The sequence below is a fragment of the Anarhichas minor genome, unplaced genomic scaffold (genome assembly GCF_050575085.1).
Source record: "Anarhichas minor isolate MPS153535 unplaced genomic scaffold, ASM5057508v1 ptg000062l, whole genome shotgun sequence".
NCBI classification, from domain to species: domain Eukaryota; kingdom Metazoa; phylum Chordata; class Actinopteri; order Perciformes; family Anarhichadidae; genus Anarhichas; species Anarhichas minor.
Genome location: NW_027466508.1, coordinates 459,153 through 531,241, shown reverse-complemented (window position 1 = coordinate 531,241; position 72,089 = coordinate 459,153). Strand labels below are relative to the sequence as shown.

The window sequence follows — 72,089 nt, the reverse complement described above, 5'->3', positions numbered from 1 at the left end:
GCCCTTGGAAAGGACCGCTGCGGGTAACAAAGACCGCCAACCAATCAGAGATCGAGCTGAGTGGCCTTGGGTATGTGATCCACATTCTTAATGACAATTTTTTTTGGGTAGCTTGTGATCAGAGGAGGCTGGTCCGTGGAGGCGGAGGAGGCTGCCCCTCTATTTTTGAGAGGCAAGAGGGGGATCAAAATGTAAAAAGAATAATTGATTGAAATAAAGCAATACCAAATTAATATTAATCCTAACATTTTCAAAATGTCCTCTCTTCTTTGGAAAAAAATTACATTACTGAATTTTTTTGATTAAAATGCTTCAACGGCGACACCTGCAGGACAGGCAACAAACAATGGTGGTGGGGGGCAAATGAGGACGGAGTCCTGCTGCACAAGACAAGTACAATGATGCTCCAAAGGAGGACGTCCTCCATAACCAACCAGAGTACAATATGATAACGCATTGTTCCACTGATGAATTCCAAATTTCACCAACAATTCTTTACCATTGTACGTGCGAGAACGTGACGAGCAGTTTGACACAAAGTGGCGGCAAAGCGAATGATAGATTCATACAGTAGAATATTACAAATAAATTATATCGTGCAAATCTTTTCAACAAAAAACAATTTTCTTTTTTTCGGATTTACGTTAGCCTTTTTTCTTTTTTAAATAATGAAGCAGCTAGGCATATGCGTTAGCCAAAGCAACAGTTAGCTTATCGTAGCAGCCCTGAAGGGCTGTAAGCTAACAGCGAGTATGGATTTGTATTTGAGGCCGCGGCAGGACGCCGCCAGGGAGCAGATGGAGGGCTCCGCTCTGCTGCTGCAGCCTCCTCACATGTAAATATCCCTCATAACCGACTTTGAAATCCATTTTATTTTGTAAACCACAACATCTTCACCTTCTGGTAGATGTTACAAATGGCTACTTATGTTTGGACTTACTGTCTTTTTAATTTGGGTAGCAGCTTGCTAAATGCCTTTGCACATGGTTTCCACCATTTTCTTTAAGTCAACAGCAAGCTTGAGTTGGCTAGCTGCTTCCTCCCTGTTTACAGTCTTTGTGCTAAGCTAAGCTAAGTGGCTCCTGGATATTATTGTGGTGTCAATCGTCAAATTTTACTCTCAGCAAAAAAGCAAATAACCTGGGTGGTTGCAAGGCAGCAGGGGAATGACGCACATACAGAAAGTCCAGGCGGACTGGAACAGTTCATGGATTTATAGAATAAATGAAGGTACAGGTAAGGGTTCAGGAAAAGACAGGTGCAGGTGCAGGTTGGTAGAAAGCCACACAACATTATCAATCTGGCAGGGAATGAGTGGAAATAGGCTGGTTTTATACTGCAGGGCTGATGAGGGAAAGTGGAAACAGGTGAGCTGGTGAATGAATGAGTCAGGTGATTTGGACAGGTGGGAAAGTGACAGACTGAGTAAAATGAAAACACCTGAGACAGACATTGTGACACACTTGCAATGATTGAAATAAGGCTCAGAGGCTGATTTTCTGTAGTTATTATTTTTTTATCCAATCTCTTCTATATATTTAGTAATGTAATATCCCTGTTTTACATTTAGCGGGTGGCAAAAGTTTTTACCTAGCTGGGCCTATGAGTGGTTAGCTGGCCTTCAGTTGTTCATATGCAACTTTCTCAAAGTAACCAAGCTGCGTCTCTCTGCACTCGTTCTTTAAGTATAAATACTTAGAATTTGAAAATGGGAATGAGGAAGAAAAGGTTTTTGATGATCATAACTGCTCTTCTAAAAGGATTTTAATGTCCAGATCCGCTCTCTGGGTTTATGGGTTTTTCGTATAAAGCCGAGGAATTCTGACAAGGGACAGAAATTTCATGTTTGCATACATATTCAGGAGACTCTGTGTCTGTCTCTGTGAGCGTCTTTGTGATTATACTGATCCAGTGGAACAGAGAGACACTACTGCCGACTAGAGTGAGAGAATTTGAATGTTTCATATGTTGAAATAGGCCAGGAAGCGTATCCGTGTGTCAGGGAGATCTTCGTGGACGCGTCCTTCCTCCCCGTCTGCCTCTGGAGACAAAACTGCAACCAATGGAATCCCATTGAAGGTAAAGTGCAGAGCTGCTTGTCTCTGGTTTTCATCCTGCTGCTCCTCCTTCTGATCTCCCACTACGCGCTCATTCATCAGAGGTTTGCTGTCGCCCTTAGAGGTTTAAACTGCAGATTAAGTAAGATGAAGATAAATAGAGCCCATGTTTTACAGGTGAACAGTATTTGTCATTATGAAGTCGACGTAATAAATCAATACCATCCGTCATCTATGTGATGTTATCAAGTTAGCTTTTGGAGTTTATCCTTTCCTCGCCAGTAGAGGGAACTTTATCTCTCTAAAGTCAGATTATTGCCACCAAAACCAGCTTTTTGATGGACCAATTATTGGTTGTACACATAAATGTGAGGGGTGTAATTGTTTTGAAAGTATTGATTTGAATGTGAAAGGTAGGCCAAGTAGAAAGAGAGCAATTATCTCAGGGATGTGGAAAATCCTGTGTCAGAACAGCAAACTGTAATTTGTTACATTCAATAGGTTTTGTTTGACATCAAAATAATCGGTCATCTGACCAATCAGAGGTGGAGCTGAGCTCAGAAAAAAACTTCCTTCAGATTGTTATCTGGGAATGTGCTGGGAAAAAAGGAGGAAACAAAAACCCCAACAATCACCTTTGATTTGTCTTTTGGGGACAGAAGGAGCTCCTCAACCTCTAAATCAGGAGCAACAAGAGCAAATACTTTACCTCCTCTTAACCATTCTTTATTTTTAACAACCTGATCCCCTTTGTTTCATCAGGTTAGCTGGCTAAGGCTAATTAGTGAGTTGCATAGCAACAAGAACAATGATGAATGCTCCTTTCAGCTCTTGGTCTCTCTGTTGCCAGTAAACCTGACGTTGAGCTTTGTGAATGAGGCTCTGTCTCCTCATAACCCGTGGCTTCATGAAATGATAAATGTTGTCTAAATTCATATAGATCAACTCTGCTCCTCAATCTCTCCTCATCTATTTTATTCCTGACATCCTCTGCAGCGCCATAATTACTGGAGATTTAATTAGTCAGAGAACAAAGGCAGCTTGACCTTCTCTGCCGGTTCAGGAGAGTTGTGTACATCATACAGACAGTAAGCAGATGCTTAATATTTCCCTCCAGCTTGTGTTTTCCCTCAAATAAACTAACAAGCTTAAAGATCCAGTGTGTAGGATTTAGTGGCATCGAGTGGTGAGGTTGCAGATTGCAACCAACTGAATACCCCTTCGCTCACCATGCGAGTCGGAGAACTACGGTGGCCTTCAAGTAACGTAAACATGTGAAATGCCCTCTCTGGAGACAGTGTTTGGTTTGTCCGTTCTGGGCTACTGTAGAAACTTTCTTTAGCGGTGTCTTTCTTCTGTTTTTTTAAATGTGAACATTCATATTTTTGGTCGAAGTACGTGTGTTTTAGCGTCAAAATGGTATTTCCATGAACCATTCTAAAAACGTATCTCACATGGATGTAGGTTTCTGCATTATGACGCAGCCACGTAAACAGTATATAAACATCCTTATAGTCAGTGTTAAATACAGTCATTTAGATTGTTGTCGGCTCCCAGTTTGGAGAAGCACATATGAGTATCAGCACGGAACCAATATGCTTCTGTGTGGGTACCACGTTAGTTCGCATCCAAAAGTCACACAATAACACAAACTGATCAAGGCAGCGAGGTAAAGTTACAGTTTTTGTTAACGGAGTCTGGTGGTTTAAAAGAGAGCATAGCTAACGGCATCAGATCTCCATTGAAAAGGGTTGTCTGACGGCAAGGGGAAGCGGTGAAAATAGCTAACGTTGACTCAGCTAGTGCTAGCGATCACGTTATTCATAACCTTGTATTGGTCAGCTTACTTTGATAACTTATGTCACTGCTTTTTGCTTACGGCTGAGTGGGCGTTTCCCTTTGGAAAAACCCGGCAAAGAAAGCAAAGGGCCCCGGTGTTTAATAGTTCTACACTAAACACACAGATCAGAAACCTGAATGCAAACTTACATCTGAGTTACTTACCATGTTTACGCCAGGAAAAGCAAGTTTGTTGGTCGGCTATGTTTCAGAGGAGACACGGATATCCTCGCTATCTCCCTCGTGCTCACAAAGACAGTAATTACACAAAAGGTCATTCAATTAAAGGAGGCCGTGCACCTACATGCCTCGTCACAAAAAAAAATAATCGTGGATAATTAAATGATTCAAACCCGGACTCGAGGCCACAGCACCGGGGAGGGGAGACGCTCCGGGTGAGAGCCAACCTTCAGCTGAATACTCTGATCAGCACCTGAGAGACACAACACACACGAAAAAAGCAATTAATAGACTTTTCAGACTTGTGCTCAGAAAACTGTGCCGTTAATTTGATACCACCGACATCATGTGGCATATTCAGAAAGCTGCTGGGACTGCTGGTGGATGAGTATGATCATGACTATAGTGTATTATACACAACCGTTCAAAAGAGTGGAATCTTCTGTCACAAAAGCTTGATTGTGTCCAGTCAAATGTCTGAGAGGACTACTCTATATATTTGAATGGTCTTTCATGCATTTAGGTTGCAGAACGTTTTCTTTAGACTAGTAGATGTGATTTCATATGAATCTAGTATCATCTATTTTATTCTAAATGGGCCATCGTTTACTAAATGAACATCATGCTGTATTGAAGAAGACTTATAACTAGCGATTGAGACCATAAACTCGTGTTTACAGTGTTTAATGAGGTAATACATTGAGTGAGAAGTAGGGTCATTTTCTCATAGACTTCTATACAATCAGTCTTCTTTTGGCCACCAGAGGAGTCGCCCCCTGCTGGCTAGTTAAGAGAAGGAAAGTTTAAGACACTTCAGCATTGGCTTCACTTTTCAGCGGCTGCATATGTTCAACGCCTGCATGAGAGGAAATACATTTCCATACTAGCAGGTGGCAGTAGTCTGTGTTCGTCATTGGAAATTAAAAAAAACAGAAGCTCCTCGGACTGCAAATATACAAGCTGTTGTTATAATACACAAAGCAGCCGTCCATTTTCACACCACTCTCACTCACCACTTAGATGGCCATGTTGTTATGAAAATACTTGAAAAATGAAAAATGTGACTTTACTCATTTGCTTGCTCTCCTCACTTCTGTTTCTCTTCTTGTGCACTGATTGGCTGAAGCTGAACAGCGGGATTTCTCTCACCCACGGGCTTTAAGTGAATCCAAATTGTGTGCAGAGGACACGGTTAAGTCTGTTAATATTGTTGCATGCATCTCTCAAATCCTGGTTTGCAGCATTTACACAGCGAAGTAAAGAGCTACTCGAGAAAACCTGCCTCATTCACCTCATGGAGACTTCAAATACTTTCACTGGTCAGAGGTATTGAAATTCACTGTGCGTGGTGGAAAAAGGAGAGCGGCTAGATAAACAACTGTGACACAGAGGTTATCATACTCAATTAAGCCTCCATCGCCGAGATAGAAGCAGATCTTTTGTCACGTGAAGGCAGAGGGGCCGAGGGCGAGGCGGCATCTCATGTCGAGTGGCTGCTGTTAACTCCCAGGGCAAACACAATTGACACCGTGTGCCAACTATAACAGCTGTAGTGCGTCTGAGTGAGCCTGAGAGCACATATATGTGTGTGTGTGTGTGTGTGTGTGTGTGTGTGTGTGCGCCAGGGGTTTGCGTCATCAGAGTAAAAGAAGAAACACTGGCGCCAACTGACTGTTTCACAGGATTAAAGGAAAAATCCTCCTCAGATACTCTTACGCTGCTGGGTCTCATCAATTTTTGATTTTATTTGCAGCTAAGAAATGCCGTGTGGTGCTAGAAATTAAGTTGTGTTTACCTTGCTTGTATGCGATTGCTGTGTTGCTCCAGATTTAATAATTGGTTGTTGGTTTTTTGGGTTTAACCAGTTACGATTACTACATCGGGTTTGTTAAAATACCTTGGAAGGCCTTGGAAGTTTTACCTTTGTTGTGTTTTGTTTTTCTTGTTTCCCAACATGGCTCTGAAATTCAGAAATAACTCAATAACTCAACAAGGAGAAGTCTGAAAATGTCCATTTTTCACAACTTTCATTTCAATTCCTACTTCTTTGGTGCAGTCAATTAGCCTCTTTGTTGTTGTTTTTACTTTTAGTGGTTCTCTACATTTCCCATGATGCTGGTGTTGATTTAAACTACAGACATAGACTAGAAGAACATAAAATTAAGTACAAACAAAGAAGCATTAAATGTGAATTGTGATCGTAGCTAAAATAAAATTCAAGCAACAAGAAAATTGTTGAATTGGTTCCCCTAAGTCACTCGTACAAGCCTCTTAATAGCAAATACTGTTTGCCAGGCCTCTCCCTCCCGGTGCTGTGGTTGGCATCCTCGGGCTCTGGCTGCACCCTCCCAGACGTAATGCTCCCCCATATGGCAGACAGCGTCTCCTGCTGAGAGACTCCTTCACTCCTATTACAACACAGAGTGTAATAAAGGGCTCAATTGAATTAATCAGCTTGAAGACATTAATCAGACATTAATGAAGTATTGACCTCTGCACCGCGCTGCTGTTCACGGTGTCTGCCTGCCTGTTTACGTTTAGAGTTGTATCGACCTGCTGCTCAGTTTTCTTGGGAGGTTTTTTTCGTTGACTGTTGAGAATCTCCTGCTTTTCATTAAACTGACGTGAAAGCTGAAGCTGATTTCTGTACGATGAGCCAACAGCAACGGCTTTCAAAAAGCAAACGACGGCACTCAAACTTCCTATATGAATAAAAACAGACACTTTCAATGCAAATGTGTTGAATCATTGTGAAACGTGGAGCATCTGTTGAGCATGGAAGTTCATTGTTGACCGTAGGTAAAGTGCTTTGACAAAACGTTCTTCACTCAAGGTCCACTTGTACATTTTTCCTGAGCTTTTTTCGAACATGAGATGCAGTTGAAAGCTCTTGTAAAAGCTAGTAAGTGGACCTTGATTTTGTAGAACCAGGACTCCTTATGTGTGCTGTCCGGTAGCCAAAAAATTAGCCCCGGTAAATCATTTAAAAAATGTTTTCCTGCCCAAGTGGCCTGAGAATTTCCTTAATTATTAGTGGAGCATTAACTCTTTGATTTTTTTTCAGGGACACTCATTTTGCATCACTGTCCCTACTTTTCTTTAAAGCACTACATTTAAAAGAACAACTCCATTTTTGTAACGTACCCCATATAGAAGATAAGTGGAGAGGACCTTCCCTACACGAAGCAGAACATCTTGTCAATATGGTGGAGGATAGAGAGAAGGGAGTGCAACAAGTCTGAGGGGGTATGAGGGGCGAATAATGAGAACCCTACCTCAAATTAAGACCATTTTCCTTTCGTTTGCTGTTTCTAACTCACAAATTCAGACAGAAAATTGAGGTGTCCGGTATTTGAAAATATGAATCAAGTTGTTTGACAGGCAATTGGTTATTTGACTGATCAAAGTCATGTCAAAAACATGAACATCAGTCAGACATCTGTCCTATCAGCTTACGTCAGTTGTATGACCCAAGAAAGAGCAGTTGAGATGGGCGACTACAAATCCCAGACACTTGAATTTTCTGAATTCTCACATAGTAGACGGGGAATTTATAGATAGTGTTGATGCTTTTCAAAGTCAAATCTTTTAATGCTGTAACAGAAGTGAGTGCAAGGCTGCAGGGAAATGCAGGTAGTCCAGGCAGTTCTCTTATTCACTAATGAAAATGAAAACATAATAAAAGACCTAATACTCATAATAAAACAATTAGCTTATGTAGATTGTATCACAGTCCCAAAGGTAAGAAGTGGATTATCCTTCACCTGAATTGCATGTCATTCTGAAATGCTCGGCAGAAGTTGGATCACTATAATGAGGAACCACAGTTTCCACATAACCTGTCACTTGATTGGGATGCTCTCGGCTATATTCTGGTTGGCAAGGGCAGTGAATGTAACATTGAGCGTATTTTGTAGCATTAAAAAAACGTATTAAAACTGATTTCATCAGAACATAAACAGTGGCATTCTCAGCAGCCATAAGTTGCAATGCTTTTGTAACACAACAGGGTGTTCGTCACACCGCCGCTTCTATTTAAATAAACATTTTGCTATATTTTGTCGGGGCTGAATGTTCCCAAAGGTGATGGGAATAACAGGAAAGTTGATGTGGCAGTCAGGTGACTTGGACAGGTGGAACAGTCTGAGGGCGTCTGGTGGACAGGTAGACAAACGGCACTGAACGGGGCAGAATGCGACATATGCTATAAAGTCAGTGGTATTTCTCTTTCAACGTTAATGATTCAGTAGTGATTAGTTTTAACAAAAACACTAAAATATCTTTTCTTATATTTATGACACCACCTATTGTTTAAGTACTATATTCAGATGTAAAATAATAACATGTTGGACGATTTTGGTAGAATTTGGTATAATAAAATGTTAAAAAAAACCTTAAGCTTTCCATCTAATTATCTGTTCAAAACAAATACACACATTAATGGTGCCCACTATTTTAAAATGTGTTAATGTGGAGGAAAAGCTACACTGATATATTCGATTGTGAGGGATTTTGATTGTCCGTTTGAGTTCTTGATTAGTGAATAATGGAACAAACGGTGCCCAACACCTGTAATTACGGTAATTTTCTAAACTCCACACAAACTAATCAATGAGCAGTGGCAAGAAGAGAGGGAGACAGGAGGGAGAAAATCAGGAAGGAGGTAAATCATATACCATTAGACAAATGCAGCTTTTGTCTCCGCGGTGATGTAAAGAGACAGCCAAGGTACTAATCATCTCCCGTCATTCAGCCGATCCACTTGTGATAATCACGTATTGTTAGCGGGGGTTGGAGGGTCAATTCTCCTCCAGTGCAATCAGCACTCAAAGATTCCTTTAAAGCGCAGAATGTAAAGAGCAGCGACAGCATCAATCCACTCTGCAGGGGAAGTAATTAACTTGAAAAAAAATAATTAGGAAAGTTCTTCAATCAGCCGATGAACTTTTAATTCAACTTGATCAAGTTTTTTACATTTGGGTCTGACTAAAGGAAAAGTGAACCAGTGCCTTTCTCATTTGCATACGGCTGTATATATTCTGAGTGTATTCACATTTCTGTGAGGAAATACTAAATACCAATGTGTCCATTTTGATTCCATGAAAGCTCTCAGGAGCTCGGGCCTCAAATTAACTCCCAAATAATGTAAACTGTCACAATAAAATATTTACTCTAAAAAGATGTTAAATAAGGCCACATGGGAGAGATGAGCGCATGGAAAGCATGAGCCTGCATGACTCCGATTTAGAGTATTATTTCATACCAACTGCACTCGGGCCAAATGAGCTCCAGATTACAATAATACCACTGGCGGGCAATTAGGTCCATATAAACACTGCATGCAGAGTGCTGGCATCGGAGTGAGCCACACACACACACACACACACACACACACAGGTTGATATGGTGCTGAGACTCCGTCAGCCTTCACCGTGTCTTTCCCCGTATCCATCAGCAGCAGATGAAGGCTAACCTGACAAACACCCAACACCACCAGCAGCTGCCTGGGCAAGGATAATTAATACAGCCAGCAATTTGGCAGAGCTATAGACGTCCTGACGCTGAGACATGAAAGGGTGACTGGTGGAGAGACTATCACTAACAGAGAGGGCAGAGGAGAGAGAGAGAGAGAGAGAGAGAGAGAGAGAGAGAGAGAGAGAGAGAGAGAGAGAGAGAGAGAGAGAGAGAGAATGACTGATAATCCAGGAAACATAGCAGATTTCAGACACATGCAGAGCCGGATTCAGGTTTAGGCAAATGCAAGGGGTGCCATCCATCCATAGGGGGCCCCCAAAATACGGTAAGAAAACCAATGACACATTTATAACTTTTACTATCTTTTACTAATGCTATTATTTTGACATATTACAAAAAAAAGCCCACAACAACATAAATACTTGGCCCCATTTTCTGGGTTGCCCGCAGCAATACTCAGGGACAAAGACTGAGGTAATGTGATGAATGAAGAGAGAGAGTAATCCCACCTAAATAAAAGTAAAAAAGTACAATGTTTCCCTCTAAAATGTAGTGGAACAGAAGTATAAAGTAGCATAAAATAGAAATACTCAAGTTATGTACAAATAGGTCAAAATTCTACTTTAGTACAGTACTTGAGTAAATGCACTAAGCTCCTTTCCACAGCTGTAACAAACTAACACGCTAATGTTAACATGTGTACAATTAGTGTGCTGACATGCGGCGTGCTTGTTAGCATGTTAGCACTCCAGTGATTAGCATGTAATGTTGCCATTGCAGCATGTTAACATGTGGGCTGTTAGTATGTCAACAGGGAGGTGTTTAGCATGATATATGATTGGGAGTAGGTCTATATTAAAGGACTCAGGCGTACAGTATATTAGGTCTTATATTAATATGAGTGCAGAGGTATAGAGATATAACATGTGGAGCATTAAAGAGCGCGTATGCATTCACACCCACACTAAGAGGTTGAACGAACGCAGCAGATCCAGAGCAGCCGTGTCTCCTCCTGCTCATCTGTGGCCTATGTTAATATGATTAGACTGGATTATGGTAATGTGTGTGTGTGTGTGTGTGTGGGGGGGGGGGGGGGGGTGGGGGGGGGCGATGCTTTGCTGCTCTCGTTTCGGGGAATAGTTAATTGGTTGGGCTGCTTTGATGTCGCGGTGATGAGAGAAGGGGGTTGGTGGGAGAGACTGGCAAAGGCGCCCCGCGACTCAAGCCCATTTTATTTTTGGCCTACGAAGGATCCGAGCTGGCCAGTGACGAGAACGAATGAAACCCGATGAGATAGGATGCCGATCTGGAGCCGAAATATTGTGAATATTCAGATAACAAGCATGAGGAGAAACACAAGGCACATTTTGTATTCTCTCCTGCTGAGTGAAGCATGTCGAGTCATCTCTCGATCTGAGTTTGTGATCGGTTGAAGGTCTTTTGAATTACAATGTTCATAATAATAATGATCGATAGTTCATAATTGATCGGCACATTTACTGTGTTTGAAAGAGTCCTTCGTCTCTGCTCTTAGCAAATGTTGATCACCTTGTCAGGTGTGTCCTTGTTGACAGCACCGCTGCAGTAAAAAGGTGAGTTTCATATTATCTTCTGCACAGAAATTAACAGCACGAAGCCGTTAACGTTGGTTGATACAAATAAACAGCAGCCACCATTTGAGCTGCAGTTCTTACATTGTCATTTCAAATAATGTCGGATAAACCTCACAGCTGGAGAGGTCAACAGTGTGTAAAAAGTTTTAAATTTCAGCGTGTGGGGGGGGGGGGGGGGGGGGGCTGCTGCTGTACTGCCTTTATACTCATCTGTGGGTCAGGACTTTTAAGCTTGTTGCTCTTCTGGCCTCGGCACAATCAGGACCAGCAGGTGTTCTGCCTGTAGAGGCAAAACTCCTGCTGTGGTATTTGGGCTGTGCAGATGAGTATACATCTATTTACTTTAGACATGTGGCTCTCATAAATAGGCCAAGCCCGCGTGCAGCTGCGTCCACTGCTTCGTCCAAGCTTATGACCATTATCATCAATATTTACATAATATACAAAACATTGCGAATGTCAAAGGAGCAGCATGGTTACTGGAAGTCAAAGTAATAATTTAGTATTGTACTATTAGTTTGCAGATAACATAGGGAACCTGTAATGCACGTTTGGCTGTTCAGTTGGCTTCCTTTCCATTATATCTAAATGCATACATCAGCCAGGTTTACAATACGTCTGTTCACATCACAATCGTACAGCAACAGCATTTCCCACTCAAATGGATGTGATGACTCTTAAAATACTTGTAACTTGATATTGACTTTGATGAATCGTGACATCGCTTGGACTTTGGCCTTTTGACCTGAGCCCAAACACCAATAAGCGGCGACGCAAACAGGGTCAGACTCTGTGGAGGACACATCAAGACTCATGCTGGAATTGGACTCGACTCTGGACTTCACAGCAAAGTCTTGGAAAGCAATGACTTTGTCCCGGCAAACTGCTCACCTTTCTTGTTCCAAGTAGCTTTGCAGAAAACAGTTTCGTTTTTTCGAATAATGTTGTGTTTTGGGGGCCCCGTTCATGCAATGTACACTTTTCAAAACGCTCCGTTTTCCGTGATCAAAACAGAGTTAGTGTGAACTTGATTGTCGGAGATTGTTAAGAGATTAAAAACCGACAGACTGAGCATGATAAGTAAAAATCTTGCAATTTTATTTGCATATAAAGGCAGCTAAATATATCACAATGAACTGAAAGAGAGAACTAACATTTCCATGAAGAGGGATACAATCAGAGAAAGAGCGAGAGAGGAACAGAGCACGGAAAGAGCATTTACAGCGGCAAAGTTGAGACAACTATTGGCAACATTTTTTTTTTTTTTTGTGCTAGCAAGATTGCATTTACACACAGTGCAAAATTAGAAAAAGAAAGCAATAAAACACAAATACTATCAGAGTTACACTTTTAAGGACAACTTTACCAGGTTTAGGCAGGCGTGTTGTTGGCTACAACCAGCACCTATTGGATTGTGACTCTGACAAATTTTCCTCTCTCATCCGAAATGAATGTCTACCCGACTGGGAGAGTCGATACAAAAAACATTAAAGAAACGAATGAAGAGCGCCTGAAGGGAGCATTAAAGAAACAGGTCAATTATACAGGCGCATACAGAAAGAAAAATGCACCAGATTATTTTTTTTCCGTCAAACACAACTTTTAGTACAGATGTTTTACAACATGAATATATAATATATATATATTTTTTATACATACATTTTCCAAATTAGATCAGAAATCCATAGCGGGATGTTACAAAGTTAATTTTTCGGGCTGTAATTTGATAGCTTTCCGTCCCTGCGTTAGTCAGGTGTTGTTTTGCGGGGTAATAAATAAGGACTTCTCTCTGAGCTCGCAGAGAGCGGGGCTCTAGCTGAGAACATTAAAGCTAGTTTAAGGCAGCGTCCCTGTCAGCCAATAAGAAAAGAGGAACTGACGAGAAAAACAAATAAAAAGACCTAAACACAAAATATCAGATGATACACCATAAAACAATGGCATCCATTGTCCGGCCAATGCAAACCAAACATAAAGAAATTGTACAAATTCACAAAGCATCATTTATCTTACAGATCTGACCAATATTTATCAAGAGCAAGATTGTTTAACCACAAAATCCCCCAGAAAAGGAGAATACCGGTGTCACTCACGACTTCGCAATCCCCCCAAATTCATTTTGCATTGCATACGTGTGTGGACTTCAACACTTGTTTCTTTAGCAAATGAGACGTACTGAGGTACGGAAGGTCGGACAGGACGAGTGTTAATATTCCTCATGTTTTCTTGTGATCATGACATTAACAGATTATGTCAGGAATGCAAAAAATATTAAGTGTTTTCCTGTAACCGAACAAAAATATTGATTTGTGACGTCAAGAAAATCAGCTTATGTTGAAAATAACTTCATGACGTCACGATTCAAAAACAAAAACAAAATCATAATCATATCGCCGCTCTCGCTTTCTTCGGTTCTGCACTAAGGCAACTTATTTTGGAGGGATTACTTCCTGGTTTCCATTTCTTCCCGTGGCTGTTCCACAGGAAGCGGAGCGTTACATTGAGTTGACTTGATGTGAAAATGTTTAAGTGCCTGATGAAATTGGGAGAAAGTTTCTTTATGGAAGTTGTTTTTCAGACTCTGTGTAGAAAAACTAAAATCTGAGCGGGAACACATCATTGTTAACACAACTAGAAAAAACACCGGTATTCTCCTTTAACCCTCCCTGACGAACCCCCCCGCCCCACGCCTCCAAATCTTCCCAATCTCAACCACAGCTTGGAGAAGATCAAAAGTTTGCAAAGAAACACGTAGAACTTTTTTTAAATTTTTTTTTTTTTTTTTACTTGACATATTTATAGAAAAAAATGTAGTTTATGGTTCCACCCCCCCCCCTCGCCGTCTTCTGGTCTCAGGAGCTGGTAGGGTTGGGCAGGTCGAACACGATGGGGGGGTTGGTGGGCTGGAAGCTGACGGTGCAGGTCGACGCGTTGATGAACGACGTGTAGCCGTCAGTCATGATCCCGTAGCCTGAGGGGGGGGGGGGGGGGGGGAACACACACACACACACACACACACACAAACAGGTCACATTCAATCACCTCAAAAACGTTACAGCCAGAAACAAAGTTTTTGATAAATTGTTCCCCCGAATCTCTAATTTGTGCGCTCAAAAGACCTCTTTCTTTATCTTTGTACTGTTGACCTTTTAAGTGTTTTCATGTTCAGGTATCACCTTTCTTTTCTTTTAGACTAGAAAAAATATATTTCCCAAAATACAGTCAATCTGAACAAAGTCAGACAACACCGTGTCCACCATGTCTGACCGCACTAATCACTGAACTAGTGGGAAAAGTTAATTTCATTTATTCTCAGTACCTTCGTGTATTCCTCCGAAGGCGTGAAGTTTGGGTCGGACCCTCTTCTGGACCGTGTTGAGCAGCTCCACACAGCCGACCCGCTGCAGCTCCTTAGGAACCCAGTCTCTGAAACCTACACACACACACAGACACATTAGTGGTTTTACAATGCCCGGCTCCCCAGAGAGTCTTGGTTGTGGTTTATACATTTCCTCAAGTTCCTTCATTACGCCATCTGCAATGGATGTACAGAACAGGCAGCAGAGAAACCGCACTGAGCATCAATGAAGACAAACGGTGAACATTTGAGCTCCAATAAGTCCTGTCGGCACAATTAAGTTCAGTAACTGCGAGAAGGTGTCCGAGATACATTTTTACAAGCACACAGACGGTAACCTTTGTCAGCTTTCCTTTAACTCTCGCAATTCCGATTACATTTTTACTTATTGAAAGTTTTTGTTGTAAGATCCTGGTTGTGATTCCTGTCATTTGAGTTAGAACCATTTTATTGAGAGCAAAAATCATCTCTTTTATTTATTTAGCATATTCAGGCTGCCACATGCCGTCATTTGTCCGAAATGCTGAAGTAGCATGTCATTCTTTTTGTTAAATATTTACAGTTAAGAAACGGATATTCTCTCTTCTATCTGGCTGCTCACAACTTGAACGTCTGTAGCCTCTTAAGCAGAAAATCCATATTCGAGTATACAGCCGTTAAGAAACAATAATTATACATTTTTGTTGTCAACGCACTGGTCAAGGATCAGTATTCCCGCTCCGATACACAAGTTCAGGTATCAAAATCAGTATCTAAGGAAAGAATGGATCCAAACATCTGTAGTTGTTACATATTGGAACCCTTTTCTAGGTCAGAACCACCTCCTGATACTCAGCTCTGTAAATAAGTGAAGACCTCACATGTTCATTTACTGCCCTTGTCACAGAAAGAGATTGCAAATTTAAATTCTGGCGGATGAAAATGTCTTCCACAGTCGTACAACCCTGATATTCAGTTTTGGAGAGCCACCCTACATCTTCAACCGGCCCCCCCGCCCCCAAAGCTCTCCTCTCCTCTCCCATGGTCTCTCTCTCCAATCGTTTGCAGCGTCTGTCACACTGGTGCAAAATCGAGTTTCCATGCAATCAACTGGCCACAGCGGCTCAGCAACTCTCTGTAGGCGAGAGGGAAGGAAATCACTCAATAAAGCCAGATGGAGAGCGCAAAAAAAAAACAAAAAAAAAAAAACAAACAACTAGGAGGAAAACTGAATCAGTCTGGAGTGAAAACCAAACAATATGTATTTTCTTTTTCATATAGTCAAACACAAATATTGAATCAGACCGTGTTCGAGGTGTTCCCTCCGGATACTGGTGGATTTATATGAAAACGCACACATCTACACACACACACACACCGCCCGCTGCGACGCCTCCAGTGACTCCATACGGATTTCGCATAATGAGGAACAACCTCATTAGATATGGTGATGATGAGGGGGCTGTGATTGGTTAATTGGACTCACCGAGCGGAGGTCCGTGGGTCATCAGGATGTCGATGCCTTCAGGGACGAGGTTCCATTTATCCAGCAGAGACTGACCCCGAGGCAGGTTGAACCCCCAGCCGTTAAACCACGGAGTCCTGCAGAGACGGAGGGAGAGAGATCACATTAACATCGCTCCGGAGACCAACTCTACCGTGATTACGGCATTAAAGCTAAATTGATATCTGGAAGCAAAATATATATTGCTGAATTTATGCAGCTTTTCTTTTTAGAAATTGAGCAAAACTGAATTCAAATGCACAAAACTCTTAATCAAAACGGATTATGACACAACAGGATGCATGTAAAAAAGGACAAGCATTTGCAGTTTATCGCTGTACACTTGCAGGTTGCCCACAGCATGTGGTGAAGATGAACGAGAGCGTTAAACGTGAAGCAAACACCTGTGATTGGTCAGACGCTTCGTTTGACGCACCAGAGTTGGGGCTTTAAATTCAAAGAGTCACAACCAAGTTTAATTCATTTTAGAAGCCAAAAACTATTAGACTGACTGCGCAGACCTTCTAGAAAATAAATAAATAAGTGAATTTCTAAGCAGCAGGGAGCCACATCATGTTGTCGACCCCCATCCCCTCTGCTACACAGGCTGCGGATTGATTGACAGCAGCCGGGCCACCTCCGGCAGCCTGGATGGGAGTCTGCAGCTTCAGGGTGACAGGCAGCATCTCAGGCTTCCCCGGCAGACACAAAGAAAGCCTCGATCTGACTGACTGGGAAAGAGGGGTGGATGGATGGATGGATGGATGAAGGGGGACGGGGACGGATGAAGAAATAAAGCGAACCGTGCAGAGACGTTGGATATGGGAGCGGGGGCGGGGAAACCGAGGGGAGAAAAAGAAATGGAGTAGAGGGCCCGGTTGATAAATTGAGCCTTCATTTATCACAATAGTTGTAATGGCAGAAGAAGGCTGACAACAGAGGAAAGGAAGACAGATTATCACCACATAATGCCTCAGTATATAAGCTGACCTACTGCAACGAGGCTCCAAAAGAAATCTTTTAACTTTAAAATGTGAGTTCTTGCAGCACAGAGCAGCAGAAGAGCCGCTGATGAAAAGATGATTTGTGCTCGCTTGTTCCCAGGTTCCTTTGAGTTCGGAGCAGCCTCCAGTCACTTAGCGATGGGGCTGCGTACGGTATTTGACCGAGGGGAAATCAGGGCTCCACAAACATCAATAGGCTTTGTTACAGTGAGGGATGGACGCTCCGGTGCTAATCAATACAGGAGGGCCGAGTGGGGCTAACCAGAGATGTTTTAAAACACAACCAAGCTCCTAAAGTATCTGTTCTCTAAGTAAGACCCCCCCCCCAAAAATCTCATTAATTCAGCACGGCGAGAGAAATGAGCACTATAATGCAGTCTGGTTGGGGTCTGGTGCTCGAGCAGTATCGAGTGTTTGTGCGCTCTGTCAAAAAAAGGAGGCGGCGGCAGAATCCGAAGCCCGCTCTTTGATTTGCTCGCTCAGTCGTTGCCTCGTTCTCTCGCTCGGTGGAGAGCTGAGAAATGAGGTTAAAAATGAAATGTGAGGAGCGCACGGGGGAGTGAAGGCCACAGACTCAACTGATTAATTAGAACTAATCACACAAATCGGAGCTAATGGAAGTCTAATGGATTACTGGGAAGACTCGCCACTTCATGGATGGAAATAGCGCTGCTGCAGCGGCGGCGGCGGAGTGGAGAAACCTAGAGAGCGGTGAATCAGAGCCGAGTTGGCCTGGTCGGTCGGCTGCACACAGAAAGCACGGACAGGGGATTTGTCTGGCTCTAGTTTTGACTAATAGCAACAAGACAAAACTTTGAAAAATGGCCAAATGCATTTATTCCCCCCCCCCGACTCAGAAAAATAAATCGTGGTTTCAGGCAGCAAAAACAAATAAATAGCTGGAGCGTTGATTTCGCGACCGTGTTTCACATGTTTTCTCCCGCATAAACACATTCATCTGGGAGATGAAACATAACCCCCGACATGAGCCGTGGATCCGCAGCCAACCAAAAAGGTCCTGACTGAATGCAGAGAGCGGCGCTGCAGCTCGACGCCACAATGGCCCCATTGTCGGCTGTCTGCCTATGAAATATACCTTCCATGCAAGTGCATTTGTTAACCTCCGCCAAGATTAATGACATCCCGGTCACATAAAGGAGAGATTGTTTCCTATGTGGCTGTGACACAGGTTTTATTATACTGTACTGCTGTGTGTGTGTGTGTGTGTGTGTGTGTGTGTGTGTGTGGGCAGAGTGCACGTCCACCAGCATCTGAGTAGGATGTGAGTGTTGAACAGAATGTACGCTGCCAGTGTCTCAGTCTGTTCTCAGAGTGTGTGTATCTGTAGACCAGCGTGTGTGTTCAGACTACATTCGGAGCCCAGTCTCGCCTTGACACTCGCCATCTGGAGAGCGTCGCTGTGGCAACAAAAGGAAAAGCGTCTTGAGGCGGGCACAGTGGGAAGTAAAACACGCTCAAGGAAACAGAAGTAAGAGAAACGGAGAATAAAAAGGATGAAGGAGGCGACGATCAGAGAGGAAATAAAGATCAAGAGGAGGAGTAAACAACGAGGGAAGACAACGCGGTCGTGTGTTTGTGGTACGATTGTGCGTCAACATTGGATGATGAGGTGTTTAAAACATCATCAAACCTTAACGAACACCGACTGTGAGAAACTATAATTACTCAAAATCCTGAAAACTAGACCAAACACTGCATCAAAAGGACAAAAAGCTGGTAACCATCGTAACGGGGACATTTAACGACCCACCCCCTCAAAAAAAAAGAGAGAAGGAATTAAACTGTGGTAACAGGTTAAAAAAAATCTGCAGCCCGGGCCGCCCCCCCGAGGTGAAGCAGACAGAAGCCATTTAGTCCTCGTGTGCAGAACGTCGATATTCAATTAGGCCGCTGGACATCATTAGCACGGCGCCGCACCGTCTCTCTGGGCGTGACACCGCTCTTAACCCTCTGCTCCCCCGAAATACCCTCTCTGGGTCCCTAGACACGAGGCTATGATACCCCCTAATATCTCTCTCTCTCACACACACACACACACACACACACACACACACACACACACACACACACACACACACACACACACACACACACACACACACACACACACACACACACACACACACACACACACACACACACACACACACACACACACACACACACACCTCATTACGCCTTTTAATCCGACTCCTCCCTCACTTACTGGATCATTTTAACAATTTTCTTACAGCTGACTGAATCTGCGGTTTCTCTGACGGTTTTGTGTCACAGACCCTGAAATCATCTTGAACCCTCCTTAAAGGGGCAGCGCAATAAATGAATATATTTTATTGTCCTGTGTATTGTAATTGTACTGATATGATCATAAACATGTTATTGCTTTACCAAATTATGTTTGTTTCCAAATGAATTGTTAAGAACAGTACAACGGAAACTTTTGCTACAATAGTTGATCAGAAAAATGTTTTCCTTCGTTCCAGCTTCTCCAGTGAGACGATTTTATACTTTTTGTCAGTTTTAAATAATTATAAACTGAAGACCCTGGAGACTGTCATTTTATAGACCAAACAGTTGAATCAATGAAACCATAGAATAATCTTGTTTACTGACTTACTGTTGAATCTTAACATATTGATCATACTTGCAACCAATGTAACCAGAGCTGCTTGATACTTTGTGATAAATCAAACACAGTAGTGACCATTTTGTTTGGGCTACAGATTCTCAATCCTGTCCTTTACTCTCCTTCTGACCTGCTGTTTATTCACCGACTGACTCTACAAATGCTTTTTATTCCTCTCTTTCTGCTCAGCAAGCTCAGGTCAACCGCTCTCTTCCTCTGTTTGTGCACCTGAACACACACCGGTACCTTCATTTACCCTGTGCAGAGCAGACTGTTTACCAAACACGGTGCAGACGCTCAGCCACCTCTGGTTGCGTCTCATTCAACGTACACCTGAAGCCCAGCCGAGCAGAGGCTCCAACAAACAGCTGGAGAGATGAGGCAGATACTGTCCGTCTGTGGAACTTCACCTGTAAAGGACTGTGTTCATTCCTTGGGCCAAAAACTGAAAGATTTCCCCGTCAAACATCGTTACAAGCTTTAAAGTCTTATGTCTTTCAAAAGGTCCCCAAATGTCTGACTGCACCCGCTATAGGCTGCATGTTAAAGACTCAACAATATATTGAACATTAAGTTACTTAATGATCACTAAGGTCAAGATCAACAGTCTTAAAGTCTTGCCAGTTCGTACTGCGATGGCGCTAGAGGATATAAATTCAGACTATGAGGAGAATAATGTGGTCAGTAAACTTCCTGATAATCTGCCCATCAAGGCTAACCATTTCCTGTGTAAAAAACTAAAATATGAGGATTCATCCTCTAGGAAGTTAATAAACAGTAAATTTCAAGGAAATCCTGCAGCTTCTTCTAAACTTTCCAAAAATGTAAACTACTACACCACGTTTCTATGGTCTGCAGGAGAATAGCACAATAAACACAGACAGACGTGTCTCTGCAGGGCGAGCACTGTGTACGTGTTCTTGGTCGTGTTAAGAGCAGAGATTAGATCGAAACATGTCTCAGGTAAAGTGTGACCCTCCACCCAAATCCTGGAGAACAGCTGCACTATGGGATCGGCCCCGACGCTGGACGAACAAGCTGCACGGTGACCCGCCCAGAGATAACAGGAGAGAGAGGGAGAGTTGAGAGAGAGAGAGTGTGTGTGTGTGTGTGTGTGTGTGTGTGTAGGTCTAGCGATCCATCGTGTCTGACCTCTGAGTCAGAGCAGCCCCAGGGTCAGCGGGGGGAGGGGTCTAATTGATCAACCTGTCAGAACCAATGAGGAGGGCCATGTTAATGGGACTTTTATAAGCCCCGCGGGACGCACCACCTGACACTCAGAGCTGTATGAGTATGTGCAAAGCAGAAAGTACGCCCTGTGTGTGTGTGTGTGTGTGTAATCCCAGGGCCCAGGTAGCCTTATTAAAAGGAGCCAAGTGGAGACTCTGGCTGGGTTTTGACAAATGGCCTCTCAACGCCAAGGCCACCTTTGCAAACTTTGGGGACGAGGTAGAAGGCGAAGTCGCAAGGGTGAAGGGGCCGTGTATGTATGAGTGTGTGTGTTTGTGTGCTCCGCTCTGCCCCAGCACTAATAACCTGTGCCTAGTGACTGATGGAGTGTGGAATGGATTAATCTTGCTGCAGTCATGCTGCCAAACGCAGAGGCGCTGAGGGTTAGCCACCAGACTTAGCCCGCTTAGGAAAGGCTACAACCATGGGGACGGGTTGGTTCACTCACACTCTCTCTCACACACAGACACACACACTCTCTCCCCAGGGTTGGTCTCCACGCTGAGATGCAGCCAGCTGCAGTTTGACCTGCAGGCCGCTAATGTAAAACAAACGCTGCATCAGCCAGCAGACGCTTCGCAGCAAACACAGCTGCTCTCAGCGACCCGGCAGCTTCCAGCGGTCCACTACATGGCAGGTCTGAGTGAAGACGGAGAGAGACGGGAGTGGAAGAAAGGGAAGAAGAGTATAATTAATATATATATATATATATATATGCAGATATGCAGATATAGGGAAGAGGAAAGGGGCAAGTGCCCAACATTGTAGCAGGCAATCAAATGAGAGCAGGGATGTTCAGAGTGTATCCCCCTGCCATCATTACATCTAACAGACTTCCTTTTTAACAACCTTCCTTATCCCTTCAACTCTCTCTCTCTCTGAAGCGGGAGACACAGCGGATTAGCACAGACATCAAAGTCATCTACGGCTACAGTAACTGAAACTGCCTGTCTGGAACTGTTAGTGTGCAGGCATCTGCCCCGAGTCCTGCCATGCGGTGACGCCACTCAATATTGACGAAGTGTAATAACAATTTAAAACACAATATGTTTATCATATTAGTGTCTGCAGCAGAGTGAGGGAGTTCACTGTGGCACTGAGGGAAGAAAACTATTGATTTACCAAAATAATTATACAAAATATGCAAAACAAAATTGAAAAGCCACAGTCAGAAAGAACCACAGGTGGTGGAGAAGAGCTCTCAGCACCTGAAGCTGTGGCAGGTTTTTCTTTATATCAGATTTTCTGATTAGTCAGAAGCTGCTTTGAAATGAACTCCAGTGCAACCGCAACAAATAATACCACTGCTTCACACAGACATTCAAGACATGCGGGTGCAAAGCTGCCTGTGGATGTGGCAGGTGGGGGTTCGGGCGGAGCAGTGAGGTGTTATGGGAACACGGATGTGTCTACATGCCAACATGGAATCCAAACACTTTGAAATATGGATATGGATCGTCGGGAGGCCAGGCAGGCCTGAGGAAACTGGAGACCAGACTAAGAGCGAGAGGGGACCTATTCACAGAGCCTGTATGGGGGCAGGGGGCCGAGACCCAGTCAACCTGCCCCGAGACGTAGGGACAAGGGTCCCATTACCCTCCTCTAGCCCCGACCTCCGTGAACTTGATCCCGGGGAACAATGTGAGAGGGGGCAGGGGTGGGGGAGTGAAGGGAGGCAGGTGGGAGGATAATATCTCTGGGAAATGAGCGAGCTTTCCTCAGTGACAATAACTGACAGGCATGGTTTCATTTCCCAGCTCTGCTTCCAAGGATTCCAGGGCTGAAACCAAAATGAACACACTCTGTTACACAGGTGTGTCTTTCAGGTTGTTTCACAAAGCTGCACGCTCGCACTGCTTTTCTTCCTCAGCACAAAGACTTAAAGCTCCAGGTCTGCAAGTTAATTGAAATTTTTTTTTTAAAAGCGAAGAAAAAGCAGTTTGAACATTTCAAACTTTCATTTATGACATACAAAACGGAGAGCAGAGAAGAGATGAAAGAACATCATAAAAAAGGACTATTGTGTGTTCTGGCCTCTGCGAGTTATTGTGCCGATACAGACTGAAGGTCTGCTGCGCTTCAGACAGGAAGGACAAACAAAAAAAAAGGACTTATTGAGAATCTTTGACATGAATTAGCCTGGAGAGGTGACATTAGAAGCTGCTGCATTCAGACTTTAAATCTTTGTTTCTTTAATAAAAAGACAGACTGTGTCCAAAAACTATTCAACACATGGTCCACTATTTCTCACAATACTCAGCAGTACATTGTTGCCTTTGTCTCGTTAGCCTTCATTTAAAAAGATTTAACGATTTAGCAGCGCACTGCGATTACATTGTCGGACAGTTAAAAAAAAAAAAGATCCAAATCCAGAAATATAGTGTTTTCTCATTCCACACTTCTTCCTCGTCAACACCCAGTGCCTACATTACCCACAATTCATCTCCATCCCCAACAGTTCAGTCAGATTGCATCCAGTTTACATTACCTCCCTCTACACTTTACTCTTTTCTCAGGTGTTTGTGGTTGTTGCAGCCTGTGGTTCTGGTATAAAGATGTTTTTGTTTCCTATTTGAGAGTTGGACGTCTGGTGATGAAGGACTACGACTGAAAGGTTGAATTTTCAATCAACTTTGTGCTGCCAGTGTGAAGGATGCTCACATCAGGATTTTTGGGGCCGATAACCGATCATGGGAGCTATTTGAAGCCATTTCTCCGCACCTGTCAATAACCAATTCTGCTCCTCTCCTGTGTGTGTGTGTGTGTGTGTGTGTGTGTGTCATCCACGATTCCAGAAAGATTTCAATGTCCCTGACAAATGGGAGAAATTCCGGTCAAATGTTATCCGTTTAGTGAGCTTGAAAGAAATTGACAGGCAAGCTGCAAAAAGAATGACATCATTCTTTTCGGTTGAGTCTCCGTGACTTCGGGCTCCATCTCATGCTCGCCTGCTTTGGTTTCCGGAGGGCTGTAGCCTACCGAGTAGTTGGAAGCTTCATTAGCCCCTTTCACACAGACACTCTCTGCAACACCGCTGTACAAAAGATCCTTCAAGCCGGCTTTTGCCTTTTCACACCGAACCAAATAATGGCGCTATAATGCGGCCCCAGTGTGTGATTTCAGATAGCACGCCGGAGCAAAATTAAAGAGCTGGCGAGAAAGCTTAAAGACTATTGAAAAGGTTTCACCTCAGAATGGATGCGTCGTCTGATCAGCTTTTCCAATCTCCCTTTATAGAGATCACCAATCACACTATTTAGAACGTATAACGATCGATCTGAGCACACTTAGAAAGAGGGAAGAAATCACGAATGCACAGTCAAGAGGAGAGAAGGCCAAGCATAGCAGCATTTTGTAGAAACAATTATCACACCACATACAGTATAGTAGACTCCATGTATCCAACAATGCAATGTAAAAAGTAGTGAACAAATATTGGTCAATAACGAGCCCATTACTACGATCATCCTCCAAGAAACAACATCTAACAAACTTTGTGCTCCAAACAACATGTGAACTGTGAACACAGGGCTGGTTGCTAAGTTAAGATTTCATTCTCAATAAAATGCATTCACTTTAGACGTTTTTATGCTGTTAAAGATTAAAAGTTGGAAAGACATTTCATGCCCCGACAATGGCGTGAGCCAGCACTCAGCACTCAATTGCGTTCCATTAGTTTCTAGAATAGTCTTATTATATAAATATTTGATCACATAAAAGGTGCCCTGGTTTGTTTCTCCTCACAGTCTTCACACTAGTTGGCTTTTTCTTGTCACAGTCAGGTGATTAGGAAACTAACTTCATTAACAAAGCCCGCTGCAGGCTGTTAAATGACAGCGCTGCTTTGATTATATTGGTATTTGTCAGTGTGGAATAACTCTCCTCCTGAGGATTAAGAGAGAGGGCAGCAGGTTACCGCAGATTCCTGTCAAAAGCCCGGCAGCACACCGCGCCTTGTCCCGACATGACAGGCCAACCAGTTATTGCCGGAGAGGTGAAAGGTCAAGGGGGCAGGACGAGGAGGGGGTGTTAAAAGGCAACAGGAAGGGCCAAAGGGTCAAGCCAGTGCAGATACACGGCACTCTGTTCGCGGTCATTGTCTCGACCTTACAACCAGTGGATGCTAGCCGGGGCACGGAGACACAGTGGCAACAATAGGCACAGGAAAGCACACAAACTGGCATTGTTAGTATCGTGGGTTTGTATACAAAGAGCCGGAACGCAGACAAAACAAAACACACAAGGCTGGCACACAGGGCAGCCTGTACAAAGTGGATCAGGAGTTTTAGTTTCAATGTTTTTCGGGAGATTCCAGATGCGTCGATTGTCATTTGCAATGGTTTATGGGATCAGTAGTTCATTCGCTCCTAAAATATTTACGCACACAGTCTTGTACCTTCGGCTTTTTTCCATTTTCCAATATATTTCGGCTCAGAATCAAATGTTTTATCGTCACAGTTCATCAAGGATTTTATGAAACGTCAGTGGATCGAATTATCGGGAATTTCACTTGGGGAACTGTTCAAAGATAAAAAGTTAATTAGAAATGCAATTATTTTAGGGGAACATGGTTGACCGTTTATCGCTAAAATCAACGGCTGCTGGTTGCAGCCCGTCAGCTATCAAACCGCCCAATAAGTCATTTCACCACCACCATAAATTTGGTACATTCCTTTAAATACGTCCCCTAAATATAGCTTCCTATTGTTGGTTGTTTGCCCGACACCGATCACTGAATGGAGGTCACAGTTTGCCCACCTTCTCAATTCATGACCCCACATCCCTGCAGACACCTGGGTGTTCCTGCCACCCACATCGGGTGTCTAAATTCAGCCAGTGGAGATAAGCAGAGTCTCGTCCTTGCCACTGAAGCTTTGCAGAGGTCAGCAGGAAGGAAGGGAAGTGCTGCAGGACAGCGTGAATGCTATCACCACCGAGCAGATACGAGTAGGTAGGCTGCCCTTCTGTTTATGGAGCTGTCGTTACCGCCGTGATTGATGGCTCGCTACAGACAATTCACATCTCCCTCACGGGCCACATAGTGTGGTGGGAGACGACGTGGGAGAACCACGAGATTGTGCTGGAAAAACAGTTCCAGCTGTGCGAATGTTGAGTCCATTTTAAGTAGACAGATGTTCCACAAAATCTCATGTCATCAGTCCAATTAAATCAACTTTCAGTATTTATATATAGTATGTCACTAGATCATTTTGCAAGTTTCAAATGAGGTGAACTTTAATCGTCTTATCGAAACATTTCATATACTCCATGACTGTTTTTTTTGGCAAATTTATCATTAATTCCTGATTATTCCCCTCATGTTTCTTGCCAAAAACAAAATTTTTGAAAACATAAAGTTATAATTTACCATCACCATGAATTTGTTTACTGAATGGAGCTTAAACACATCATGATGAAACTCAACGCATCCTCCGTTAACGTTAGCTGTTAGCTCAACCATTTATCCAAGCAGGACTGTACTGCCCACTGGCTGCTAGAAGCCAACGTTACTAGCTCTCTGCCCATTTCAACGCAGATTTGTTGCTCACAACTTCGCACCATCAGGGACATTTTTTTCAATCTTGCCAGAATGAAGGGACCCCGTTTAGTCACTCGAGCTCTGGTCCCCGATAGGACACCTGCACTACTGTAGAAGAATGAATAACTTACCGCAACATTTTCATAATTTTGGCATCGACTTGTTACCAAAGTATTGGTTCTTGTGACATCCATAATATAACTTTCGAGGTTCAACACTGACGTTGATCTTATTCTTTCCAGGTCATCCTAGAGGGGTTGGATGGGGTCAGGGGTCTGAGCAGACCAGTCAAGTTTGCCCGGACAAAACTCTGAAAGCCATTTCTTTACAGCAGTGTCCCCACACAGATGGTTTAATTATCTTCAGTGAGTATACACGAGTATAATCATAACGTGATGTGCTATACTGTATAAAGAGGACCCAGCTTGAAGTGTGGACTGCTAAAATAACACGGAGTGAGCCTTTGCCTCATCTTTTATTCCATTCCACTCAATCTTAAATCAATGTTGTCTTCCTTCTATGCAAGAAAACTCAGTGGAGCTTGCACTACTTTTCTCTCCATCAAAAAAACCTTCAAGCACTTAGCATCTCTACTGTTATATCCAAGCTTGTTGTCATTGATGGTATTACTTATTCATCTGAGCTTCAGCTGTGCAGCACTTAGGTTGGTGACCTTTCACACCAAACTCTGCAGAGAATAATCGGCGGGACAGTAAGGTACTCTTTGAGCTGAAATCTATGTTTAGGTAGAAGGTAAAAGGTGCAGCTAATGCAGGGATGCCACACCTCCGGCAACAGCAGCCGGGGACACTTCTTCTGCTTTTCAAATATTTATCCCCTCATACCGTGAGACACAGCGTGGGACAGAAAACAAGATGAGACCTGCCGGGTCCAGGATCTGCCAGTGTACACACACACACAGACACCAGGACCAACAGAGCAAACAAAAAAAACCAAACAGATGGGAAGATTCAGATGTCAGAGACATGCACCACGACCGACCGTGTTGATAATGATGAAAACCCCACCGCTGTGCGTCTGCTGAAAGAGCAGCCTGGAGTTTTTAGCATCTTCTCTGCTGAATGAGCAGGTAGCCTGAGGTCGGGTTCAGGGGGAGAGCAGGGGACCGTCTGCTGACGGATCGCCTTTACTCCCCGGCTGGTTGCTGCGCCATCTTGGGCACCCTTCCAGGGGATTGTGATTGCATTTCATCGCCTCGAGCAGCCACCTCATGTCATGAATCCCTCCTCATGTCGCAGACATCTGGTTAGCTCTGGGCTCTTCTAGACTCCCCTGTGCTGGATGGTTTGATTAAGCCTGCATCGCTCCTAATCATACTCAGAGCCCCCCCCCCCCCACCACCTGCATCATAACTGCCTCAAAGTCCCATGACAACTGCATTTTGAGTATTGCTCCTTTAATTTGACACTAGTTCAAACAGAAAGTTTTGGGTGAGACATAAAGCAACTGAAAACAGTCACAAGAAACAACTCTGTGAATAGAGTGTTTTTCAAATATCTATTTGTATTTAAGATAATATGAATAATAATAACGAGTATTATTATAATATATACACTAAATAATATGAATGTATTCAGGTTGTGCAAACCATTGAATTTCAAATACAAATTTGGCTTCAAACAATTATGAAATCAAGATAATCAACATAAAGCGATTATTGTGCGATGCTCTTTGTCTTGTGTTGTAAATCCTTTACAGCGGTGCCGTCCGCTCAAAGGGACAGGGAGGGCGCTGGCTGGCCTTCGACAATGTGTTTGATTAAATTGTTTACTAGAGCACAAAATTGTTTCAAAGAGCACAAAGTTCTTCGTAGATCCAGCCTCCTAATTTTGATTTAAAATGTAGGCTACAACATTTACCGCAATCGTGTTAAATAATCGAGCAGCTCTAGAAGACATCCTTTAAGTAAAGGTAGTGAATCAGCCCTTCTGCGGCTTTGTTTCCCTCTCCCTGCACCAAGTTATTTCCATGTTATTTCTAAGGTGCTTTGTTTTATTTCAACTTGTACGAATATATTTTGGTATAAAATATATTGCCGTTGGTAGAATCAATTGATGACACGTCCCCAAACAACGTAGGATGAACTCTGCTATTCCTTCGCACTTGGCTTGCTTGCTAAATCCCGAGCAGCATGGAATCTATTACCACTTGCTCACCTGCCCCCTCGCTAAGCTATTCCTTATCAAGGTGACCAACCTGCAGAGCCATTAGCTGCGATGTTATTCATTGCCTGTTGGTTATGCCGTTAACGGGCGCCGTGGCATTAATTCTGCAGGTACAAAGGAAAACGTGACCCCGTTTCAGAGATGTTGATGTGAGCCGGTGGCGCACCACCAACACACTGCTGCCGTGTGCTTAACGGGCCTCAAAGGGGAAAGAGACTTTCAGTGTGTTTACACAGTGGCATCTCTGAGCTGGTATTAATAATAGAGCCACTTAGCATTCAGAGGCACTGGTCTCAGCCATGCTGTTTGTTTCACAGGTCATTAAATTTATGCCGCAGCCCTAATGTTCATTACAGCAGCAAACTGGCCAGGGGTCTGTAACACTCGCTCACTGTCTTTAATCCCCCGCTGTATTCCTAACTCCGGCTTTCTTTTCATCCCTCGCTCACATCTCAGTCCATTTGCTTGACAACAATATTTTCCTGGTTTAATTAAAAGGATTGCGCCAGTGTTTCCAGGTTTCTTGTGTTGATTCTTCCCCTGTTTTGACTAAGTTATTCATAAAAGTACTAATGTTTCTGAACATCCTTCCCAGGTGAAAGATGTAGCTGCTGCACAAATCTGCTGCTGTGAGGCCAATTCTGCATGTTTCACCTTCGTAGGCGATGCTGGCGAGAGGAAGCTGATCCCCGCTCTGGCTGGTAATTCCACTTCCACTGTGAACAAACCAAAGTCACCGTGCTGCAAGCTAACAGAGGCTGGAGGTCAAAATGATAGACAAAAGACACACACAATGTCAAAACTCATTAAGAGCTTTTACAGGGACCGGAAAACAGCAGGGACATACATGTATATTAGGGATGCACCGATTTATTTGGCCAAACATCGCTATCTGTTGATGTTTGCCTTGTTGACGGACATCTTTCTATCGGTAATCAAGAGGACATTTGCCAATGGCAGTGGCCAATGTTTATCCGCTGTGAAGCATCGATTTTGCGGCGGCTAAATGTTGAGTTGGCTATTTGCGGACAACAGTAACCAGCTGCTGACTCGGAGAAGAAGCTACTGGCTGGACACGGCATGAAGACGGGCGCCGTGCAGCCACGAGTCCACTCGTTAACCGATCGCAGATGGCGTTGTTACCTCGGCTAAAAGATTTAAATAAACTGTGCTAAAATGAGTCATCAAACTTAATATACCTGGGTGGCCCGCCCAAGTACAGTCTATGTGTTGGACACACTGCTTAAGCATCTTATGAAACTCAGAATAAATGTATGTTTCTGGCTTTGTAAATACTGAAACATTCTTCTCATTGAGCAGGCAGTATAGCAGCTAAAAAGGCTTTTGATGCAAAGCAACTTTTCATGTTAAAGAAGTTTGTATAAAAGATCGTTTCGAAAAATGTGTGCGATTGAATTTGTGTTAATTCAAAGACAGTGTAATGAAATGCTGAATGACTTTAAAACATGTCAATTAATTATTTTTATAATTATGTATTTGTTTCCCACAAAAGGGACATAAACAGCAAACTAAATAAACAGCAACAATAAAATAAATACACCGGTATCGGCCCAGAATTTCACAATCTGTGCATCCCTAATTATATAAGCTGACAAGGAAAAGAGTTTTTGAGACCTTCTATTCTTTGCCTCTAATCAGGTGCTTCAGCAGAAAAACATCAATGTTAACCATCAAACACCCCAACAACATGAACACGCTGCCGCCGGGCAAAAGCAGCAAAACAACTGAGGGGGGGGGGGGGGGGGGGGGGGCAGATTTAGTGCGCGGACCAGGTGGGGGGCACGTTTAATACGCACACGCTGTAAATCAACACTGCGTAAACTCACGTTGCAGCCACAAACCGCAGCCTGGTCCCACAGGCTCCCACCGCCCACCAACCCCCTACATTATTCCTTAATGCGACTGATTATTCTCTTTAGAGAAAAAACAAAACACAGTCCTGCAGGAGAAAACACAAACACTTTATGGAGCGAGCAAACACTCGGTTTAATCAAATCAATCCTCTTGGAAATGTAGCGCACTTTGAAGGCCGACTGTAAAACCAACAGCAGCTGAACCGCAGAGAATAACAGAAGCGATTCCTTACAGGAGGAACTTTTGTGGGTCAGATACCGACTGTTAATGCGAACAGTTACATTCCCTAACCTACATTCCCAGACTAACTTTACATCAAGGATCCAAGGATGAAATAGAAAATACACAGGGACTGCACCACCTTTTTATAGGGTTTGCCTATTTCTCATCCTTTCCGAACCAATATTTCTACATTTATTCAGTGCAACACTAAAATGAAGACAAGGGTCTGGTGTACTTGATCGTGATGGATGAGACGCTGCAGTAAAGAGTAAAGCAACAGCGGCGATGTCGTAGCTCTCAGTGTAGCCTCGTTAAGGTGCGCAAGATGCAAAATTGATTTTGTGACATTTTTGTTACCAGCCGGACCAAACACCGTTGAAAGCTTGAGTCAACCGTTGAGATGAGTGTGAGGGGAGCCGAGATGGAAGCTAAGCTAACCTAGCTAAGACCTAAGTCTGCTCCTGGCTAATGTCCGCTTTCGGGAAAATTCCGGCTAACGCAGCAACGGCAGGTCGGTGACCGTTGTGCCCACATCTTTACATGTGTTGCGTAATGACACGAAATTGTCCTCGAATCCTTGAATTTATTCCCGACGTCCCCAGCTGGATGTCATCCCACTTCCTCTCAAACATCTCCCTCATTTGCTGTCAACAAAAGCTGAAAATGCCAAGAGATGATAATAAAAACAAAAAAGGTAGATAAAAGGTATCACACACCTTATATTCTATGAAAAGTTATGTTTTTTTGAGTGGTGTTGTGTTTCTTATTCAACATATTTTACTTCTTTGACAAGAACAAACGCAAAAATTGAAAAGTAGAGATGTTTAAATCTAAATCACACTCTTTTCTAACTAGATGATCTCACCCTGTGTGCGTGTGTGTGTGTTTGTCTTTGAATGCGTCCGTTGTTCCTTCTGCGCGGTCCGTCCTGAATCTGAGCGTTCGGAGGATCGGAGGCTCTGCAGAGCTTCAAGTCGTGTGACCCTCTAATTAATGCCAACGCTGCCAGTGAAGCCCGCCAGCCTCTGGGTCAGAGGTCACCACGCAACCATTGACACAAGCAGGTAGCCACTGTGAAACGCTCTGAAAGCCTCCCCTCCTCCACCTCCTTAACCTGTCCTCCCCCACTAGTCCCTGCTTCTCCTTTTTCTATCTACAAACCCAATTCCTCTCCCAGGGAAAAAGAAAACACACCCGCCTCCACACATTTATCCACTCAATGACATGGGAGCGAAAGAATAGAGACGGAATAGAAAAGGAGGAAAGAGGGAGGGGAGGAAGAGGAAGGGCTTTTCAGCAGAACATCTATAGGAAACTGGCACTTCAGAGCCCTTTCAGCGCGATGAAAGAGCGGGGACGCCGCTTCGGAGGAGCAAGGCCATCAACCGGGGGCCAAACATGTCACGGGAAAAATAAGTGTAGATGGAGAGGTGAACTTCCCTGTGTAGCTCTCTCATATGAATTATCATATCTGTTCACCAGAACAAAAGACATGCTGTTGAACTTTGCGTGTCCATTCTTTTAAAGCAGGTATTCGAGGATGTTGGTGTTGGGTTAGTGGGAGCAAGTGTGCTGAAGAAAGCCATTCATCACGCTCGAAACAAAAAGAAAAAAGGTGTCAACCCGAGTGTAAAGGAGTCCCTTGTTGTGTTTGATCAAGCACAAGTGAGGCAGAGCTTGTAAACAGAAGTCACATGGACTCAGAGGTCTCTTGTTATAGCAGCATGTCGACCCCAGAGGTCAGACACTGCGGGCTGCAAAGGAGGCGAGTCAACAGCGTCACATGGTCGCTGCAGCTTCATCGACAGCGGTTTTATATTTTGTGCTGCTTGGCTTTCTGAACACGAGGAACTGCTGGCTGTCAAATGTCAACATCCACCACCACCTCCTCCTCCTCCTCCTCCTCCTCCTCCTCCTCCTCCTCCTCCTCCTCCTGCTGCCCAGAAACCTTCTTTGAGGTTGTTTCCGGGAGTTGATGGGTTTACATGCTCACTCCTGACAAACTGCACCGCTGCTCTTTTTCTTGTGGTTTATTTGATATGGACAAAGACAAAACAGACACTGACAAACTGAGCACACAATTACGATGTATTATATCAGATGTGAGGCTTCTGTTGACTTGAAACACCCGCGTAAAAAATACACTCAAATTTAAGTTCTAGAGATGAGTGAAAACAAATTGGCGTGTACATTTTATATATTCATCATTTTCCATAAGTTTGGATAGCACTCATCAAAGGGACGAAGGCGTCGACATCTCAGAGAGCGTCAACCGAGCTGTCACACTCTTTGAAACACACACACACACACACACACATACACACACAGTCGCACACACACACACACACACATACATACACACACAGTCGCACACACACGCAAACCGACAGCAGCGATTACCTTCCAGCCGGCGGCTCTGTGTGTGTATTGTAACCACATTCTGTCCACACACCGTCAGGCACAACACACAGATCTGACCTCAGAGCAGCGCCAACAGTCTGCTACACAACTAGAGAGCAGAAACACACCAGCGGCTGAAACACAGCTGTCTCTCTCCATTATTCACAGAGCGCTCAGTTCTTGGCTTACATCACATTAAAAGGTGGGAAAACCTCACAAGAGACTGTGTTGCTGACAAGACTCAAAATGATTCGTCTTTTAATAATACTGAGAGAGTCAAAAGTGACGACGCTGATTGTGACTCTTGCCTATTCATTTTCTTCTCCTTTTTAAAATTTCTTCAACAACGCCGCAGTGAAAAAAGACAAATGGCTACAGCGGAAGATATACTTCACACTTCCAATCCAAAATAACAATCAATACAGTCCAACATCCTGATGTCTGGAGATGGTTCCAGATCAATAGCGGACGAAATGACTAATTGTTCTTTTATTGGATCCACCACAAGTGTCAGGAAAACGTCAACACAATTCTCAAAGAGCCTTGATCTATAATGAAGAAAAAGGGGATTTGAAATGGAGCGGAACAAAGCAAAGGAGGATTCTTCCCTGCTGGAAGAAAAATATTTTGGACACGATATAAGATGAAAAGGACGTCTTTTTTCTTTCAGTTAAATCGCTTTATTTTCATAAAAACGGCACCTTTACTTTACAAAAGCTTGATTTGGATTGCATTCAAAACAAAAATCATGTTTCTTGCAAAAAAACGACTACTTGTCGAGAGTTAACGCCAGACTAAAGCCCCTTTCCCACTGGACAACAATCTACGAACATCTGGCTTTTGTCATCAGTGGGAAAGGTTACAATCAGCATTCATTCTGCAGCAGTCACAGTGATGGAAACACGACACCCGGGTGGAAACGCCAATGTTTCCAGTACGATGCTATGTGACACGCTTTGATGTGAATATATAATAAATAAAATCAACAGCAATATGGACTATTATTGTGTTGCGTTTGTCAACATATAACATAATTAATTAATCAATTCAGTCATTTTATCACATTAATCATGGAAACACTTCATTCAAACTTGACAGAAACAAAACTAAACCCATCAAAACCGTCTGTTAGTCTTTCCACCGTTCCAACAATCACAAACTCCAGTTTGAGAGTTTGAAAGAGAGACTGAATAGAAGTAACCACTGTAACATTTTTACACTAAACGTGACACAGAAAGGTTTACTCGTCTTCTACAGGTCTTCCCGTGTTTAAACGCGCTAATTTTGGAGGAAAGGGGTTATTAGTGACCTTTTTTCTGCATTGAGTCTTTGTGGCCTGGACCCAGAGCAGCATTTTGGCTGCGTCAGCGCTTTTCCCGGCCCGACAGTGTTTGATGGAGCTGCCGGCCGTCGTGTGGCAGGACCTCTGGCTGCCCGGCCGGTGACTGATGCACACGAGGCCACGGAGGAGAGCTTTATTAAACGACGGCCAGGACCCATCACTCTCCCTCTGACATATTGGGGGCTCACCTTGAGGTGGGGGTGGGGGAGATTTACTCAGTCTGTATTAACACCTCTGTGACGACGTACAGTGTGTGTTTGTTGGTTTCCAGTATGTTACATGTAATGTGTGTGTGTTTAGTGCTTATGTGCCCGTGTGTGTGTGCAGAGTCATTTAGCAGGGAGCACTGTGCGCGGCATGCTGTGATAAATCCATCACTTAACCCTCTCATTCACTCCTTTAACACACACATAAACAAAACACACACGCTACACCTGCAGACCTTGACAGCCTGCAAGAACAAACACACACCTCCTCCTCCTCCCAGCCTTCATCACCAGCTGAAGGAGGCTCCATACAGTCTGAACCTCCCCACATCAGACTGCCTGCAGCTGCACCCATGGGTGCATAAAGCAGTGCCAACAACAACAGTGCGTGCGCGCACACACACACACACACACACACACACACACACACACACACACACACACACACACACACACACACACACACACACACACACACACACACACACACACACACACACACACACACACACACACACACACACACACACACACACACACACACACACACACACGATTTCTATTTTACGCTCCATTAAGTAAAGGTGTCACATTTTAACATCAATAAATCATTATCTCATTAATTCTGAAACATTACTGAAATTAATGTGACACGGCTGTCGACTGAAAACATTTCATTTTCAAAAAGGTTTTTTAGAAAAACTGAAAAGAAAACCTGCTTTTGTTGTAGCTCATGTAGAAACCTGTTTCATGTGTTTGTCTGATACATTATGAAAGTGTCGCCTTTGGAACAAAAGGTCCCCAGAAAGGGATAAAGAAAAATATTGATTTGGCTAAAAATCTGCATTTCCTTATCTCTTTGTTATTTCTTATCCACCTAATGACTCCTGAATTAATAGGCGATTTTTAATAGGCATATTTAAAAATAAACAATTACTGTTTGCCTGGATTTCAGTGGGAATTAGACTCCGACAGTGTTTTTCTTCATCAGCAGCGATAGACTGGATGAAGTGAGTTCATCTACGACCCCCCAGCAGCTACTCTGCTTCCAAAAGACTCAGCGGACAATTCTTTGTAAACTGGAGTGGCGAATGTGTATTTAGAAATAAAGAAGAGCTCTTTTTATTCTGTACATAAGTTTCACCAAACAAACTCTCTGCAGAGTGAAACAAACGAGGGCAGAGCGACCATGAAGCCCTTGACTTCCTGGTGACGGACATTTGTCAGGGCCCATTGCCTCATCGGAGGCAACGCTGCCATGTGCTCGCACTCAGGCAGAGAAAACAGTGTGTGTGTGTGTGTGTGTGTGGGCAGACTGCCAACACAAACTGACAAGAGGCTGGCGCCGGCAAAGAGGTGACTTAAGGGCAATTAAGCTAAAAGCAGCCGACACAAATGTCAGACAAACGAAAACAACACAGAGTTAAAGACGTTTGTATTCATATTCACTTGAGTGTTAAAGAGTCTATGCTCGGTCCAAATATACTTACGTTTTCAAAAGAACACATTAGGAACGTTTTTGCCAAATACATTTAAGACCAAATTTGGGATCCGAGAAAATTAACAGGTGGAATAAATACAGGGAATCTCACTTGTGCATGCAAATCTATTCAAGATAAAAGTTATAAAAGTTTCATTAGTAACCTTGTTATCAAATAAAGTCTGCATCAGATCTGTGAATATTTATTAAGTCCAGTTAGAGAAGAAGGCAGATTACACACTTTCCTTTACGCTACTGAACAGACTGGAAGGTTACGATACACTGCGGTAAATGTGGATCACATCAAAAGGTCCAAATAAAGTTAATCCTGCGTTTGTTTGTTCTTGGTTTCTGCTTATTTTTCTTTCAGTCTAATTTATTCTGCAGTTTTGTTGTTTCGTTTATAATGAGGACCCGTCTTGTTATGGTCAGATGAGAGATCGTGTTTATACATCTATAGCAAAAACATTTTAATAAACTGTTAATCAAAAGAACATTTTTCAAAGTGCATTTTCCCAGAAGGAGGGTAAACCTGCATGTGTGTGTGTGTATGTGTATGTGTGTGTGCGTTCGTTCAACAAAAGGCCACTTGGAGAGAGAGAAAAGGAGAGACAAAGAGAGAGAGAGAGAAATGGAGAGGGGGAGAGATTTGCATTAGTGAGGTCCAACACTGATGTTGGGTGAAAAGGTCTGGCTTGTTACGGTTCATCCCCGAGGTGTTGGATGGGGCTGAGGTCCAGCTGTGTGCAGACCACTGACCTAGCTTCATGCACGGGGGGATCAACATGCTGAAGCAGGAAAGGATCTCCCCCACAATGAAGCATGCTATAGTCTAAAATGTGATTCTATGCTTAAGCATTAAGATTTTCCTGGACTAGAACGAAGCCTTAGAACAAAAGTAAAAGTCTGCAGACCGGGTAGTCCATATACTGATGGCCACATAATGTAGACAGAGAGACGGACGGATGGGGAGGAAAACAAACCTCACGGATCTCTGCCCTCCTCGTAATGAAAACAACCGAGGCTAAACATGGTGCTGATATTCAAACACCACCAATGTGCATCGCTCGCTCTCCCTCTGTCGTGCACGCCGGCACACGCACACACCTGACCTTTACATTGAGAAATGAATGAAACCAAAATCTGCAAATGACAAATTTGCATTTGGCCCTGCAGGTTTCCCCCGAGGAGAAATTCAGAGAGTCAAATGAGGGCAGTCGGATTTAATCTGCTGCCTCTGGGAGGGAGGCACACACACACACACACACACACACACACACACACACACACACACACACACACACACACACACACACACACACACACACACACACACACACACACACACACACACACACACACACACACACACACACACACACACACACAATTCGCTAACAGGAAGCAAAGTAAGTACTGTGAAGAAAAGAGAGGAGGAATTGACCGGAAATGAGAAGCGAGGCATTGCATCCGTGTGAAAGGAGAGAAGTGGAAAGAAGAAATGAAAGGAGGAAGAAGAGAAAAGGAAAAAAAAAAGACCCGAGAGGAGGCGAGAAGAAGGGAGGAGACTCCCCCAGTGGACGAGACAGAGGAGGAGGAGGGCTTCGGCTGGGAGGATCAGCAGCAACAGTTTGACCTACAACCCGGGAGTTAAGTTGCGGTCAAGTCCAGAATCACAAAACAGGTTTAATCCCCACAGACCGCCTCTCCTCCCTGCTCTCGCTCTCTGTTCTGAATCAGTCAGCAGAGCTTAAAGCAGCAGGATTCCTCACACATCTGTGAGCGGACACAGAGGTCACTGCTTCTATTATTGATGTCTGAGCCGAGTCTCTTTGAGAGATCATTTGTTCTTAACGATCAATTTCCTTAAAGTTTAAACTTAAGACTAGTCGACTAATCACAAACTCAGAAAACAGTCAACAATGAGCACAATTTAATCCATAAAGGTTAAACATCGTCAGAAAAAACTGGGTGTGTGGTGTAATATTTAATGAAGTCATAGTTTGGAATTGCTTATACCATTTGTAACTTGGCGTGCTAGTTTGACTCAACGAGCTAGGTGGCGTTCGCCTGGTTCGTAGATTCACTGCGCGCTAGGTCGCTAGCTTTAGTCTGTAGCAAAAGCGCTAGCCGGCCAGCTAGCTACGAGTTTCAGAGTAACGATTGCCGATCCAGTCGATCAGCAGGAAACCAGACCGACTGCTGAACACGGCCGGTTTTTTCGGAAAGGGAGGCGGTGTCGGAAGGGAGTCGGGAGCGGCTGATGAGTGGAAACAGCTGAGACAGCATATGCCAATATGTAATTCAAATGTGGGATTCAATTGATGTCCTCAGGATTGCACATTAATTCACTTTATAATTAGAGGAAACAAACAAAAGCAGCAAATAATCACATTGGAGAAGCCGGACAAAGTAAATGATTGGGATTGTTTGGGACGGATAATCGATGACTCTGCATTAGTGTGTGTTATGTCTGAAGACCTGGTCACACCAGCATTTAAAACGACTCTCTATTATCCTCCTATGCATACGGAACGACATGATACACAGCCTAAAAACTGAATGCTGGCAGAAAGTAAACATTATGTTTATATAAAATCTGAAGTCATTTAAGTGATTAACCCGAAAGGCGTCAGACTGGAACAGCACTCAACTTCTTTTCCACATTTACAAAAGGGCAAGAAATAGGAATTCATATCCTGCAATAAAGCAGTAGATTAAAGACAGGTGATTAAAAAGCAGATTAATAATTATATTAAATGGGTCTAAAGTTCAGAGAAAAGGACTCACAGTTTTACTTTGCCCCTAAAATATTGTTGCCTGGAGCAGAAAGAGTTAACGATGTGAATGAAATCCCAAACTGTGCAGCTCCTCCTAAAGGCTTGATTGACAAGGTGCAGGAGCCTGCACTGTGTGTGTGTGTGTGTGTGTGTGTGTGTGTGTGGGAGTGTGGGAGTGTGTGACTGTGAGAAGAGGAGGTTTAGGTATTCGGTCTGTTGAGCAACTGTCATTAAACGGCGTGAGTTGTGTGTCTTTCATGCTACACTGCTTTCACTCCGAGCAGGAGTGAAAAGGGTCAGAAGAGAGTTTTACTCAAAATGTTTGGAACACAGAACCACGATCATTATCATAAAAACGTCTCCTCGAGTGATTTGTTCAACAAAGAAAAGGTACCGCTACCATCTAAAAACACTTCTGCATAAAACAGTCACGCACATGCGCAGTCGTCGTCCGTGTTTTAAATAGTAAGATTTAAGAAAAGATTAACGACGGATTGATAGATGAGACTTGTTGAACCCTAAACAGGGTGAGTAACCGATTAACGGGTTAAGCATTTCTTAAATAATGAAAGTGATCTGTCGTTGAAGCCGTGGGAAAAAAAATGTCTGCTGATCATTCATTTCACCTATTCAATCTTTAATAAAAGCTCAAGGATATTTCATTTATTCAAGACATTAGCGTTCATGCTTCAGTGGGTTTTTTAGGTAGTCGTCATTTTGTTTTGTTTTGAAGTATCTGAACGAGAGCAGACTAAATCCAATTCATCTGGAAGTGGAAATTGTTAAATTACAAATAAAATGTTTCATGTATAAAAAGCAATCTGTAGCAAATTAGAGAGTTTTATTTTGGGAGGAAATGAGAAGCGTAACTTATATTTTTGATGCTCATTTCATTTCTCACTTTACTGAAATAGTGTCATGAAGCGAAGGACAACTGTAATCTACAACCAACTATTGTCATTAACATGATGATTCTTACCACTATCTTTAATTTCTGGGTTTTTAGATAAATGTAATCTCTGAATACATTTCTTTCTGGCAATAAACCCACAGCCAGAGGAGCCCTCACATTTACAACATCTGGGGCAATTCTCCCCTCAACACTGAAGATTTCTTTATAGATACTCTGGTGAGATTAATTAACTGAGGCAACATGTTGGACACATATTTGAGGAACCAAAAAGCTGTGTGTGTGTGTGTGTGTGTGAGAAACGTTAAAATCCACCTCGATCCCTGAAGAGTGGAGTTCAGAACAGGCTTTACTTCTAAGTTTTAGAAGATAAAAAGTTGAGGCAATCTGCGTGGGAAAGTAGAGATTTTCACTGATGACGTAAAGCATGTTTGGTTTGCGTGTGCTCCTTTAGGCCTAATGCGAGTACGGCAGACACAGATGTGTCCAAAACACTTTTAGGAAACACGTTGAATTGACTGTTTATCCAAACACTTCCGCTGTGAGTGGCCGCATGCTGAACGGACACTCTGCTGCAGATAATTATTAAATGGAATATGTTTGCAAAGTGCTGCAGCGGAATATCCTTTTAATATCTGTAAGACCTTTAAATGATGGATTGATAAAAGAAATGGTGGGAGCAGAGATAGAAAGAAGTGTGTAGTATTATTAGTCAGTCAGAGCAGGATGTGTCCTTCCATCTTGTACAGAGGAAAACCTGCAGGCGCATTGTGTGTGAACTGCCGTCACCTGCTGCTTCTCCACGATGTCCGAGAGGAAACTTCACAGTCCGGCTCGCTCTTGAGCTAGAAATCTGACTAATTGATCCAGAAGTTAATGTGTTTTGCAAAATCACAAATCATTAACTATTTCAGTGGATTCCAACAGAGGAGCTGTGAAGGAAACATTAAAGTTGCTGCTCTTTTATGATACATGCAGAGTGGATTATGGATTCAAAAAGAAAGCAAACTGCTTTGTTAGAACTGAAACAAGCTAAAGGCTAAAACTGGGAGACGTCCTTTTGATGGTATTTTGTTTGTCGTTGACATTTGTCAGGTTTAGAGACGGAGGTGGGACAAAACAAAACATTTGAGGTCACAAAAGCTAATGACTTCTGGTTGGTAAACCTGAAATTATCAATTTACTTTGAAAAATGTAACGAGTAAAAGACCGCAAAACTTCAGACTAGGGATGCATGATATATATCTCGCCTCAGAAATTATCGGATGATAATACAAAGCCAAATTGTTTTCATTGACTTGACAAGTGCAACATCAGACAGAGGAAAACAACTAAATTGCACTTTGCTGTCGAAAAACAGCAAATCACAGGCAGAACGTTTCTTTGCTTTAGTTGCGATAACAAAAGGGATTTAGCTTGTTAGATTAGTTAGGTCATCTGTCTTTGCTCATATACGTATCTTAGCATTTCTTACCCTCAGGTGTGCACAATAAACTACAGGTTATTAACTTCCTTTTTAATGTGAAACTATCGGACATCTTATCGAGAAGCAGTTAATTATTGGTTATCGCATCGGCTGAAAACAAAATCCAGATATTTCATCCGTACTTCAGACCACTGAAAGCAGATGTGCGATTGGATGAACCGGCCAGCGAGCTGAAAACCTAACATACGGTTTGATTGTGTTTTAACAGCGGCAGAGCAGACCACTGCAGCGTTTATCGGGTGGTGGTTACACGCTACGTTTCCTGAGTGATGCCGACGAGTCCTGGTGCTGCCGCAGCAGACCGCCGAGGGCTCGGAGGAGCTCGGCCACCCAGGCGGCGAGCTGGTGAGCTGTTGATGAAGTGAGGGGTCACTGCAGGGCTAAGTGAGACCTCACACCGGACAAGCAGGCCAGACCTCGGGACCACGATGGCATATGGGTGTGAAGGAGGTGAGGAAGCCGAAGACGAGGAGGGGTGGGGGTGGCCAAGCTGTCCACTCCGCCTCTCACGAGACCCCCAGCTGTCACAACAGACACTTACCAGCCCTCACACTAAACACCCACCAGGGAGGGGGAGGGGGAGGGCAGCATCCTTCTTCTTTCAAACCAAAGGATGGAGGAGAGGAAGGATGGAGGGGGAAAAAAAGAGAGCAGCTAATCTGTTCTTCCTGCTGCTGTGATGTCGGAGGAATGCTGGGATCTGATCCTCTGCCACTTCTGAAGCCAGGCTGCAAACCTGCTAATTATAGCCACTAAAAGGATGAAGGTGTGACCTAAATAGTTATTTTAAGTCTGGAGCGGACTTGTGAGAACCATTGCACACACAGAGAGAGAGAGACAGAAAGAGAGAGAGAAAGAGAGCAGAGAGCAGGACGGAGGAAGTTTCAGCCTCGACCGTCACAAAACAAAACACACAGGAGCAGAGCCGGCGAGCCGAGGTCAAGCTGCAAGACGGTTCAAATACAGTCGGACAACAGCAGTTCAGACCGGACGACAGGACTTTCTTTCTTTGGGACTATAACAAAGCTGAATGGATCAGAGACGGCATCTCCAAGATGAGAATAAAGGATCTTTAGAAGCACACATCTGTATTGGCTAACCCAGCATCAATCTAAGATCAACTCTGTAGAAAAACAATGCCGAATGATTCGTCAATTAATAGATTAGTTAGGCAATCAAAGTGGAAAAAAATCCATTCTGAATTTGCTCATTGATTTATTCAGAAACAAAATGCTAATTTTAGCTTCATTATATATATATATATAGATAGATAGATAGATAGATAGAGAGAGATTCATTTTCCAAGTTGCTTTCCCTTAAGGTTTATTTACAGAAGTATCGTAGCCTTTTTTAAGATATTGTTCTTATAATAAAGTAAGCAGCTGTAAAAGCCTCAACCTCTGTGCATCTGCGCAATAAAAAATAAAGCATTTTTGTGTGATATAGGTGTAAAAATACTGGATATTGCCGTTGCTTTTAAAATAAATACATGATCATATCTCTGGGAAACACTTTCTGCCAAACACAAAACCATTGTTGTGTTCCTCATGCTCCAGAACGTACAGTCAATTTTAAAATGACACCAATTCAAAAAACAAAACAAAGTATTTTTTGGGCTTAATGAGAAGTTATACATCCAGGAATGCAGCACGCATCTCAGCAGAGTTTTCTTCCATCGTGGCTATGAGTACTTTCTCTGCACAAACACCCCTCACTCCCACCTGCCTCTGTTTGTTGAACACAAGCTGCTTTCACCCCCGCTCCCCTTCTCTCTCTCTCTCTCTCTACGTTCTTTCCACACCTGAGAGCCTATTGACAAGAGTGTCCCGGTACCACGCGTATCACTTAACCCCGTGTCAAAACACAGGTGTAACGTAAGCTCGGGGGGCAGGCGAGGGCTCGAGCTCATAAAGGAATGTGCGAGCTGGGAATAGCACCCTGCATGTAAGAGAGGCGCCTCGCTGAGAGGACAGAGTCACTGCAGGGAGGGCAGCTGGGAAACAGCCAAACACTGACAGAGGGGAAGGCCACACCTTCACCTCAGGGATCCACAACACAATGAGACAGAAATTCGACTCAGCGGTTATGAAAGACAGAAAGTAGAGAAGTTTTGGATGGAAAGCAAAAAGGAAGGTCGGCGATCTTACCATGGCGCCCCGTATATCTGGAATCCCTTTATGGTGACGTCCGAGTCCTGCAGGTACACACAGTTTGTGAGGAGCGTCTGGACATTGTCAAAGTCCTCGGGTTTGAGTTTGGACACTGAGGGGAATCGGTAGTAATCCTGCTTGACCAGCTCGGCCATAAAGTCCTTATCAAAGGTCAGCTCGTGGTTGCCGGCGATCACCACCTTAAACTCGTACGGGAGGCCACCTGGAAGAGACAAGAGAGGGAGGATCTGGTGAGATGAAGTCCCGTATCCACGTACGTATCCACTTATGTATCCACGTATGGATCCACATGTGTTAAGCTCTAGTCTGCATCTCTTTCTTTTCATACTTTGTTCCTCCTCGCTACCTCTGACCTGAAACAAACCATTTGCAGAGACTGCAAAGCACATGAGGAACAGTCGCTCCACCAATATGTAGCTGATGAGGACATTTCTTTGAACTAACTGACTGAAGTGATGAACAGAACTGAACAGAGGGCGTTGCAGTTACGTAGTAGGAGTCTGGACTTCCAGGATGACCAGCAAATTAATTTATAAATGCTTGTTCACTAGTTTTGCATAAATCTTGTCCAAAAGTTGTAACAGTCGGTGTCCTTTACTTCAGTTACAGCTTCCTGTTAGGGATGCAGGACAGCATTTTATCAAATCAAACGGTCTTTTTCTACAGAAACAGCAGGTCGACCTAATATTTTCTTCTAGCAGCATATAAACTCTCCTCAGTAGCTCCCTGAATGCCTAACCCAGAGCACAGAGCACGTCTGGAAAGAAAACTCAGATTAGTGGAGGGGAAAAAAAAAAACTTCAATTCAAACAGGTTACAACCACAGCTGACGGCTCTGCTTGACCCCAGCAGGCCACCGTCCATCTCTGCAGACGGCGGGCAGCTGGAAAAAGCATGAACCTGAACTAAATGGAGAAGAACATCTATTACAATTCTCATCCCCTCATCTTTCAACTTCTGCGGTGCCCTTTTCGCTCTCCTCTGCCAGGTGATTTGTCCCGGTTCCCCTTCGCCATCAAGAAACTGACTTACCGCTTTATTCCAGCAGATTGAGCACTCAACGGAAGGCTCTGGCCTTCATCACCCCTCTGCTCCTTCTCTATATTTCTGCTTTTCCTCTTCTTCAATCTGGTTTTTAGGCTTCCTGTTGAAACTGTTCTTCCTCTGTCTTTTAAAGCCAGCTCTGTAGGTTCTGTTTACACTCATCAACAGGCTAATTTATGACTAGAGTTAACCAGGAGACCCCCAACCCAGGCAATATAATCTATAAAGCTGCTAGTCACAACCCATTATGTAATAACACATCATTATGTAATAACTACATAAATACATCTTCACTGTATTATGTCATACACCCGCATTTAGTAATAATCTGCTGCATTCTGTAATAAACAGGCTGAGGGATTATGTTATAAATTATAATCTATTATAACAACAATGTTGATTTTATGTATTCAAGCATGAATCATACGGACTCAAAATTAATTTCAAAAAATGAAATTAGAGTTGTGTAGATTTTCTTTTCATTGGCTAAAACTACATCAATTATGGTTTCTTTGGAAGGTTTAATCGCCATCAGCTGGTTTTTGTGTTTTGCAGGTATAAAGTCATCATGGCGTCTGATTAAACAGAGCTGAATGTAGTTTGATTTAAAAGTGTATAGGTCTAGACTTCACATATCTTTAGCAGCTATATTTAACGTTTAGTGGATTTTTACAAAAACTGTACAAAAGTAAAATCCTTTGCGTACGACACGGAGATTGACTGAAGGAAAAGTATTCTGCTCACCAACATTAGACCCGTTTTCATGACTCGCTCTGATCCGTTTGCTCCTCTGCTCTGTGTTGCTCTGGCCAGTAACAGAAGGTTATGACGCATGCCAAAAGGGCAAATCGAATAAAGAATCGAATAAAACGTATTTGTTAAATAAAAACGCTTTTACCTCATGAAAGTGAGAGAAAGAAAAGGTGCGAATGCACTTCTCAATTTTGCAGCGGTCAAGTGCACAATTGGAAATAAAGATAATAGAAACCGAATAGAATGAAAATCCAATCAGGATACGCTGGTTCAAAGCAAATAGATAAAATAATTCCACCGCATCCGTCTAAAGTGTGTGTGTGTGTGTGTGTTCTCTAATGCTGAAAATGAAAGAATCATGGTTCCCCGGTCCATAGGTTTCATTCCCGCTACTTTAAATTAGCTCTTGTCGCGTCTCAGGATCATAAATTCCAGTCTAACCTTATAAGAAAGAGCCGTCTCTCAGTTCCCCCAGCACTCTAACTGGATCACACATCCATTCTCTCACTCTCACACACACTCACACACTCACACACACACACACACACACACACACACACACACACACACACACACACACACACACACACACACACACACACACACACACACACACACACACACACACACACACACACACACACACACACACACACACACACACACACACTACCCAAAGCGAATCATCCTCTCCACCACCACCACGCAGGGAAAAGACAGGGGAAACATAATTACCATCAAACAACTCCATCTCCATTACTCTACTGGGAATTTCTGCTGCTTTTTATTGCTGCCGTGAAACATCTTACAGAGGACTGTTGGAGTGATACACCTAGATTTATTTCTTATTCGTCGCCCACGAATGGGTATGAAAGAGAAAATGAAAGCAGAACTACGTGTGAATAGAAATGTTTTGTCATACCTCTCAAGAAGGCAGATTTATATTTGTATTAAGATTTAAGAAGACAAAAGCACCAATTGAAAGTGTTTTTCACAATACGCTGTTAGCAACTAACTGTGCTAACAGCGCAAACAACGGCAACAGTGCTGACAGAGCTAACAGTGTTTACCCAGGTTCTGTTTCTGGCCTCACGTTTACACACAGCAAAGGAGTGGAAGAGCAGGAGGCGGCGAGTTTGACAGGAAGTGCGCGAGGATCAAGATGGAAGCTATGTTTTAGGTAAATTCTGCTGAAATACGACTGAACATGCAGAGCATACTGACGGACAGTAGAGAAGTGGATTATGCTGCAGGAGCCGTTTGAAAAGTCTCTGCAGACCTCCGGATTTCTGAGTTTTGCTGTGAAAACTGGGTCAATGCTGGTATCCAACTGTAACTGCTGTGAATCCAGACTGACTGCTGCCGCTGTCGTCTTTGGCGAGGCCAAACTCTGACAGCTACCTTTCAACTCTGCAGGGGGGAGTGTCTGATACTCCAAACATAGATTTTGAGAGCAATGCCACTTTGAGCTAAGGGATTTACTTTTTTTTAAATAAATCTAAAAGGTTCTTACTCTGATATAATGAAAAACACATCAGAATCTGATTTCTTTTACTCTTTTGACATTCTTGTAATTATTCACCGTCTAGTCTATGTCAAGAAAACCTAATGGTTACATATATATATGTATATATACATATATATATATATATATATATACATATATATATATATATATATACACACTTCCCTCCCAGCAGAAACATTATGTCATGAGTTGGTAAATGAACATGGATTTTGAGGTAAAAGCCAATCTAAAATCTTCCCTTTGAGCCACTTTCTGTTTCTTGAATCGTCTCATCCTCTTTGCCACTTTTTTGAGCATAAGCTGCACTATTGAGTGAAAATTGCGGAGTTCTGTTCAGATAGAACACAAAGTAAATTTTCCCCTTGGCCACTGGACTTTTGGATCTTTTCTCTCCCCTCACAGCCAATGAGAGTCACTGGGTGCAACTAGCATGCACACCAATCAGTTTCATTGTTCAGCAAGCGGTTGTACAAAAAGACACTAAGGAGTCGGCTGTTCATTACAAAGAAGCCTGTGTTTTCGCTGTCACAGATAACTTTAATTACGACTGCACCATGCTAATCAAACTAGCTAGCTACCTCGTGCCCGCTGATAACAGCAACCTGCTGGGCCTCCTTCTTCCACAGCGCCACCCTCTTATCCAGAAATATGGTAATTTCTGGTTCTAAAAAGTAAACTGGCTACAACCAAAATGTCGGACTTGAGGCTTCAAACCCGCAATCCACAAACCAATGGGTGACGCAACACTTATAAATATAGGGTCTGAGTTTTAAACGTATGTCTCTGCCTCCCGGGGCAAATTTGTCCACTTGCGTCTTTAAATTTTCTTTATATGAAATCGTGACTCTAAAATTTGCTTTGTGTTCCATCTTTTAGACGTTGTGCTCCGGTCGTTTTGTTTCACCTGCTGAGAGCTGATCAACTGGCAAAAACACAAACGACTGAAGCACAGACAAAAGAATTCAAATGTGTTAAAACTTTACAGGCCAGTGCGATTGGGTGGCACTTATTGATTTATGCCCTTGGCGAGAGAGAACATCAGACAAACATGACTACATTAGAGGGCCAAAAAATGCTTCAGCTCTCCCCTGTAGGGTCGAGAGAAGAAACACTTGCTGCTGGGACAGATCAAACATACACACGCAGCTCAGCGCTCCCACCCACAGCATGGGGCCAGAGGGAGGGGTCAAAGGTTAACTGAGCCAGGGTGTTAGGTCAGAAGGGTTAAACTGGACACTTTAGCACAGCAGTTGTGAGTCAACAGTAGGGGGTGGAAGTCAATGTGTGGTCCAGCTCCTGGTTATACGTGCATCACGTCTCGTGCCTTTGCCCGTCCCTCTGTTCACGTGCGAGCTTCAGCCAGTCAGCTTTGTGCGAGTGTGAAAAACATGCGTGCGACCGGATGAATGTGTGTCTTAAGCAGGTTAATACCTAGCCAGTCGTTGAACTTCTTAACCTCGGAGGGCAGGCCCAGCTCGGTGAAGTCGCCCGTGTGCAGCAGCACGTCGCCGTAGGGCATCTGGATGCCGTCTGTACGCGAGTGCGTGTCTGACACACACACAAACCTGGTGTGTCCTGTTGGCTTGGGATTGTCATAAGGAATGGGGTCCACCCTGAAAAGACAATGAAACAAAAGAGACGATGAGTCCTCAACTCCACGTCATGATAAAATGTCACATTTACCTCCATAATGATACAGTAACCAAAGTATTCTGAAATCCATCAGCAGTGGCTTCTCAGTTCTGATATTATTCTTTTCATTAAATTATAGATTGGGTTCAGACGGGGAACTTTGCTGCATGGCATCGCCCCCTTTCTCACCCCATGTTGCTTTCAAATAAGGTTACATAGCATACACTGAAAAAAAGAAAACTGTAATAAAACAGTAAATTATGCATCGGTGGGTTGACATTTATAATGTCAGCAACTCCGTTTCACTGAACCCAATTCAGTTTGTTGTTTTTTGGCTCCCTCCCTCCAAAAAAGATGTGATGTTGTTCATTCTTTGTACAGTACGAACAGCTTCCACACCCACAACATAATTAATGATTTGCACTTCTGTTATCGTGTTGAATAAACTGTTTTCAGGTCACTGCTAGATTTCTTTATGCTCTAATCTGTCAATCACCTGACCCAACAACAAGAGTCTCTTTTCACAACATGCTGCCCAATATAAACTTCAGTGAATTTCAAGTTATGTTTGAGTTATGTCAGTATCCAAATAATATAAAAATGACACTGTGAAAAGAACTGAAACCGTAAACAATCGTGTTCTCCTTTTAAATTAAGTATAAATGTAAATCTGTCTACTCAATCTACAAAGTTGCATTGTAATTATGATAATGAATTATAATTTTATCTTCAACTTCAGAAGCTGTCAGCACAGTTTGTAAATATTTTCAGACCTCGACAGTTCACCGTCTGCAAAAAGCGTCTTTAGCCGTGGCGCTCTCATAATGCCTTCAATCTGAAAAAGCACCGAGCAAATTTTAAGAAACAGTGTCAACAGTCAAGTACGTTTGATTCCATGTTAATGTAATGCAACGTTCCACTTATTCATGAGACATCTGCCTTCGGTTTTATTTTAGAATTTTGAACATTATTTCTGTAAAAAAGAGCTGCAATTCAAAGAAGGTGCCCTTTTTCCTCTTTGTGATATTTAAAAGAAAAAAAAAAAAAAAAAGGTTCACTCGATCCAGAAGCATATTTTTAGGAAATGTATGCTAATTTCATACCAGATTGCAGAAGGGGCACAGCTGAAAACTGGAACCTTAAAAAGATCATTTGTTGTGAAACATAAATTACACGGTCCACAGAATAATGCATGCAGCAGAGCAAAATGCATCTGGAAGAAAAGAGGAGACATTACAACGGTGAAAGATGTGGCAGTCTGGGCTGGCAAACAACCAGCGCTCGGGTTGATTTGTGCTCACAAGGAGGGCAATGGCTGTTTTGTGGCATCAGATTGGCTAAAGAGACGGTGAATTAAGGCATGCCATGTTCTTTCAATCCATTATTGGAAGAAAAAAACACTTAGACCCTAAGTCTGGCTGCAAAGGAAGCCTTTTATTCAGCCTTTTTGTTCGGTGTAAGTACGTCTGTTAAAAAGGAAGAAAAAAAACGTACTTTTTTTCTGACTGAAAGGAAAGGGGGGAGGGGATCATCTTGTCTGTAATTGAAGTCTACTATGTGCAATCCTCCAGCACTCTGCCACCAGACCATTATTTCATTAGAAGGGATGTCACTCTGTCGAAAACATCAGACACATAATCAACGCTGCAATCTCCAATCTGACAAGCGCACACACACACACACACACACACACACACACACACACACACGCACACAGTTAACTCGCATCTTTGCACAAACATGGCATAAACACAGCTACAGAAGCAGATGAAATCAAAAAGGTTTCAGACTGGAGAAGACGTCATTAACAGAGATGGAGAAAATGGGCACCTCGGCACAAAAGAAAATCTTACTGAAGGGGAGGCAACGTTGCATTTGAGTCTTATTTTAGATGCAATTTTCCTGTTTTCCCATCTCTGTGACATGTTGAGTGGAATATTAGATGGGAAAAAGGTTCACTAACAGCCCGGAGTCTGTTGTTATGTTTTGGACTTCAACAGTCATCTGCACGGTTGTTTTAACGGTGGACAAGCTGGTCAACGTCTGTAACGTGTCGCCACTGTGTGTAGTTTGGATTAAGTACACAAAGTAGTCAAATTTACAGATTTACAACTCCGACCAAAAATGCCAAATACAACCAGAGATATTAAACAATGGAAATCTGTAGTAACGGCACAGAAAAGTCAAACTGCTGCCGTCTCACTACGTATGCCGCCATATCAAACAATTCTTGTCTGTAGTCCAACCACCATTTGTCGTCACCATCTGTGACCGGTGGCCACTGTCTGAGGCAGCAGCTGCAAACTTGCTGCATGGCGAGTCCCCCCACCCACTGGTGTGTCGGTTCAGCCTCTGCAAAACTGGATGGATTAGAAGCTGGGGGGGGGGGGGTAGAAGAGGCTGCTCAAACCCTTTACTCTGACATGCTAACAGATAACAGCAGCGCCTGAGTAAATGCAGCACCGTCATTCATTTGAATGAGGCCACTGTTGATGAACACAAAGAATGCAGGTTGTAAAGTTGAACCGATTGCAATTTTTGCTGCGACACAATGTAACGTCATCCAGCGTTGGCCAATCAGATCCAGTTTGAAGGCTTATTAGAAGATAATATTTTCTGGAAGGTCATCACGGCAGCAATGATTTTATCTTTCTTTGCAACAGTTGCAAGGAAAACTGCAGAAATATGGCACCGCTCAGATTGAGTGATCCACCAAGATTTTGAGGTTGCACATATGTAACTCAGATCGGCCATCCTGGATCCAGCGAGATTCTCTGTCACCCGAGCAGACCTGGACTCCATATCAAACCCAGTGGACAAAATGAAAAACTAGCGAGAGATAATGGTATTTACCATTAACTGTGTGCAGTAAACAATGCTCCCATATACACACACACAAACACATCAACTTAAGGCAGCAGAGCGGCACTATGCATCGCAGCGTAGCTGGTGATTCGATTTGGTGACCGGACGTCGGGCAGCTTTACAGGATTCGACAGTTCTCGTCATGGAGGAAGGACGAACGCGGAACCACATGGGATGACAAAACACACACACACACACATATGTACATGTATATGTGCACACACACACACACACACACACACACGGGTGCATATTAAGACAAAGCCGGGAGAAAAACAACCACCATCTCCTCCCCTCTCCTTTGAGATTTAATCCACCCTGAGAATGTAAGTAAATACCAGCAGCCCCTATCAATTAAGAGCAGGCCCGGGCCAAGAAACCTTCATGATAGTGCTGCATAAATCTCACACACACACACGCACAAAGAGAGAGAGGGCCCCTGTCTTTCCCGTTAACATACGACTGTATAACAATCCAGAGGTTCATTAGTAATGTATACAAGAGTTCAGCAGTGCAGCGTAGGCCTCTGATCTATTGTAAACTGAGACAGTGAAAATGAAAAAGTCTTGTTGCGCTCCGGCAGCAGGTAAAACAATATTCTCCAGTGACAGACTGAACTGTGTTAGCATGAAGGTTCGTGTTAACATGTCTGAGCTTCGGCGTGACATCAGAGGGAAGACGGCGGAGAAAAAAAAGAGAGTGGGGGAGCGGCAGAAATGCTAATGCACTGGAGGAGGGCAGGAGCACACTCTCAAATCCGCCATGACATCGGAGCTGACACAAAACCGAGGTCTGCGGCTGCAGAGATATCTGCTCGATGAAGAGACGTCTGTGAGGGAAACCTCACTGCGTGAACTTCTTCTCACCTACAGCTGCAACATTAGTCCCTTAAAAATGTACTTCTGCAACTTAACATTCATTTTCACTTAGAGCAGTGTTTCTCGAGCAGACACACAGTTGTTCTCCTACCCGTCATGCTTGTGTTGTGTTCTTAATCGCAAAATTCACAGATGACAGAAGATGCTCCACATTTGGGAATGAAAGCATTTTTCCTCTCTTAAAAAAATAAATGAACTCAAGCCAATTTGCTCTCACTTTGCTTTTTTCCTTAAAAAAAAACAACAAAGAAAAGTTTCTCGGCTGTTTTCATTTCTGAAGTTCTCGATTATCCAGACGACATAATGCCACAGATTCAAATTCAAAGTACTTATATACAACATCATAAAAACGGTGTACCCTCCATGAATAGCACATGTATCATATAAATACAAATGAAAGCCTGACAAGCTTGAGGCGCTTTGCTCTAAACATGCTTGCAAATTAGAAAACTACACAAGGAAAATGTGAATTATTGCTTACAGGTGTCATTTTTTGAGGAGAATAAGAGGCAAGGGAAGTGGAAGTCAACGTGGGGGAGACAGAGGGAGGGAAGGAGGAGTGCTCTCGGATGTCTGGAGGAGGATATTCAATTTGACTGAGCACACTGGGCTCCGTGGCCTTTTAAAAAAAAAAAAACACAAGCAAACAGGGTCAGAGTTCAGGCCGAGCTTACTTCTTCAAACGTGACACTTAACTCGCAGCAGATAAGAAGGTCGCGGTATGTGTCACTCTCCGACTCGTCCGGCTCTTTAAGCACGCCACATAATCGCTGTGATTGATTGCAACGCTTCCTCTCGACTCCTCACGCCGTCCAAAACAGGCCGAGGGTGTTTTGCTGCGCGGCCAAAAAACTGCCAAAGCTCTTATCGTACGTTTTAGAATTAGTTACATTTAAAGCCCGCTATCCATCACCACGAGAGATAACTTCATGTATACCTCGAATGTGAAAAATAAAGACCCGACCGATCGTTGCAGAAATCCAAATTCAGTTTTTCCTCTCTTAAGGTGCAACACCTCTTTCTAAACCATCTACATCAACTCACTGAGCTCTTACGGTCCAAACATTTAACTTGTCAGGAACCAAGTCTGCTCCTGTGTCGTGATGGAAGATCGTCTTTTCATAGAACATATCCGTGCTGTACTGTTTTGACAACATGATCCTCAGCTTTCACAATCTGTAAACCGACTGTTTGTTGTCCAAACTACGTCTTATTACGAAGTATTATGACAATAAAGTCGTACAGATATAACCTTCGTAAATATAACAGCGAGTTGGCCACCTGAGTATATCTTTAAAACTTGTATCATAAATGGTGTATTTTAACCAAATGTACAGTCCAGGTTGTAGTAAAGAGTAATAGAAGACATTCAGTTTCATCATGGGATCTTTATTGCACCTCCATTTACTCTGAAGTGGTAATAAATAGGTTTACTTACAACTTGGTAAAAGTTGCTGGTGTACGATGCTTCTGGAGGGACTTGGTTAAGTTGGTTGTGTTATATTTTCGGTGCTACTGCCAAACCTTGAAACATTGAAACTTTACAGATAACGCAAGTAGCCGTAGAACTCGTTGGCGTAGCGAGCGTGAAATACGTCCAAACAGCTGGAATGTTTGTTTGTTGTCTCCCTCAGCTGTGCAGTGTAGCAGGATGCTGCTGACCCACGACGTCATACGTGCAACGAGACGTGAAGAGCTAAAAGAGCCTAAACCACGAAAACCAGTCGAAAGGAAAACTAGTATGTGGGGGAGGGGGGGTCCAGAAACTTCTTTACTTGTAGAGTACCATAGAATATTAAGGCCAGATTAATTAGAGTTCTGGTCGGCCCCCCTCAGTCCTGGCAGGGTTCATGGGGTCAACAATGGGGTCAAGCTGCCCACTTGTCTCAGACAGGAACATGTCAATCACTGCCCGGTCCTCTGTCCATTTCATACCTGCTGCAGAAGGATTAGCCTCCAGCTCCTCCTCCTCTCTCCTTCCTTCATTGATAATGGGGTCGTCCTGCTAATGATTTCTCATCAATAAAGGCCACCAGTGAGGAGAGAGTCACCTAAAACCTCCAGGGGTCAAAGGGGAACTGTGGAAATAGACCGCTAATCAACTAAAGCTGACCTGTTCATACGTGACAAACGGGATCAAGACTTATACACTCGCTGGTTCAAAGGCTATCAGAGAGACAAAGCTCCAATAAACCCGGCTCTACAGCCAGGGAGGTTTTTTCTGTGTGTGCAACTGCAACACAATAGATTTCACCCACAGCAAACTTACAAATTCACACACACACACACACACCACACGCAGCAGGATTAATCCTCCTCAAAATACCATCCGTTAACTGTGCAAGAAATGTCAGCTGATCACATTTAATGTTCGTTTAAAGTAAATATAAACTGCACTCCGCTCAGGTTTGACTGGAGGTGAGCTGCAGGTCGTGAAAATTAAAATCATGAGCAAACAGAATTTCCATTTGCCTTCAACTTGCTTCCTGAATTTTTAATACTTCTAAAATGAATCAGGGGAGTTTTTTTGGGTAAACAATCGAGATGCTTTAGAGGAGACTCTGTGATGAAAGTACCGTGCGGGGACTTTCTTCTGGTTCAATGATGTTTCCACTAAAATAACTTTTCAACTTTTTAATCAGTTACATCTTTGAGTTGATGAACAGAACATTTAGCAACAATCGATGAATTGTTCAAGTCATCCATCCAGCGGATTGTCTTTGCTTTCTTTGTTTATAGCAGCATTTCTCAATATTTATGATATGACACAAAATTTGTATTTAAGGTTAGTTTTATTGACTGAAGTAAATATTCTTATGAATCTTAATAAACTCAGCAGGGTGTGCTGAAACAAAGACAATTTCTACTCTCTATAAATGGCTCTTCACCGCTTCCTTGTCCAACTTCACAACAAAGACTGTCGGAGAACATTTGATGTGTGTGTGTCCACTACGCAACAGTAATAGGACATTTAAAAAGATAAATCTCAGCTGAACTGGAGACCAAATAGTCACAGTTCCTCCACTGAGCTCACGTCGTCTTTATCGCTCTTTCAGGAGAAACATCAAAACGCAATGCTCTCCATTTCTTCTGTCTATAACCTCTGCATCAGTTCCCCTCCCCCTATTGCAGACTCTCACTCACACACGCGCACACACACCGCTCACTCATCCACGGTGAAATACCATTTCTCTGAGAGGAGCGGAGAGAGCGCCTCTCTTATCTTCTGCATTTCAGCTGTCTGCGCTAATTCAATAAACTTCAGAGGAACAAAATGAACACAGGAATAACGGAGAGGGAGGTGGTGATGGTGGTGGTGTTGTTTGGGGAGGGGGGGGGGGGATGCTCAAGGGAGCAGAGAAAGAAGCAAAGGTGGGAGAAAGAAACAAGCAAACAAGCAAACCCAACAGGAAAAAGAGGCAGAAGAAGCAGAATGATGGAAATTCACAAGAAAAAAAGCAAGATTTTTCTAAAATATTCAAATGATAATTGATTTTAAAGAATGCTGAATGATGGCTTCTTGCCTTAATGCCTCCTTCCTCTCTCTCCCCCTTTACTCCATTTGTTCAGGCAGGGTGCTTCCCCCCCCCCACATAATGGCCAAGTACGGCACACAAAGCCTGCGTTGGAATATCAGCACCGGAGAAACCTTCCGGCACTGCGCTGGGAAATAAATTGCTTCTGCTAATGCCCCTTTCATTACGACACACAGCCTTTAATTGTGCTGCTGACAGTCCGCCTGGCTCCAGGGCTGATGGGAGGAAGGCTGAGGAGACGGGTACGACGTGGCCCCCGGGGGCCAAATAACAACCGGCAGATTGCTGGGAGAATAAACTAGTGGAGCAGTGTGAATGGACACATGGCTCACAGCAGAAAGTACAGATAACAAAAAAACAGACATGCCAGCTTCAGTGTGTGGAAACGTACGGACATGTGCGGTTTATGTATCCAGGATGCTCAGCTTATGTGAAGATCCAGTTATGGACTTCAAAACAGGAAAGATAATCATACTTTCAGAAGATATTTACACATTAGGATTAGGTGTTGAACCTCAATACTGTTTTGGTATCTATAAATAAAAACTCTTTGCAGGTATCTCAGCTAGCGACCAACGTCTGTTCAGAAGTTTAATCTTTTTAACTCCTCTCTGGGCTGCTGTATTTAGGCAAAGTTCCTGTAGAAAACAACATTTGAGGTTTATTTTGTTAAATGAAAGAAAGGGTTTGTAGAAAGGAATGTTTGTATACCTAAAACAAATGATTCAGTGAGAGTGCAACACCGACCAATAAAAGCATTAAGTTGCTGCTTCTGTTAGAACAGAAGAACGACAACAATGTGAAACACACGCTCCGTCTCCCTTCTCACTGACTCACAGGACAAATCTAAACACTTGTCTTAGTGTCTGAAGGTAGAGTAAGACGCATTTGGCGATTTCTGAACACCTTACAGAAAAAATGATCGCAAGCAAAACAGTGATTACCGGTAAAGGCAAACTAAGCGCCATTTCCTCAACTGCACAAACAGAGGACGTGTCACGTTGAGAAGTTGCAGGCTCGGGCAGCTCCGCCTCCATTTCATGTCAAGAGGGGAGTGACATCATCAGAAGATCGGGCCCTGCGATGCCAGGCTCCGAAAATCTCAAAGACATCAAAAGAGCTTCAATCTCAAAAAACAGCAGACCTGTCCTATGTCAACTGTCACTTAACCCCCCCCCCCCCCACCACCACCACCACCACCAACTCCACCAGCAGCACCGTCCCGCCGGGCTCCAGTAGCAGGTCAGGGGTGGAGAGGGAACTTAATCAAGGGTTCTCCAGTTACAAAAGCCCCTCCACTCCTGCCGGCGAGCGGCTGACAGAAACAAAAAGGCCACAAAAAAATGGGACCGGCTCTTTGTTCTCAGGAGACCTGAAGCCTGACTGCTGCTCCTCCTCAAATCGGAAATAAATGGAACAAAAGTAAAAATGAGGCCGCACCATTAATCGGAAACTCTCGCCTTTTGATTCATAATCATAGATTTCCTGACAACAGTTGCATTGTGGTACATCAATAGCCTGATAACCGGCGGGAATTTAGACATTGTGTCCGTTTAAGATGTTTCCTGCTTCGAAAAAGGGGATTGGGGGGTTATTCTCTTCTCATTTGGGTCTGTTGACATCCCAACAATGTAAATTTAAGTCCACACGGTAGCAGTTGTTAGGTTGAATTAAAAAAAGTACAGTTTGTAGTAGTGGATGTTTTGAAGCAGGGTTGTGTGTACTTTAACTACAGAATGTATGACCTACAGTAGATGGTGGTTTGGAGAAGCAGGCAGGAGTACCAGCACAAGAGCAAAGTAATGCAAAACGTATCTAGGCCAACTAAAAGAAATAAATACAAATGAATATCAGAAAGTGTACGCTATATTTAGAATATGTTTGCCGCTTTACCATCCTGTCAGACAGCCCTTTAGGAGCGGAAGCCGTTATCAAAGCTCTCTTCAAAGCCACCAGACCCCATTCACAAAAAGGGTAACTTTATCTCGCAGAACACAGGAGTTGCTGGTCTATCGCTGCCTCGCTCTGTAGGTTTGTGTCATTGTGCGACTTTAGTGAATCCAATCTAAGAGACCAAAAGTCACAATAACACAAACTAACTGAGCAAAGCAGCGGCTGTCCAGGAGCTCGCGTGTTCTGCGAGGTACAATTACCGCTTCTGTCAATGGAGGCTTGTGGCTTTGAAGAGAGGATAGAAAGCGGCCTTATTTACCCGTCGGTACGGGCTGTCTGACGGCAAGGTAAAATAGTGAAAATGTTCCAAACATCACTCAAACAACCTCTCTTCAAAATACCTGAACGATCCCTTTTCTGTTTGTTATTTTGATCAAGGAAACACGTTGATTTTAAAGTTATTAAGCCTACATAGTTCATCTGTCTCATATATATCGGTGGAGCAGATTCTGGTCCTGGTTGAGTCTCGGTTGTTTTGAGGATCAATGAAAAGAAAATCGGGAAGAGATTTAAAGGTCTGGAACAAGGCTGGAAGAACAAGTGTTTCTATTACAAGTGACCGATCAGAACCATGAAACCAACACAAACCTCACGCAAAGAATCTGTGGAAACCATCGTCTGGAGACACTTTCTACCAGACGACCACAAACAAGAACAGACACTGGATGGAGTTTACCTTCAGGCTGTAGCTGCGCCACAAACCAATAAAATAACTGGATTGTAACAATTACAGTGAAGCAGTAACAATGGAAACCTTTTGACTTTGAGAAAACATGGCAAACGAAAAGTATAAACAAACGTTTGTGCTCAATAGTTCTGTTCCTCAAAACCAAGACAGATATGGTTTTCATAGTTGTGATGACAATATTTAGGAAATGAAAGGAGTGGAAACACAGCAAAACACAGCTTCACTCCGAAAAAAGTCAAACAACAAAACATGAAGCAACCACTGATCCACTTGAAAGGGAGGAACATTTAGTGTTTGTATCTAAAGATCTATTACCGCTGGAGAGAGAGAGAAAAACTGACACTTCTGATGTGTTCCACGGTAAATTAAACAACACAGAGAGTTTTGAAATGCCCACAGAACTGTGTGAAAGTCACACATTTCTCCACAATTAAATTGCCAATTATCTGAGTATTTCCATATTCAAAGCATCCCCTGCTGTCGAAGTAAACAAGGTTGAGCTTCCAGAACATGATACGTGAAGGCACAGCGTCCCTTCCTCCTCCGACGGCCCATTTTGTGTCGTGTCACACGAGCAGTGAAGCCAATATTACCAACATAGAGAAGGAAATGTTTGATCATCATCGGAGCACCTCGACCGGCTTTCTCTGGCAGGTGAGTCAACACGCTTAGCACCATCCCTCCCTTCAAAACACACAAACTGCAAAAGATATTTGAAAATGTTGGTTTTTAAATGTGTGCATATATAACGGCATCAGCTGTGCAGAAACGCATCGTATAAAAAAAAGTCTAAACAATTTCCTTGCCTGCATTGACAGCACTGTATACTATACTAGGAATATATTCTCAAGGAGTTCATTAATAAAAACTAGGACGGTGTCAAAGTGAATGTGGGAAGGCCGTGATCTTCAAGGTGCCGTTTCCTCACCAGCTTGTGTCAGAATAAATATCCACGTGAATGGATGCAGGCGGCGGCGTCATTAAATGATTCATACTTACGAGCTCCTCAATTATTCAGAGGGCGGGAATAATTAACAAGGCATCTGGAGGAGAAGGAGTTTGTTAAATGTGGATTTCTTTTTTTTTTTTTTTTTTACATTTGTGAGATGGTTTAGAGAATTTCCATTTCCGAAGCATTAAAATGAAAGTATGGAGCTCAGGTGTCGTGAGTGAATGATGTTTTATACAGAGTGAATAGCTGCCTACAAACGGGGGAAAGGATGCAGCATCTTGTCCGTGTTTACTGGTTTTCTTCTGTGCCACAGAAAATACTCTGCGTGTCCACATTGGTGCAGTCAACAGTTTTAAACCGCTTTGTGCAACGCTACCAGTTAACCCCCGCTGGTGAGAAACTAACCAAAACATGGGTTAAACTGACTATAAGTGGTGTCCTGATGGAGAAAATAGACGAGAGTAGGCTCTACACTTTACAAAATATATGTTTTTTTTATATACACAATTGTTTCATCTCCCTCAAAACATTTAGCTCGTCATCGAAGAGACTTTACCCGACCAGCCCCGGCTCTAATGGAAACACAGCAAACTATCGAGATCACTTCATCAAAACACAATACATGCAGCTTTTACAAAGACGGATTTAGTTGCACTGAAGACCGTTTTAAAACCTGAAATACAAAAACCAAAGCTGGTGGCAAAAAGCATGCAGTCTGAGAAACTAAGAAAGACACGAAGGTCTATATTCACAAATGCCTCCAAGACGCTGCGAGAGCTCTTAACGCAGCAGAGTCCCGTCTTAAGTGCTATTTGGAAAAGCTTGAAGCAAGGAACGGACAACGACCCGGGGGGGGGGGGGGTCTGCTTTCTCCACTGCCACAGTTTTGTTGGCCTGCGTGGTGAGCGCGCCCCCGGTGGGAATTTAATAAATTAACACTCTAAAGGCGTTAATGGTGTAATGCGGTTAAGCCATCGAGCGAGAAATGTGCACACATGTGCGATCGAGATCAACCACAAACATCATCATCATCCCTGCACAATCTAACCGAACACATGATTAAGTCCATGTTGTTTGGGGGATTGGGTCGTTTTCCTGCCTCCCTGCTTCATGCAGCCGTTTTTACTTCTATTGTAACTTCTCCCTTCACACTTTGAACAATATTTAATCTCGGCAGTTGTCTGAACAGCTAAAATACTTAATAACTTTTATCTTTACTAAGATTTGTGCTTAAACAATCAGTCAATTGATTTATATGCATTTATTGAGCAAAACTGCACAATATTTGCTTTTTCCAGCCTCTCCAATGTGAGGATTTGCCGTCATGGCGGACTGTTGGCCGGACAAAACAAACGTGAAGCCGTCAACTTGGGCTGTGAGAAATTATGATGGGTGCAAGAGTAGTTACTAATGAAAATACTAGTAGCAAACCTAACTAGGATTTAATTGTAAGGGGAAAACGCTTTGAGAAAATGGCCCCTAAGAAATTAAACGTTAAGCGCATTTAAGTTCAGCTGTGATTTGCCGCTAAACTTTTCCTGGAGTCCAATAATAGGAGACAATTCAAGACTTTTCCAGACTATTTAAGGTCTCACAAACCGTTTCAAACGCCCCCAGATCTCCAGTGTAGAGTCCTTTTAGTTTCTACTCTCTGTCAGTTTGTCTGTCTGCGTCCTGCAGTCTGGCCCAGATCCTGCTCAAATTGGATTTGAAGCCATTAGTGTCCCAACTCGAAGCATATGTTTCAAGTTGCTGAGCATTTCATTTCACGAGACGATGAAGAGGGGGCTGAGGAAAAAAAGGAAAACATAGACGGCGCAGAAAAATAAACCAGACACAAACGGGGCTGGACCGAGTCTGCCGCTTACTTACAGACAGAGAGGGAGACGTCCCGTGCTCCGAAGAAAGCCCACTTTGACTTCAGGGTCACGTTCCTGAGCATTAGTTTGTGACCGAGTGTGTGTGTGTGCATGCTCTCCATGCATGTTTTCATATGCGGTTCAGAGAGTGCTACCTTCCACACCACACAAAAGGTGCTGCTGTACTCCATCACGGAAATCTAAATATTCAGTCTGGGGGGGGGGGGGGGACATGAAAGCAGGGGTTGTATTTCAAATGGCGGGCAACCCCCTCTCTGAAGCTTGTTTTTTTTCTCCCTCTCTCTGTCTTTGCTGTCAAGAAAGGCAACAACTTTATTTATGTCCAAATACTGTGGATGCAGTGAGCGGGAACCCCCAAGCAAGTCGGATCATTATCTCTCAAATCTAAACAAGCCTTTACTTTCCCAGAACAGAGCGCGTATTCTATAAGCGCTTAAACATAGCGGGGGGATGGGCTTATAGGAGTGTGTATGTGTGTGTGCGTGCGTGTGATCCCGGGTTCCCCCGTCTGAGTTTAAGAACGGCAGAGTAAAACAGTGCAGGCTCTGTGGAAGCCAGGAAACAGCCTAATGTATTTATCCAAACACATATCTGCTGAGAGGCCCCGCGGCTTCAACACATCCCCTTCCTACCTCTTCCAAGTTTCAGGAATTCTAACTGCATTTCTGCACCTCAAACACACCGTCACTGTGTCCTTTTTCATCGCCGTGCTTCTCAAGAGATGCAGCGGCTGGAAGATCTAGTTCTCTGCTGTCTGACTCTTAATGCACTTAATAAACAGCAGTTTCTTTTACAGTATCGTCCACAATCTGTCGTCTTGCTGTCTCCGGATGACGGATGAAAAACGTAAGCGTTTTAAGGATTTTCCTCTTTAACATCCGGCAGATCCGTTTATTTCCCCAACTTTGATCGTTTCTCCATTTCCCTACAAAAGAGATATTTTATTTTTAATGCAAGGTTTCTCTGCTGCTTCTCTAACTGAACTATGCTTAAGGTCAACCGGTGCAACACCGCAGAATAAAAGGTGGAGATGAAACATCAACACAATCCGTCAATCCTAAATAACAAATCCAAAAGTAAGCAGCACAAATGGAACCTTGCAGGGGGTACTTCATGTTTTAGAGCGGCGAAAACATTGTTTGTATCATCTATTATTTGCCTTTTTGAAAAGGAAAAGAATTGAGGTAGCCTCTTCAAACTAGAATCTATTCAGGTGAATCCTCTGATGTCGTTAACCCCTGATTCCTATTGAAGCATTTGGCCTGATTTACTGTCGTCTCTGTCAACCATTAAAACGGACTGACGTAACACGAACTGCTGGGTGACCTCGTCTCCTTCTGCACATTCGAGGCACAGACGCTGGCTGGTGCTGGCACCGCGGCTCACAGCTGAGGAATCCCAAAACAACACGGTGGCACAATAATGTGGAGGAAGGTAAGAGTCCCATTCAGCTGTTTACACCGTTACATAATTTGACATTCTCCCCAGAATAATCCCGTTTACGTGAACATGATTATTCAGACAGAATTGTGGGAATCGGAGTGTTTCAGGGAAACAAAACCAAAAATAAACGTATTTGCCAGACGTCCCCCAACGTGAGGGAGAGCGGCTGGTTTACTTTTCACCTCTTCAGTCTTCACAGATTTGACACTGCTGCCCAAATATTCCTCCTCCTGTAATCTATCTGATATTAGTCTAAAAATGTCTCCTTATATATATATATATATATATATATATATATATATATATATATATCATAAACTCATGGACTGAGTGTCAACCCCACAGGCCTCCATCGGTTTAACTGGATGCAGACGCCACTTCACTTCCACCTGAACGCAACACGATGATCTGAGCACACGTGCAGCCGGACCAGGATGAAGGAGCGATTAAGTGAAAGGAGGACTTTACAGCGTCTCTTATCTGATGGCCTCTAATGTCGATTAACAAGAGAACTCCATTACTTTCATTTAAGTCTGATCAGAGATCGTCATGATTATGCAACAAGAGATGCAGAAGCTAAACTTACAACTGCTGATTTTGGGAACAGTGTTTTAGGATCTCCAAAGCAACTCAAGAGTTTTAAACTTGTGTTAAAGAGTGGACCGAGTGGATTTGTGTCATTTTTAACGGCAGCGGCATTACAGTGATGTAGCGGCGCTGTTTCCTAATCAGCATAGTGAACCAGGAAGCAAGGGATGAAATGACACCATTGGGTATCACGCTTTCATGAGGCGCCACCAGTGTTTCGATGGTAACGTCTTTGCCACGACAGCAAAAAAAATAAAAAATTCAGGAAAGAAAACAAAACAGTCCATGATCAATAATAAACATGAAATTGTTTCAAGAGATAATCAGTATTCGTGGTCATATTCTCAGTCTCAAGCATAGCTTAACCATCGCAATATTATTTGGACCACACCAGAAAATTGCTGGTGAAAATTGAATATCCAAGGATTCACATTTTTTACAAAATACACATTATACTAGAATTCCAGAATTACGCTGCAAGTAAAAAGTGTTTGCTTGAGGCAGTTGAAGGCATGCAACACATGCACGTGTGAGGAGATAACCCAGGTGGCATTGCACCTTTAAGGACAACAATGAAAACAAGCTTTGTGTTTTTACCATCAACAATATAAATACGTGTCAGGACTTGGTTGTGTTGTTTTTACGTATATATACATAACAGTCACATCTGACTATAACAAAGACCACAATGGCACATATGTAATTAGCGCATGGTGTTAGCGCGGGCTCTATTTTCTCACATTAGAGCCTGTTCGGTGTGTGACTTCCTAAAACTAAAATGAACGTCAAGTGTGAAAAATCACCGCCAACATGCTTCATGTTAAAGGTATTTTTGCAGAAGGATTTCATCCATCATTAGTTAGTTATAATATAGAAAAATCCCAAAGAGAAAGAGCAACAGGAATGTGTGGCGGCTTTTCTCCACCCGAAAAGAAAGCATGCATCTAAAAACAGCCAAATATGACCCAACAAAGAAGAAAGTTCAATAAAAGAGCAAAATAAAAAGAAACGACACACAAATCCACTATGAAAACAGCAGACAGGCAGCACTCTAGGGCTCCCATTCAATCACTTCCTGTCCCTGCCACAGATAAAATATCTGAAGCACACTGTGCATAAAACTACAACAAAGAATCACTCAAAAATCTTGTTTAAAATCTTAAATCTGCTGTAACTGGGAGAAGACACAAAGCATGCAGCTGTGTGTGAGGCTATCTGTCCACAGATAAAACACACGACGCTCTGGTGAGTGTGTGTGTGTGTGTGTGTGGCGAGGGCTGACGGGTCACAGCACTCTGACCCACTAATGAGAGGCAGAGCATAACCGCATCAGACAAGAGCCACGCTAAGTAAGTGGTCTGATAAATAAAATAAAAAGAGCGCCCTAATGCGGACAAAGCGCTCATGCACCACGATGACAACATGGCACAAACGATCACACTCTCGTAGGAAGCGGCGGCGAGCCTTCTGCAATGCAGAACAGGGAGGGAAACAAAGTCAGGGAAAGCTTTTTCTCCAATCTGTGTGAACCACCGAAGGCATTTAGCTCTCAGTGTTTTTTAAAATGTAACTTCCGTGTTCAAACTTTGGGAACCAGTAACATCTCATTTCCTCAAATGTTACACAGCTCAGTTTGAGCTGTTTTTTTTGGTCTCCGTCTGTTCTCAAAGTTTGTCCTCCACGGCCACCGTACGCTCTCTGAGCTTGAGCCAATTAAATGAGTATAAACAAAGACTCTGCATCAAACAGGCGCCTGATTGGCTTCCTGTTGCCCCTCAAAACAAACTAGTTTTCTGCAGTCTGGATTATTACACGTCAAACAAAACCGGCCTTAAACCACCAAAACATAAAATGTGAAATTAAATGAATTAATTAAGACAATGGATGAGCCCTGGATGAGTGCATGTTTAAAAGTTATATTTGTCCATTTAAGATTGTAAACGAATGAAAAGCATGAATGAATTTATTTTGGCAGTTAAAAATGATTCTTAATTCTAGTTCCCATGGCAGGTGATCCAGATTGTGTGCGACACTTACATGTGGACATGTGGAGGTTGGAAGCGGCTCTGGTTGATGTTGTAGTGTGTGAAGGCCTGCGTGGGGTTGGAGCTGTACTCGTCCACCGCGATGGTCACTTTGCCATGAGCCATCCTTCCGCCGTTTGGACATGAGACGCCGTTCGTTCACCGGGATTCAGCAGCGAGCCGTGCGGCGGTCATCCTTCAGAGCCGCTCAAGAAGCCCAGGAAGTCTCCCAGCAGCAGCAGCAGCGACCCGGCCGACCGACTCGACCACGACACACTGCAGTCTGCACCGGCAGGAGAAAGGAGACACACACACACACACACACACACACACACAGCTGCTTCAAACAGGAACACAAGGCACGCACACACACTTCTGAATACACTGGTGAGAAGTAAAAAAAACCTCTGTGAATAAATAAACACGTTTTTACTGTTCAGAAAATAAAATGCAGCCGCAAAAACAGATGGCTTGAGGAGCTGAAATGACTGTGAGCACAAGGAGAGCACACATGAAGTAAGGAGGTGATCTTTTTATCTTTGTCGAATCATTTCAATCACACTGTTTGACGTGATCAGTACTTCATGCTGCAACAACAGTTTTCTTGCTTGCTTTCAGAGAGCAGAAACAGAGTTGTTGTTTTTTGCTGTGTCATAATTTGATTTTGGAAAACAAATGAATTCCTGAAACCATTAATCATAAAATCCTAATTAGAAAAAAATGCAGCGAGGCAATTTAAATACAATAAGCAGACATATTCTACCTTTTCAAACAATATGGCATTTTGTTAAGTGAATAGAAATACTTTCAAAAAACGAAACACTGGACCGTTAAGGCGACAATTTACAATCTGGAAGGCACGTTGTTAATTGCTGCTCTGCTGCTCATAACCCAGCTGGTTTTAATACAAACTAATATAATCAAATCTAGAAAATGACTGCAGGCATGGCCTCCAAGGCATTAGCCTGTTCAAATTAAACCAAGCAAACGGTCAAATATGCCTTCAGTAAAACAAGACATTTTTCACACAATGCAGGGCACACTCAACAAACCCCCCGAAACATGCAGAAATAAGACAAAGTTCTACTTCTCTTCTTCCAGGCCTGATTATGAAAAGAACGAGGAACGATGAATGCAATCTGATAGCTTTGCAAATCCGTACAATAAAGACTACAACTGGGCAAAAAAACCACACTTCAATTCTGGAGGGAAAAGCAGCTAAAATGCTGCACAAAGTGTGGTTTTCCTTGCATCCTCAGAGCTCACTCACCGGGCTTCTCTGTGTGCGTCTCCTTGCAACCCCTGAGCTTCCCTCCTGCCTGACCTCCCTGACTGATAGTGAAGTGGCCACTGTGGGCTTCACCCGCTCTTTATACCAGACCTCCTGGTGCAGCCACGAGCATTTCAACAAGGGAGAAAAAAAAAAATCAATTTGTCATTTCTGGAGGGTAATCAGCAGCTCCGGAGTTCATTTGATGGTTAAATCCTGTGATGCAGTGGTGAGTAAAAAAAAAGAAACTCCAGTTGTTGAATATTGTAAAGCAAACAACCTCCCCAATTGAACCTAGAAAAACTGTCCTATTTTTAGAGAAGCATTGATTTATGTTTTCTGGGTCAGCTGGATGCTACTTCCTATGATGTGTGCTATGAATTTAAGTCACAAAGATTCATGCCAGCCGAGGAGAAAAAAAGGAGGCTGAACTCAATTCCTGCAGATAGCACCAAAAAAAATAAAAACAGAAGAAGCTCACACACTTCAAGTGTTTACATTGAAAAATGTTGTAATGCCATTATTCCAACTCCCATTTAATCCGTGCTGCTGTAAGTACAAGAAACAAGTTGGCAGATCTTCCTGTGCCTTTAAAAAAAATAGATTAAAATCACTTGAATTAAAAGCTGCCCTGTCAGATGCCTTGAACACTTCCCCTTAAGCAATCTCTTCTGTCAAAACAAAATCTAAAAAATGTGCTCTTTTTTTTTGTGCAAATGCAGGCCGATTTGTGTGCAGCATGCTCCACGGTCTCCTCGCCGTGTGCGTGTGTGTGTGTGTGTGTGAAACTTGCCTTCCCCGCTTGTCTGTCTCTACCTTGTGGCTACAGTAGCAGCAACTAGCTCCGTAGCTTAGCTTGCTAAACCTGCCCTGGCACTAGATTTTTTTTAATTTTATTATGCAGGCTGTAGCTTCACACTGATCTGCTTTTCTATAACAGGGGTGCACACACACACGCACACACACAATATACAGTACCCCCCCCTCACCAGCTACACACCAAATAGCTAACTTCACGGGTAGAAAGCCCTCCAGTACGCAGAGAGGGTAAAAGGCGAATAAATTGACCCTTACTGATAACATGCATGCATATATAATATATATATATATATATATATATATATATATATATATATATATATATATACACACACACACACACACACACGATGTGTGCTATGCACCTCTTGCAGTTAACCGCTTGCAGAAATGTACACAAAAAGAAAGGAGGTCCGTGCAAGCCTGAACTCTGCTCCTGCAATCATAAAAAACACCCAAAGGTGGTCAGTGTCACGGCACCGCCGCGCTAACCTCTTGCTCGTCCTCGTAAATGACAAGCCACCTTTCAACCGACGGCTTTGTGTCAGGAATTTCTTTCTTTTCTTCTCCCCGTCTACCCCTATCTCTCTCTCCCTCTCTCTTTCTCCCCCCTTCCCTCCCTCCTCGGGTTCTCAAAGCAAAGCGGAAAGGTTGCTCTACCTTCGTCGTGTAGGTTTTTTTTTTTGTGCGTTTTTATATCTAGCCGGAGAAAGAGTGTCGGGTCGGGGTCGCCCTCTACGCGGCAGCAGCAGCAGCAGCAGCGGCGGCGGTGGAGGGACGCGGGTCCATGCGGCAGCAGCAGCAGGAGAGCGGGTAGGTTCGTACGCGGCCGTCCGGGGGTTGCGGCAGTCTGGGCGGTTAGGGCAGAACCTTCGACCCGGCGGGACCTCGGCTGGCTCCTGTGGAAAGAAACCAGACAAGAAAGCGAAGAGAGAGAGAGAGCCGGAGAGGCGGGCGAGAGACACTGACAGACAACAGAGAGAGAGAGTAAGAGCAGCCTCCCTCTGACGGAGTGCAGTGAGTCGGAGCTGCCACTGGGGTCAGAGAGCAGAGAGAGCAGGAGCGAGCACAACCCCCCGCCACCTCCTGTGCGCGCGCCCTCACCGGCGGTCTCGCGCGCGCGGCGAGGCGCGAGATGGGAGGGGGAGGAGGGAAGGAGGGGGCGGTCGCGTAGTCCCGCTCTATCTCCGTGCTGCATTCACTTGCTGTCGGAAATGACATTGCTACTAAATTGCATTTAGACAGCAGCGATTTGGGATTAAATTAAGGTGGGGTTTTTGTTTAATAAAGCCAAAATGCTTAGTTAAACATATTTAATAAAAAATGAATTGCCCCACTTTCTAATAATACCCATTCATAAAGGGTATTATTAGAAAGTAGGGCAATTATTATATACATTGATAAGCTAACTACTTCATGAAGGGTTTATAAATTGTAGATAACATAATTTAATGCTTAATTTAGCTTTAATATCTATTTGTGTTGTTGTTGTCATACACTTAATTTGTCTGGAATACATGTTTGTTTAGAAATAACGTGGTGCCAAATCAGTTAAAACATCTTCAACTTCTCTTATTTGCACTTTCTCTTTGTATAACAATTCTCAAATCATGGTAACAACCCCCAAGCAAGCCCTTCAACATCCGCACCCCTGATTACTTTAATCATGGAGACAGAAACATCCTATCCTAAATTGACTGTTTACCCTCAGTGTCTTTCATCTCTATGTGTCTTCTGTTGGCCGTAAGAAAGGTTTTACTATGGCATGTTTACTTCAGGCTGTGAGGCTTCATGACATGGCATAATAAGAAGGTTATTGATCTTCTCCCATGAAATCTTATGCAGTATTCAATATTGTGGTTGCTGCACCTTGAACTCAGCATACACTGCCTCGTATATAAACCAGCACACATGCTGAAACTAATCGATTGTCTTGGTCATGATGGACACTAATGGCGAGATCCGGATACAATAGATTCTTTTTAAAATTGGACTTATTGAAATAATCGGGGCATCTGAACGCCACAGACTTGCTCTTTATTTGAGCTTGAACTAACGTGCAGGTTCCCATACTGAAAAAAAACTGTACATTAATTCTGTGCAACTGTTGACCTGAAATATTTCTTCATAAGATCACAGACATGTGGGAAAACGTTGAGTGTAGAAGGTGTTGTAAAATCTATGATTAGAAGACAACACGGCCCCTTTGGGTTCACAAGTAAACAATACTAATGAGTACCTGTGGGAGTCCTTCACGCAACCTGAAATGGGGCAGCACAGTTTCCAAACTCGGAAAAAGCAGCAACTTGGGTGTAAAAACAGCATCCTGATCATAAGGGGTTAACTCCTTGATTGTCAATTCACTAAATTATACATGAAGTCTGGGAGAAAGTGGTCTTGATTTTGTCTCACATGTGTTGAAATGTAGCATATTTGCTCAAATGAACAAACCAAACTTCAATAATTGAACAACAGCGGTTCAATTCAAAATGAGGTTTCCTGTCTTCAAAGTACAAAGGAACTTGTCATACTAAGCTTAAAGGGTTGCTTACTAGTTTTCCGACCTTTTTGATTTGAGATTTGTTTTTGTGGCAACCTCACTGTATTATCGATGTTGCATTTTACAAAGTCGACAAGCAGCCTTACGTTTATCCATGATTAGGATGGTAATTTCAGTCTGTTGGTGGGTCTCACAATGAAATATCCCAACAGCAACTTGATGTCATGAATTGTTTTACAGACATTCATTGTCCCCAGAGGATGAAGCCTACAGGCTTTGATGACTCCTTTCTCTCTAGCACCACCAGGACGATGACATTTTGAGGTTTAGTTAAATGTCTTGACATCTTTTGAAGGAACTGCTTTGAAACACAAATGTTGATACAGAGGTTTCCCAAAGGATTAATCGCGAGAACTTTTTTGATCCCCTGACTTTCCCTGCGTGAGGTTCACAAAGTCAAACGTTTCGCCAACTGTTGGCTGGATTATTATGCAATTTAGTGCATAAACTCACTGTCTTTGTGAACTTTGGTGATGCCCTGACTTTTCATCTAGCGCCATGATCCGGTTAAAATGTGTCCAGTACTTTGGTTTATTTATACAACAGTTAACACTAGTCGTGTCTAAATTTCAAGACAAAGACAAGCATTCCCACATTATGGGTATATCCGAGACAGCCGACGCCGACAGAAGAAACAGCTGATCAGTCACGTGAGTTAAATGTTCGCAGTCAGAATTTATCTGGCAAAGGCGTTACCATATCCCATTTAGCGCATCAACTCTTTTTTCGAGAAAGGCAGAAACCACCTTGTTGTTTATAATGATAGAGCATGCATGCATGGTGTCCAGCTCTCATTGTATGTAAATTATCTGTGACTAAGTCTTGGATGGAAGGACGGGTGGATGGATGGAAGGATGGAAGGACGGGTGGATGGATGGACAGATAGATAGATGGACGGATGGATGGATGGATGGATGGAGCCCTGCAAGTGGAGTACAGTTCTCAGCGCATTAGCTTCCACTATCTTTATAAAGGAAGAAGTCAGGTAACCGCTTTAAGAAACATTTAAGTGCCAAAAAATAATTTCAATTGGATAATTGTCTATCTTTGGTCTGCACTACTTTATTGGAATGATTCCAGGTGAGATAATTCACTGGAGAAATTCATTTTGTCCATTTATTTTAAATAATGGATGATAATTTAAATCCTATATAGTATAGGAGCTTTGTTCAGAAGACTCTGTACCACAACATCTATGCCCCATTCTCAATATCTAAAGTATGATAAAACCAAATCCAATCTTATCATTACAGTATTATTGTTAATATCGAAGATTTAGAAAAGACAAATGTATTCCAATAAATCATTTTCATTTCTCTGTATTCTTCTGCTGAAGGAAGATGAATGATAATATTGAATTGCTGCCCATCACTGAGTTCAGTAACCATTCAAATCAGTCAGGGGGGGTCAAAAAGAATTAATTTGTCAGTGCCAAGGCTATACCTTTTTAATATACTGATGGGATTTCTGATGAGAAAAGGCTGCGTGGGACGGTCCATAATGGACTCATCTGAGTGGCTCTGCCACATTTACATGTCTGCCAGTTGAGGCAGAGCAGGCTTCTTTCTAATTTTACTGACATGCTTCAATTTCACCGGTCCATCAGCACGCTCCCCACTGCCACAACAGCCCTGCGAGTCATTTCCATTTGACTTTTCTCTTATCTGCACACAAAAAAAGCATTTTCCATAAACTAGCCGGCGGGTGTTAATGTGAAAGCAGGGTTTTGAATTTTATGTGGAAAGGCCACATTTAAACATTTGACCAGCGTTTGTTCTCCTGGCTGCATATAGAAAACTGATAATAGATAGGAGACCAAATGTCACAGAAGAAATGGCTTTTGCCATGAATGTTTTATTCAGCGGCGTGTCGCGGCGATCACATTTATACAATGGAAAATGTAAATGTTATGCAGAGCATTAAAAAAAAACACTATATATTTTATGACCTTCTATAAAAGAGGGTAAAATGACTTTCCATCCAAATAAGGCAGAAATGAAACACATATTTAATGGGAGTGGGAAATAGCAGTGTGAGCTTTTTCAGGAAGCAGAGGGTGATATTCACTTAACCTGCCGGCTGAGGAGGTTCAACGGCTCTAACCTGCACAGATTTATGCCTGTCTGTGGGAGTGCCTGTCTTCCCTGCCCGCCATGTGGATAAATAAAATGGAGGCCTGTCTGTCTGAGAGGC

At 43.1% G+C, this 72,089-nt stretch overlaps 1 protein-coding gene across 3 annotated transcripts; it reads right to left on the bottom strand.

Annotated features, from left to right (window-relative positions):
• Nucleotides 1–12,241: 12,241 nt before the first annotated feature.
• Nucleotides 12,242–68,417, bottom strand: mpped2a (metallophosphoesterase domain containing 2a). Of its 3 annotated transcripts, XM_076077938.1 has the most exons (8): nucleotides 67,997–68,417; nucleotides 66,518–66,631; nucleotides 65,261–65,530; nucleotides 48,240–48,421; nucleotides 43,460–43,685; nucleotides 15,988–16,103; nucleotides 14,484–14,597; nucleotides 12,242–14,135 (listed from the first exon to the last, which is right to left on the bottom strand). In XM_076077938.1, exons 3-8 carry the CDS (start codon nucleotides 65,371–65,373, stop codon nucleotides 14,017–14,019), a joined length of 870 nt encoding a protein of 289 aa, XP_075934053.1. In that variant the 5' UTR covers nucleotides 65,374–65,530; nucleotides 66,518–66,631; nucleotides 67,997–68,417; the 3' UTR covers nucleotides 12,242–14,016. The 3 variants fall into 3 exon arrangements, with proteins under 3 accessions (XP_075934053.1, XP_075934051.1, XP_075934054.1); XM_076077936.1 differs by lacking the exon at nucleotides 66,518–66,631; XM_076077939.1 differs by lacking the exon at nucleotides 66,518–66,631 and having other exon boundaries at nucleotides 68,162–68,417.
• Nucleotides 68,418–72,089: the final 3,672 nt, after the last annotated feature.

Coding starts and splice junctions, on each gene's coding strand:
- mpped2a (XM_076077938.1), bottom strand. CDS start 65,373: ATGGCTCATGGCAAAGTGACCATCGCGGTGGACGAGTACAGCTCCAAC. Junction 48,422..65,260: donor CAACCTCCACATGTCCACAT/GTAAGTGTCGCA, acceptor TTGTCTTTTCAG/GGTGGACCCCATTCCTTATG. Junction 43,686..48,239: donor GAAGTTCAACGACTGGCTAG/GTATTAACCTGC, acceptor TGTCTCTTCCAG/GTGGCCTCCCGTACGAGTTT.